Below are 60,955 nucleotides of genomic sequence, written 5' to 3' on the forward strand. Positions count from 1 at the left end.
ACACAGTGAGCAATGGAACAACACGTGGAGGAGGAGCTCTGCTGGAAAATAAATGCACACATTATCACAGACAGAAAATAGAAGAAGTCTGAAATAGAGCTAGTCCAAAACAAATATTTCTGTGAATAGAAACATTTTAAAATAATCTAATAATACTAAGTCCATGGGGTGCATTTTGTATTTGCAATATGTGGCAGTTCTAGCAATTAATGTTGTAAGCAGGAATGTTGTAAAAAAGAGCATACTAATCATATGTTGGCATATACACAAAGAATTCAAATACAAAAGCATTTTCACTGAAATCCTACAGTTATCCTCATCCAATCCAAAACAAGAAGCAAAATCACATGCGTAAAGTGAAGCGGCAGATTATTTGAATTTAAATACAGCATTGCCAACTCCAGCCATTCAGATGTCATCAATGAAAACCCCTGCTTCCCAATTTTCTCATGGAAGGTGATATTGATGAATTGAAAGAGCACACCCATTAAACAGTGAGGCACAGACAAATGTGGTCAAAAATTTGTGTGTCTTTTTCCAGCAATTATATCAGCAGGTTTCTCCTAACAAAACCTTCTGCCACCCCAGTGAGGTAGGTGAAAAAAGGAGGAATGAATTTGTCTAAAAAGACATATTAGAAATATAATTTACAAAATGCAGATGAGTTTAGCAACAGCTGGAGCCCAGTTACTGGAAAGCAAATTAAGATCTTGGATGAGATATTCCTTGAGACCATTTGAATCACTTTCCCAGTATCTGATTCCAGTGGTCTTCAGATTATGTGGAATTGATGTCATTGTCTTTAACATAAGTGAAAAAGCTTTACTCAGATCTGGTTCTTTTTGGAGTTCTCTGTCACTCAGGTCCAGTCCCAGCTGAGGCTCTCTGTAGAGTCATTCTCATCTCCTGGGGATATATAAACTAAAAGGAGCTGAATGCAGCTGAACTCCTCCTGCATACATTGCAGCAAAACCCCTTGAAAATGAGGAAAATGTATCTATTAATATGTTCATTAAGTTTGTTTTGATTTCCTCAGATTATTTGGTTCACATTTAAGAAAAGTGGTGGAGACTTAAAAAATATTGAGTCATATACTGCAGGTTTTATTTGCTTCTACATTTTTATATATAAATAGTAAAAAAAGCAATTTTTAGTATTTATTTCTCAACAGAGATAAGGGGGTTACCATGGCTACCAGTCTCCAGTAACATGGTTTAAAAGGACAAAAAAAGGAAACCAGACTGGAACTTGAAATAATCAGGTTGCTCTGCCCAATGCACACACCATGCATGTTATGATAGGAGCAGGGGACTAAAATCAGACAGGCTGGAAAAATACAACACTGAAAACAAAAACAAGGAAAAGGAGTCAAAAAGATATGTGAGCCATGCACGCAACTTCAGATTCAATATATTTTCAAGTACACAGAACACCTCAGCAGGACGTAAGCAGCTCTGGCTTTGAAGCAAACACAATAAAGTCCCTGAAAAAAAAAATTAAAGAAAACTGTTTCCTAAGGAGGTTAATGCTGCTCCACAGGCAGTGCACACAGGACAGCCCAGTCCCTGGGATGAATGTCCAGGGTGAATTTTAATGCCCAGGTACAAAGATTAAACACTGCCCAGCTCCTGACCTGTTGTGAGTGACACAGAAAATTCCACATCATATTCATGCCCTTCTTCCTCCCCTTCTGCAAGGGAAAACACAGATAAAACCCACTTCCCACTGCTGTAAACATATGGAAGTTCTTGGTGTTGCTCTGCCCAGATGCCCTAGCAAAGAAGACAACAAGCATGACTTGCTTCTTCCAGAGTTTTTTCACCCTTCTTTTTTTATTACAGAGTTTAATGGTCTTCAAGTATAGAAATCTGATGCTTCACACACTGGAGTTTCTGATATACTGAAGGCTTTAGACAGATATTTGAACTGTTTTATTGATATGGTACAAAGAACTCTTTACATACCAGACTGTCACCAAGAACAGGCAAAGATACATTCTTATATTTCAAAAGCTGAGCAAAGGAGGTGTTAAATAAAGGCCTGAAAAGAATGTGTGAGGGTGATTCATTTTATATTGATACACACTGTTCACAAAACTGTAAACTCATCTAAACAGTGTAATATATTTAGAGGAGGAAAAATTACTTGGCTGCAAAGGATGATGCACTTTCCAGTTAATTGTCATATGAACAAACTGAGGGTAGTGATAATTTATTGAGAAAAAGTAATTTATGCATATACAATTGGGACTTTAAATCATAAATACAGATGTGGGACTCAGATTTTTTCAAAATTTTCTTTTTTCCTCTCCCCCCTCAGCTCCACTAATATCATCCTTATATTTCCTTACTACTGATACCAAGTGTTTAGAAAACACTGGCCCATCCAGCAGCAGGCCCCTTTGTGTACACTTTGTGTACACTTTGTCTGAACACTGCTCAGTGGCAGTGGGGAAGGTCTGGTCCTTTCACAAGATCTGCCTCCTAATTTGTCTTGTTCTGAATTTTCTCATTACTTTAAATCCTATGAGCAAAAAACAACAAGATGCCCCTGTGGCAATGCCAGAAGCATCAGCAAATTTTAACAATAGTTTGTGTGCTTTTCAACTTCATGATGGCCTCTGGGTTTTTGACTTGAGCTTGATATTTGTTGGAAATTCTGTAGTGCCAGAAGCATATTCTTTGTGGACGAGTTAGAAGAACGAGTTGTTTTCAAAAGCAAAACAAAAATCTCTCTCTGAAGATGAGGGGACAGGTTTTTTATATATTTAAATTTTAAAAGGTCCTAGTTATACAAGTAAAATATATTTTTCTGTCCCTCACTAATTTACCCCCTCATGCCCCTTAGGCACAGCCCAATGAACTGCAGCAGCGCTGAAGCAATTTTTCCTCCTGCTCCAGAAGCAGTGCCTTGTGCAGTGATGTGACAATTCAAAGTGTGCATGTTATTTTAATGAAATATCATGATAGCTCATTAAAGAGGATGGCAACAGAATTGTGGATTCTTTCCTGTTCCCAAGTTATGTATACAAATGAATGTTCCCTTTCCTTCACAAGGTACAGGCAGGGTTCAGCTGAGACAGATGTCTGCTGCATCAATTGTGCTAACAACCCCCTCTGACAGCAACCCCAGGATAAGGCTCTGATTACGACAGCTAGACCCAGCTTATGGGTCACTGGGGAATTATGATTAGACCATATACATTTTTCTTCGAAGGCAGAAAAACAGGATAGGATCAGTAAGTTCTGGTTCACTATAAACTGTTTTTTTTTTTCCTTAGGATAGAGATGCTCAAGTTCCTAATGAGTAATACTTCGTGAATGGCTTAACATGGATGGAAGAGGGAAAGCAGGTAATGCAGACTGTAGACTGTGTTCTGCAAAGCTTTCAGGAAAACAACATGGGGATTGGCTTTGGCAGAATGAGACACAGACAAAGCACCTGAACAACCCTGAATTCATCCAGAAAGGATGCAGAGATATGCAAACACTCCACAGGAAAGTTTTCAGAATACAAGTCCTGGTAGTTGGCAACTCCGTTCTTCCAGTTTCCTGTGCTGCTCTGCAGAGCTTCTCCAGTAAATTGCAGGAACAAGAACTTGGATTGCCAGGGCTGAAAGACTAAGCTTACAGGGAATCACCCTCCTTCACTGCTGTAGTAAAAGAGAGAGAAGTTAAGAGAGCAAGAAAAACCTGTAATTTAAATATGAGATGTTCAAATGCTAAACCTGGCATGAGGGACATGGTGTAACGTTTTGCCAAGGAGGTGTGGAAAAACTAGGAAAAGCTTCCACAACCAAAAGAAAATGGCCTGACAAAAGAAAATATGAGCAAAAATGCCTGAGGCCAGGCAAAAAAAGACACAACAAGTAGTTGTGTCTTTTAGGAGCCCCTTGGTCATCTATTCTTCCATCCCCAACAGAGCAAAGGAAAAACTTGAAGGGGAAAGATCATAGTTGTTCACCAGATTTACCATAACCAAACTGAAGATAAATCATTAAGGACCACTGTCCTTATCGCACAGATCAAGAAGAACATTTAACAGCCTGCAGCAGGTTCATTCTGGAATACTTTGAAGCTCTCTGCCCTGCCAAGGAGAAGCAGGAATGTCCTGCAGCCGCACGTGCGGCTCCACGGCAGAGGCTGGAGCACGGGGTGAGGTGACCCCTGCCAGCCTGGCACTGGCCCGTGGCTCCCCAGGGAAGCAGAGCAGAGACAAACACAGCTGGCACCACACACCTGCCCTGCTCTGCTGAAGGCATGGCTTTGTCAGAGGCGATGTCCTGCTCTCAGGGTGGATTTGAAGTGTCCCCTCTGTCTCCTGACAGGCTTCTTGGATTTAAGGGCTTTCCTCACCTGTCATGTGAGGAGAAAACCTTCCTGTAGACTCATTCATTCCTTACAAATGAACACCTCCCATGTATGAATCCAGCACTGAGTGTGCTCATTCAACGTGGTGAGTTTGTGCTAACCTAACCACTGATGCTGTAGGACTTAACACAGATTTGTAGGAAGAGAAGCATTTCATCCCCATTCAGTTTATCTTTAAATCAACCTAATGAGTCCATTAAGTTAATAAAGAATAAAGGAGAGTTTGATATACCACATAACTCTGCAGTTTATATTTATCTGCAGAAACAGAATAGAAACCATCACAGAAAATTTTGCGGAGACCATGCAGGAAGGGAAAGAACAAAGGAAGGGATGAGAAGAGTAAATTTTCAGGGTTTTTGATTTTTGTAACCTGCCATTTTCCAGTCAGACCACACTAGGATGGAGAATGCACCAATCACCCACTTCAGGTGCAATCCAGTCATCTGTGGAACAGTCTTTTTCTAGCTTTGTTTGGACATATCCTCACTACCCCTTCTACTTTCCTGTTGAGTCTGTCCCCTCCTCTGAGATACTTGTGACAGTTGGTTTCTACAGCCTACATCAAAAAATAGAAAAAAACGCAAACCTTTCTACCATACTTGATGAACACTAGAAAATGTGTTTGCTTTGTTGAATTCTCAGAAGATGTCAATGTTTTGCTTAGAAATTACATGCTTTAGAACATAGCTAACTTTTCTTCTGGGGAAAAGAATTTGCCAAAATAAAGCCCTTCATGAATTTGTTTGTTTCAATAGAAAAAAGAGGAGGGGTGTTGAATCCCAGATTTCTTTGCTTGCTTGTTTGAGCACACATCAACCTCCACCAGTACATTATTGTGCTGGCTGAATAAAAGTGGCCTTCAGATGAGTCTCAAGAAAAGCTCCTGCTCACCACTCTGCTAAAATACTTCAAATTACTCCTCACTGCACCTGTGGCTCTCCAGTTTCTTCAGCTTCTTGGCACTGCAAAGCTACAAAACTGAGATGTGTCTACCCCATGTTACAGATGTGAGGCACAGAGAGATTCAGGACTCACCTACAGTCACACGAGAGCTGTGCCACAGAACAAGAACACAAACTCAGATTCCCTGTGCCAAGGCTCAAATTTAGAAAGGTGTTGAGCTTCAAATTCACACAGGCACTTAATAAAATACAGAAAGTGTTCTTGGGAGGAGTGCCTTGCAGATAACATGGCACTGGGGTTATTACCTAAGCCTGACAGACACTTTGATATTTACTCAGGTGATCAAACTAAGAGCACTGTCTAATTTCTCATGGTGTCTCAGCATCTCTAATATAGCTCACCTTATGAGCTAAATTTAAGGCTGAAAATAAATGGCTGACAATAAATCTGAGGCTGAAAATAAACTTTATCCTGAATAAAATTTTGGCAGTTACTTCTACAATATGATTTTTCTATATTAAGTATTAATAACAATATGGATACCCAATTCAAAAAAGCAAGAAAAGCCACTAATTTTTTTATATTATTAGGATTTATGGCTTTCCCAGTTTTAATCCTAATTATTGTAGAATCTCATATTCATACTGGGGATTTAATGCAAAATCTTATCAAATTTAAAAGAAGTTAAAAGAAGTATATTCCCTGTTAAAATATATTCAGTACAGTCCCACAAAAAGCCACCAGCATAATGAGAAGAGACACTGCCAACACCAGCAATCTTCTCCTCTTCCAAGTCATTCACTTCCAGTGTTACTGAGGAGGAATTCCTGAGAGCATCCTTCTGGGTTAAGGTACACAGATCATTCATTTATGTATAAACTAATTTAAAAGAAATTGAATCTATCCACATAAATAAAGGTTATAAAATAGCTATTCCCAAATACTTTTTAGTCTGTTAATCCAATAATGCATTTTCCTTTTAGTTTTTTTTTTTTTTGCTTTACTTGATGTTTCTTCCACCCATATTTTAAGGCAATTTCACGACAAGTAAATCCAGGCAATAAATATTTTTGCTGGGTCTAATCTGTGAATTATCAAATCTAATGACACACTGACAGAGAGCGTTCTTCCTGCCATGAAAAATTTATCACATGCAACTCCAGCTCCTCAGAGCAGGAAGAGTCCAGCGCTCCTGATTTATGCTGCTCCAAAGGAAAGAGACACATTTTAAAGCTGCAAAGCTGCGATTCCATTTTGTCTTCTGCTGGGCGTGTTTGATCAAATCAGAGCTTGCAAACCAAGCTCTCTACTGCGGTCTACATCAGAAAGGGGAGAGAGTTGTTTTTGTGGGAATGATCTAGCTCGGGAAAAATGCCGAGGTTAGCACACCCTTGTGTAAAACACATTGCCGGCATTACTTGGCACCGCTGCCTGCAGGTCAAGCTTCTGCTCGTGTCAGCAGTCTTGGCTCTTTTGGAGGAAGCTTGGCAGGATGATGGAAAAAAAAAATCATACATCCCTCCTCAATGAGTCCTCCCCTTCTCCTCACCCTTCGGACACCGGCAGCAGCACCAGTAAGGTTGGATGGTTCTACTCACCTGGGCTAGGACTTCATCTAACACTAATTTCAATCATGGTTTTCCTCACAGTAATAAAATATTTATTCTAAGTTTCCTTGACTGCTCTTAAAAAGTTGTAAGGAATGGGAGAGAAGTAAAGAAATAAAGAAAGTCCTACTCACCCCAGGAAAAGCAAGGGCAGAGGGAGACAGGTTAAAATAACTTGGTTAAGTGGCTGATTAGACTTGAAAATAAATCCTATTAATATGCTGTGACCACACACAAGTCTGCTTTGGTACACTGCTACGTATCACTGCAAATTCAGCACACCTGAACAGTGACACACATCCACAGGTTGCAACATCACCTCTTCTAAACAATGTTCAGTATCCCACCAGCTCTGAGAAACTGCTGGCTGGATGGGACCAGGTACCATATCCCCGCTCAGGGGACACAGGGAAGGGAACAAAAAGAAAATGGAAGCAAGTCTCAGGGAAGGAAACAGCTCCAGCAAACCACAAGGTTGTCCTGAGATTTTGTGCTGCAGTGAAGAAGTGTTTAATATCAGAGAAAAACAGGATTCAGGTTCTCGTGCCCCATAAAGCAGATGCTTGACTGAAAACATTTCCAGCATCAGCAGAGCTGGGACTGCTCATGCAGCTGACTTCTCCTTCTACCCACGGGAGGGCAGGGCTGCTCTCACACGTTACACATGTGACACAAGCACATCTTCACATAATATTAAGACGTCTGTAACTTCAGTACCAAATACTCCTCACACAGTTTCAAACAGTTTTGGTCAGAGGAAACAAAGCTTGTCTCTTTACATACATGTCAGACAGCTGGAGGAACAAATACACAATGTGGTTCTTAGGGGAGAACTGCAAAAGAGCATTCAATTGAGCTCTATAAACTGCAGCTGTAGTCCCATAGCCAGGACTAGGAAATTCCAAAGCCAGATGATTGAGGTGGCAGTGAGATGGCAGGAAGAGCATTTACCCAGGAGAGGAAGAAAAAACTGTTTACACAAGGTATTAGGATTCTTCTTAAGCACGATCATAAGGGTTTTAGTAAAAAGAAAGGACAAGGACAATTAAGATGATACACAGCAAACAGGATTTCAGAAAATGTAATTTATCTTTTCTGTAATAGGAATGAAGTGACTGATACTTGTTTGCATAAGGATGGAACTATCAATCCTTGCATATACAAATCTTCAAAATAATGATCTAACATAGCTGAAGTATTTATTTTAATTCTTTGTTAGGTGTGCATGTTGCTACTTTAAAGGAATCAGAGGCTAAATGGACATTTCAGTATCCACAGTGATTTCAGCTCATATTACTTCTGTCACTGATGGAATGGAGATTCAAACTGCAAACCATATGTACACTGCTTCTCATCCTTACAAATAACATGTCATATCTCTTTCGACTTAAAGATGTTACCATTTTTTACTCCCCACGGAATAAAAATGTTAACCTATTTATTCACATTATCAGATCCAGTAATTCCAACCCAGACAAGAAAATAAAATTAAAGACACCACAGAGGCCAGTGCACAAATACAGAGCATGAATCTTCCTCCAGCCAAAAGAGAAGAATGTCCTTTTTATAGGGCTGTTACATTTGTTTATATTATTTTCATAGAGCAGATCCAAGTTCTGCATTTGGCACACATTACTCAGCAGCCAACAGAAGAATTAAAACAATCAATATAGCTGGCAGTGTGCAGCCCCAAACAGCTGGCCAGAGCAGTTGTGTGTGCAAACATGCACTGCGTGCTCTGCTAATCCATGCACACATGCAAATGCACAGCAGGATAGTTTATATTAAGCCATGTCAGTTTAAAATACCTCAAATACTAGAACTGCACCTAATACCCCAGCATGGAGCATTTCAAGGAGGCAAAATATTTATTTGGCAGCTCCGGTTTTTGTTCTTTGGGACTTCCCACCTGCCAGGCCATAAGGGTCCAATTTATCTGAACAGAGATTTCTCTTCTACTTGAAAGCCAAAGGCAGCTGCCCAGGAATCAGCACCTCACAGGGCTAGGGGTGGAAAATGAGGTGAGGTAACCCTTCCCAAGCCTTGCTTCAGAGAAAGCAGAAGTAAAATACAGGAAAGGATCTCCAGACTTCCTGAAAAGTCCCTCTCCTGTGTCGTGCAAGGACAGGTGGAGCAAGAGCCCTCCTTTGCTCACATGCTCCCCTTGAAGAGCCAATCTCCACTGTGCTCCCAAAGGCTCTTTGCCTTTCTTTAACACACCCATGTAATGGCCATTCACTGCTCCTCTCCCTCTTGTGCCTTGATGACTGAGACCATCTGTGCTGAACACCTGGATCTGTGATCGGGCATGCTCTGGTGAGGACATGGGTGCACAAAGTAGCTGTCTCCAGGCTGAGCACATTCTTGTTCAGTAGCTGCAGGAATGGAGCACTGAGGAGAAGGCAAAAGTGCACAGAATTCAAGTGACTATGGGTGGGTTACCTTTCACCTCTGAAATACAGAAACTCTACAGCAGGAAAACACCTGTAGCTCTAAGTGCCACAGAGAAACCACCTCCATGCTCCATGGAAATGAATGGAAAGTTGCTCACCTCACACTTCTGCCAGTGTTTCAGAAAAGCAGACCAGAGTTGCCAACTGCTAGGCTGGGAATTAAAGAGAAATAGGAAAGGGTGGAGGAAATTAAGAACCAGTTTGCACTGATACTAAGGTGCAGAGCTCTGGGATCAGTGTGATAATCCCAGCCAGGTTTTCCTCAGGTCCCTGATGCTGCTGAGATGGTCACTGCTGACCTCAGACCAACAGGGATGGATGGCACCTTGCTTTCCCATGTACCAACTGTTAGACACAACACCCCGTGTGTCTTGATGTGGTTCAGGATGATTGTTCAGAACACCATAAAAAAGAATTAGTAATGTTTAAGCAAACCCCTCTCCCCTCCAAGCCCTCTGTGTCCCAGCCAATGGACAATTCACCACACAGAGGCAGATGAAGTTGGTGACAGGCAATGCTAAACTACTCCTGAAGAAATCTGAGCTTGAGCCAATATTCACAGAAGACACTGTGAAATGTTCTTCTTCACTAGGTGTTGGACAAGAGTTATCACTCATCACTCATTACTACATTAAATGGAGAGGGATAAAAATTCCAAAACTAGGACCTTTGGGGATACAACACTATGTGGAGACAGAAGGTTTAGCATTAGAGTCCTGATTTAATATTTAACCTTTTACAGACAGGTGTTAACCAGGAGTAAACCCACTCAAGTCAGTGGACTTACCCCAGTGTAAAATCTGCACAACTGAGAGAAGAGACAGGGTCAGCATCAAATGGGGATAGCAGAAGCAAGGATTTTGAGAACCACCTGTGGAAAAGTGTTCACACATACTTTGCACACGTCATTGCTCTGATTAATTTCTTGTGCACGTATAGAAGTACTCAAAATGTGGGCTTGAACTTGCTAACTCCAGCAGTAGGAGAACAGACTCACAGAGCAGACCCTCAGCTGGAGTAAAAAAAGCTGGAGCTTTTTATCAAAACTAAGAGAACTACATTGATTTATAGAACCAAAAGACCTGGTCTGAAGGCATTCAAAAACTGTATATGGAAAATAAACCCATCAAAAAAAAAAAAAACAAAAGGAAAAACACTGTAGGGAATGTGCTTCTCTATCCTACAAGGCAACTTTGGTTTTCTTTCCCTGAAGATGTACTTAATCATCACACACCTCTGGGAGTTGCTCACAAAGCTTTCTTATATTGCTGTCCATTTAGTGTCAGGTTTCACTCCCACCAGCCTTTCAGTTTAGGGGCTCCCTTGCCGATTAAGAGACCTAGAGTAATTCAGTAATAGTCCAGATGCTAGACACTACCTCTCTAGGTAGCTATTTGAAGCCTGGTAATTTTAAACCTTTTATTTAAACCCCCATCATCTACCAAAACACAGGTTTGGAGATCTAACTTACTGTGCTTTCAAAGTACTGAAAGCAGCAGGTGGGCTGTAAGGAAGCAATTTGTTATAAACACGATGCTGCCTAAATAATGGTTCCTGTTTAATCCTATGGTGGTCAATGGCCAGCATGCTGGAGAAGAGCATGGGACAATTTATGAATTCCAAATATGCTTTTTCTAGCAGAATTCTGGCCTCCAGGAAGAGTAATGTGATATATGGAGCAGATGATGCTGATTATGCCTCAACCCTTCTTGTAGAGCCTGAAGGAAAGATCTGAGGCTATTCAGAGCCCAGGGTTGTTTAGCAGCCTAATCTTCAGATTGGAAACACCTTGAATCCCTGGGGTCAATTTAGCTTTTCATCCTTTCAATGTACAATAGGGGCATTGAAATTGGGAGGCATTTCTGAGGATGAAAGCTCTGCAAACAGCACAAAAAGCACATCTTGGGCCAGGGGATACAAATCAAGAACTTTTATGCTGCTTACAGATACCCACAGCCTGGGGGCACATGTGGGTGCTGCCCCAAACCTAGACACAAGCCCTCCTAAAAACTGAGAACTGTTTTCTGTTAATGTATTCAAACCTTCAGCTTCCTTCCTGCAAACAGTCTCTGTGTGTGATGCTGGAGAGTCTCTATATGTCCTGCTTCTCTCCAAATTGAAGATTTTCAGATTACACCAGTGATTCTGAGAGTCCATTGGAATATTCCCATCCTAGCAAATACACTGACTAGCTAATCACTAAAAGGAAGAACTGTGACACATTTGAGAAGTTTCAGGCCAAAATGAACATTTCTAACTGCCTTCTTAAATTATTGTAATAATGTTAAAGACAATATGCAGTAGCCAAAAACTAAAAAATACTTCCATCCCCAACACCTTGGACCAGTATGAAAAGAAAAGAGACCATGTCTTTGAGTCTCTGTGCTGCAACTGAAAATGGAAGAGCAACTAAACAAACAGCAATGGATGTTGATTCCTACAGCAAATCCAAATGAAAAATAGCAGCTGACCCTGGGGGGCTTGTTCTGTTTTGGGGAATTTCAGTAAACATCTGAGCAACAAGTCTGAACTGTACTGATAATGCCCAGGGGCCAGCAGAGGCTCTGTTTATGAATCCTGGATCCAGGACTGACCCAGTACTTCCTAGTGTTCATAGTGAAAAACCCAAACGTGCACAAAAGGAAACAACCCCACAAAGAGAACAAGGGAAAGCTTGAAAGTGATGTCCCTTCTAAATGAACTGGAAAGAAAATGCACTTATTGCTTTGACAGCAAATCACCAGGTAATTGTTTCTTCCCACAGACATTATTGTAACATAGACAAAAATTGGTCACCATTAAACAAAGTTTACTCAGTGGCATTTTTACTGTTCTGCTGATGGGCCAGTTAAGGAAACACTGAATAAATTATGAAACAATAGAAAGAAGATGGCTCTTTATAAGCTGTGTTCAATATAACAATTTTAAAAGGCTATAACACAAGCTTATTGAATTTGGCAGAGCTTATAAATCCTAAGTCCCATTACTGTGCTGCAACTTAAAAGAAGTATTCTTCATTTTGTCATTGGAAATTTCAAGTTTAAAGTGGTCCCAGTGCAAAATGATAACTTACTCACATGCTTGAATGTTTCCATGCGCAGACCACAGGTCAAACATCTGGTTAAATGCAGCACTCAGTACTGCAGCCTGTCCTGTTCATGCACGTGTGAGAATTGGTCTTTACATACCCAGCAGGCCAAATATTTTTCTCATTTGAGATCTCATTGGCAATTGCAGGCTTTGGTGGAGTTTTTTAAGGGTTTGGGTGGGCTTTTTCAGGAATTCTGACCCTCTTGAGCTGATTTCTAGAATGATTTGGGGATGCAAAGGCTCAAAAGAGTGCCAGAGCATTTCAGTTAGGATGCCCATGGGCAGACCCAGCCAGTTTAATGGCAAACAAGGCAGCAGAGGGTGTTTGGGGATCCTTTGCTGCTATTGCAGAAACTGAAGCAGTTGCCTACAGAGCCTTTCTGGCATTGAATGATCTCATTTTGTGGAGTAATGCTCCCAGTAAATAACCTGGCCTTGCCACATGTTCTCCTCCTCCAAAGATCATGAGATCTTTAGAGCCCTGATCTGCAGCAGGCAACAGCTGAGACCCAAAATTCATTTGGCCACAAGGCAGAATTGCAGAAATAAACCTATAGAATTTCAAAGGGAAGGAGCCCCTTTCCCCACATAACAAGCATGCTAATATGAAGCTGCTCCAAACAGACAACTCTTCTAGAATATTTTCTTACAGGTAGGTACAAATCATTTAGAGCAGAACAGGACTGGATCATTTAACATTGATTTTGAAAGTAACACAATTTTAAAAAATATTAGCGGCGTAACCAGCGGAAGCTGCTAGAAATGCAGCTGCTCCAAGCCTGAAATGCCAAACTGTGACTAGAAGTAAATTATTCCAAAATTTGCCAAAAAAGCCTGAAGTTTTCTACTTTGCTTTCATTCTGTGGAGGATATTCAGCTCTGCACAGACTTCAAATGAAAAGGTACAAATATTTTGTAGTAAGAAATTCACATCATCCTAGTGTATTTTTCAATTAATTTCTGCTTTGAATTTGCAGCTGCAAAACTGAAACAAAAATCCACATTGCAATGATTGTGAATAAGATCTTCCTATAGAAAAACATTAACTTTAAAACACTTAACCAGAGAACAAAAGACAAACAGGATGTGATAAAAAAATAATAAATCTGCACATCTTTAACAGTTTCTGAATCAAGTCAATGCAACATTTGTTCCAGTTATAGATATCTATACACATATACCTTTGTATAACTGCACAAAGGATTAACTGTGTTTTCACTGTGGCTGATAAATGTGGACTTTTACAGGGACTAGAATGAGGTATCTATTTTTAAATCTCAATGAAGCTTTCCAGAGTTCTGTACTCAAGATCTACCTTGAACAAAATGCAGCACCATTTAAAAAGAAGCACTAGAATATCTATTAAACAGTCAAATTTGTTTCTCCAGCAACACAAATAGTTAAACAAGGAACCTGAAGTTCAACACTTGTGCTTGTGTGAAAGCACACTAAGTCACTGACATTCCAGGTTTACAGCAGAAGATCAGTGATGTTGTGATGACTTCTGGGCTGGACTGGCTTCTGAACACCAGCCTTCAGTGAAGAGCTGTTTTTCAATACACACAATAATATTTGGACAGCTCCAATAGAGCAGGATTTACGGCTCTGCTCCTACAGCCCCTCCCTCTCTAGGATGAGTGTTTTCAAAATACTAATGATTTTATAAGCCTCCTTTTTTTTGGTGAGGCACAGAGAGTAACAGCTTTGCTCAAAGTCAAGTGAAGTGAGAGAAAGTGATATTCTTCCAGGTCACACGGAAAAACCAAGACAGCCTAAGAGCTGCATTCAGACCATGAATCTCAGCTCTGATCCAGGAGCTGATGAAGCTGATGCAAGGCTCTCTGCTGACTTTAATGGGCAACAGACCAGGGCCTTTTGGCCTTAACCCATGGGTTAATCCTTGGCACAAGCCTGAAGATAAGTAATTGCAGAGTAACCGCACTTCTTATAGAGCAGCACATCATGACAACAGCCAAATTCACTTCACATGGACTGAGAACGTGCAGTGCACTGAAAAACACAATTCTCATTGTTATCACATCGTTTTAACCCTTAGAAGTTTAACATTGCAGTCTGCTGCTTTGAAAAACAACCTCCCTGTGGACATGCCCTGTCACAGCCCCTTTGTTGTCATAGGGTCAGATATTGCCTAGGATCCATAAGCTCTTTTGTTGTTCAGGTTTAATAGACAAGACCAAGTGAAGGACACTCAGGTCCCTGCCACCTTTTCACATAAATGTACTGAAACTTTTTTAAATTCAGGTAGACTGACAAGGACTGCAAGTTTTTATATGAAACCAGGCTAAATTAAAGTACAAACTATAAAGAGGGAGATTTTGACCTTTCATTTTGCTTATTTCAAAAGGTATTTCCTATAAAGACTACTGAATTCCTATACATCTGAGAGTCCAGCTGTATTTTCCTTTAAGGTAATCACATTAGCTCAAAGACACTGACTGGATGCTAACAAAACTTTTTTTTGAAATGTGCTCTACATAACACATTTTGAGACGTTGTTAGACTAAATGCAAACAGAACTTGAGCCCTGACATTCTCCACACATAAAAAAAAAAGAATTCCTAGAAGTTGCACTTTATGGGACATATCACACACTGCTGACGTCCTTGGATGCTCTGCCAGAGCCAAGATTAACAGCCCATTTGAAAGCCTGAAAATGTTTAAGAACTGAAAGGCTCATGCTGATGGCTGAGCTCCCTCATGTTCCACTGAGATCAATGAATTTGAAAGCATTTGGTGTCTTACATGATGGGTGAGCTCTGCTCCAGCTACCAAATCTTGATTAGTCCAAAATAGAAGAACTTTGAACACAGTCTTGGAAGAACACAGAGGAAAATGTGAGCTGTCATGGAAGAGAAGTAAATCTCTTCCCTGTCAGCCACAGTGAATCTTCCTCTCTCTCATCAGCTTTCCCTTCCCCCCATTACTGCAAGGAGGAGGGGAAAAAAAAATTTAAAAATCTATTTTATTGGACAAGCTGGGACCACCTGATAGTGTATTTCTGACCAGCCATGTACTACTTCCTGGGAATTTCAACAAACATCATAAACAAAACCAGGTGGGAAACTGGGTTTCATTTATTTTCATTTTACAAAGAAGTTCAGACTGAAATTAAGTTGTTTACAAAACTACAGGACTTTGAGGGGCCAAAAGAAAAAACTATGTCAATCTGGAATCTGAAGTCCACATCTCACTAAAAGCAAGAGTATATTTATGTAACATGTCCAGAGTTAGCAATCAATAAAGAAACTGTTAAGATGCAGAGGCAAAAATCCTAGTTTGCAGAGGTGAAACAAGCCAAAGCATTTTATAAAACCACGCAGTACCTGAAAAAGTTGAATTACAGCCTCCTATAAAGGTGAGTTTCGCAGCAGTTTACGGTAGGATGTGAGGGTGAACAATACACAGTTTTAACTGTGAAATCATTTAGAAAGAGGTGGAAGTAAGATGGAGTTTAGCCTGAACTGAGGGATAACTTGGAACATAAGTTCAGGTGATTTGAAATAAAGGCTTCATCTCCCTGAGAAGATGGAGAGTACCATTTGCATTATGTGAAGCAGGGCTCAGACTGAAAACAGGAATATCAGCTAACTGGTCATACTAAGTATTCCTCAGAAATCTCTCTCCAAAGCCTCTCTCAAAACATTGAAACTATAGGTGGGAAATACAGGATGAAAAACTAATCTCAGAGGTTAAGACCCATCTGTGGCTGCTCTCCACCACCACCAGCTGGGTCAGAGCACACTAGGGCACAAGCAGGATGCCAGCACATGAGGCTCCACAACCTCCCTCAGTTCTCTGCTTATGAATGGGTGAATCATAACTGCAGAGCCCTTAACCACAGGGCACAGACATCAGTGGGTTTCCATTTCCTTAACATGACAGTAAGTGCATGTCAAAGAGAAAATGGCAACACTCCCTTAATCAAAACAAGGAGCAAGTTTCCACCAGCCGAAAACACAGATTAAGACTTAACTTTGATGAAGCTGCTGTCAGACCAGTAAGATTGAAAAAAGATTCACATCCTTGCAGAAGTAGACTAGAAAATGTCATTTGTGAGGAAAAATAGTTTGCCAGCACAAGTTGATCTGTGTGCAGCTCCTCTTCCATTTTTCATGCAGATTCAGAAAATGCAATTTCATAAGAAAAGGAAAAATTACCACTTTGTAAGAGCTGAAAATTCAAAACAGCCCCTTTGCATCATTTAGCTGAGCAAAGGACCTTAAAAATACATTAAATTTAAATTTTCTTTAATATCCTGACAGATTGCTGGGGTGGTACAGACAGTCTTCCACACAATTCAGAATCAAATCACAGTGCAAGTTGCATAGTCCTGAATACCCTATTTTATTAGCACATGGAAAAGCAGTACCAAATAGCTTTCCCTTGAGCTCTTCAGACAGCAATGTGCAGATCCCACCTATGCAGCTGCACACATTCACCAACATCTCTGTGTTATTTCATTTTCAGGAGAAAATGTGCAGACTGGGCAGAAAATGGACAGATTTCCACAGCCAAAAAGTGACCACTGTACCCAAGAGTGCAGCTGTTGATGGATTAAGGCAATGTTGGGTTTTGTGTTGCCCCTGTATCAGGCACTGCAGGAATGAAAGGGGTAATATTTAAACAGCTCCATCACCACCCTCTCACTGCACCACTCCCTGCACAACTCCACTGTTATTTCTCCTTTCATGGCAATTAATTAATCCCCCAGTTTCAGTCACAGGAAAGGCTCTCCATAAAGACTATATGAGTTTATCAATTCCAAATGTTTGCAGGTCACATAACAGAGATAAAAACAGAAAAGAAAGGAAGATTGGAATAAGAGTCAAGAGGAAAGTGCAGTGAATGGCTCAAGGTGTCCCCAGCAAGTGCCAGCACTACAGGTTTTCCCCCAGAACTGCCAAGTTCTGGCTGCTTACCCCAGGGTCAGCCTGGTGACCATGCAGCCTCCAGAGCAGGAGGAATTTTAAATGTAAAAGCAGCACTGCATTAAGAAGTGACCTTGGCTAGCTGCCACAGCCCCAGCTTTGCCAGAAGCTGCCTTCCTCAATCACATAGAACCTTCCAGCCAGATTACCTAAAGGCAGCTGTGATTGCTCCCGCCCCTAAAGCTGGAAACAGACATAAGACACAGGAAGCTGACAAAATAATAATCTGGAAAGCCTAATCCATTTACACCAATATCACAAAGAATATGTAGCACTGAAAGCACCAGGTAAATTCTTGCAATTTGTAGGCTTTTAAAGATGAGAATGTACAAGATGAAGAGAGGGCCAAGAGCAGTAGATTGAAGGCTATGTTGGAAGAAAGGCAGATGGACTGTTCTGTCCTAATTTGCAAAATAATTTTGGTTGATCTCTGCTTTGCTGTGAACGTTCTGAAATGAGACATAAAATAAACTGCACAAAGATCACCTGGTTTCCCTGTGCCTCGGTTCTCTGCCAACATTTCCCTAAGCAGCAGAGTATGATACACATACTGAAAGTAGTGATGCATTGCTATTCAAAAGTAAGATCCACACAGGGACTTCATAACCCCCAGAGAAATTATACTCAGCAGCTCCTCTCTCTGAGTTTTTTAAATAGATATGCCAAGGGTTGATGCAGATCCCAGGAAGTACTATGATAATTTTCAGCAATGAAGATTAGCCAATTATTTATTGGGAATTGTTCTGGGTACATGCTCAGATTTTAACTTGAACAGATTTTTCAGGACAATGAGATAGTGCACAGTGGTTGTAACAATTTATGCCAGCTGAAGTTCTAATCCTGGACAGTGCCTCTGTTCATTATTTCATTTTGGTTTTGGGAGTCTGTATCTACTGCTACTTTGGAGATCTTACTTTAAAAAAAAAGAAATCAAATAAAATAAAACCCAAACCCAAGTCTACCCCCACCCACATAATCGCCAGACAAAGAAGTTTAAAGAAGAAAACAGGCACCACCCCAGGTGTGTGTTTAAGGCCTCAGCCTGGAAGTCGTCAATAAATCTGTCCTTAAAGTTCTGGCAGCAAGTTATCTCACACCAGAGGTGTTATGAGGGAAGGAGCATAGCTTCAAAAAATAAATCGTTAATGAGTTGGGGTGTATTGTTATGCAACTCAAGAGCACGTGGTGTACCTGGCATCCACCTTAGAATGAGATGGCAGAGATGTCTGCCATTCAACAAAGCATCCCTCTGCCATCTATTCCCATTTCTGGCCTTTTATTTTTTATTAGGCTTTGAGTGGGGCATTTCCATGTAGCTACTGCCCAGATGTCACCCGTGCAAGCTCCCAAGCAGGTACAGCCCTGAGCAACACCTGAGCAGTACATTCCCTGGAGAGGGAGTACAGCTGCACTGCTGCTTTGCTGCAGCTCCTGCCAGCTCCCCCAGCCTGTCGTGCTCCCTTCTGCAGGGCAATAAAAAAAAAAAATCACATCTTCATGGTGAACATCATCCACACAGATAGCAGGAGCCAGGCTGAGGCAACTGTTTCCTATGAATCTCACTGGAGAAGCCAGGGATTCAGGACCAGGAGCTACAGCAAATGCATTGCCATCACTCCAACATTCCTCTTTGATCATGGTGTTTATTTACATCTTCAGAGAACAAAAAGTTAATTCATAAGCAATTTCAAAGCAACATCTCCACAGTGCTGCTTATCTTTCTCTGCAGTTCTGAGAGTGATCTGAAAACCAAGTTGGATAATCCCATTAACAGGAACAATCAGTGACTTAAGATCCAAGGATCTCAAAGTACTTTACAGAAAATAATAAAATGGATAACATCCATAGGAGATAAGTGTCAATATTACAGCATATTTTACAGCAAAGTAGAAATTAACAGAAGATAACAGAATTACCGAGAACATCACCAGAGCAAGGCAGGAATAAAATGAAAATTTGATCCTCATTTTCCAGCATTGTTTGAGCAATACTGCTTCCCCTGCTGTGCAATTACTGCAGAATCCTGCTGGTCTTCCCTGTTGCAGAAACTGAGGAGAGCTGCTCAGAAGCACAGCTCATAAGAGATAAACAGGAAGGCATTTCTGGTGAAAATTCAAAATGCCAACAAACAAAAAAAGCCCATTTGGCAGAAGAGATATTTTCATTTGGAAACACTGTGGATCTTCAGGGAGTTGTAGGCTGGGCCCATGGAAGCTGAGCATCTGCTGCTGAATGGCTGCATTCTTACCCTGCCACAGCTTTTCTTGCTTAAGACTGCAGGACCAGAGTCTTCAGAAATGTGAGACAGCACAAAAATAGGCATTCTGGGGAGTCCAGACACAGAGAATATAACACGTAATATCTCGGAAGCAATTTGACATTTCGCAAAGGAAGCACACTCTGTTTCTGAAAGTACTTCAGATCCCAGAAAAAAGGATTTTATTTTTAAAAAGCTGACAAAAATTTTTGCAGAAAGCAAATTTTTTACCCCCAAAAAAAGAATTATTGCAAGAAAATATAACTTTCTTTCCCAGAGAGTATTGTTTTGACCTTTTAAGCATCATTCTGCACATTTAAGCAAATGCTTGGAACCAAAAATGGAAGCACTACACCTTTAAAAAGCCATCATTTTTATGTAACACATAAGGACAACAGAGTTCACTATTTTTGTCATGAATTCTATTCCCCCAGCTCTTCCACTACCCTGAGTCACTTTGACTGTTGTGTCCACATCCTGCAGTTTCATATCTAAACTAAACCCTGGGCACAATGACAGCACAATGAAGCCTCGATCAAGCACTCTGAGCTCTACTGTAAATACATGAGATGGGAAAGATCTCCTCCTATGTGCCCTCTATAAGCTCTGGATCAAGTCCAGGACAAAGAGAAGTTTATTAATGCACACACATTCCTACTGGCCTTTGAGCTCTTTGGCAAAAATTGTTTTAAACAGTCCCCTGTAGAGACCAAATGAGCAGTATTCAAATATTTACATCGAACAACAGAGTTAATTACACTTCAAGACATCAGTAAGATTCACTCTGCTGCAACCTCAGCAACATACTCCAGTAAAGCAGCAACATAAACCATTTTCTGCAATCGAGGCGGGCAGCTTTCCATCTGGGTTTCAGCTAAGGCAGGAATGTTTCTGTCGACAATAGAACCTCACTAATCAGCACTTCACTAATCCACACATTTTATTAACTTCGCCAAAAGACTCACAGCCTCTCCCTGCCCCTCAGCACAGATTTAATAGCAGAGACCTCAAGCAAGGTCTTTCATTCCCAAACACATTTTTTTAGGCAAATGTTACGTGCATTTGAGTCAGACATTACAAAGCAGTTTGATAAATAATTTGAGCAGAACTAGTTATCACAGACAGAGCCAAATCTTATGCATATCTGGAGGAAAAAACCCAAGGCAACTCGAAGTTGAATCTACAAAAGAACATTTTATCAAAAACACTTAATCCTTAGTATCTCTCAGGATTTGGCCCTCTGCGAACAAAATAACATGCTCAAATGAAATGTACTTCCTTCCAAGTTAACACTGCATTTGCCCACTTACTTACTGGCTCACAAATACAATAACTTCCAAAGAAGTCTCCCTCCAGCCACTTTTGACACTTCATTCTTCCTTTCACAGAGCAGTCTGCATCCTATAGATGTAAGCCAACAGGAACAGCAAAGCCAAAACAAACATTAAACTATACTCTGGAATGAAAAGGTCTGTCCATGCCAGTGTCTTACCTCTGTGTTTAGAGCTCTTCGTACCTCTCTGCCCCAACCATTAGCACTGAAAGTCTGCAGCTATGGAAGTTTAATTTTACAAGCCCACCAGAGATTATCCACATACCTTAAAAATCAAACTAACAGACAGCACAACATTCTTTATCCTTCCACTTCCAAGGGCATTTCTAAACAAGTGTGGAGATAACCAAACAGACTAGCTTGCTGGGTTTTTTCTTCCTCATCAATTATCCTTACTGATAATAAGGATATTTGATAGAGCATATGAGTATTATTGATGCTGTTGATAGAGAATATGAATAATACCATGTATGAATTATGTATAGGCATTTGTAGAGGAAAATAAGGGAAATTCATATACAGAAAACCAGGAAATTGGATGGCATTTTTACTGAACTATTTATACATTTTTGTGTGGAATATCTAACAACACATAGAAAAGAATGCAATTTAAATTCTTCAAATGTTATTTCCTTAGTTGTGATTTCTGTTAAGACAGAAGGGAAGCCTTAGCAAACAATGGAGTACTCAGAGGAGAGGAGGAAGCTGTGGTTTCACATGTTCAATCCAAAAGCTACAGACATCCCTGCTCCATGGAACATCCTCTGTACTGCCCCAGCCCAGAGGAGCACAGACCTGGGCACTCCTACACAAACTCACTTAAAGAGCACATCCTTTATTAGCATCTGGTGCTCAATGAGAAGATGAAGTAGATACAGCCAGTGAATGAACCCTGAGTTTGGCCATCCCCATCTGGCTCTTGGCTTCTCGAAATCTTATTTCCTCAGCCTAGCAAAGTTCAGATGGACACATCAAAAGCATGGTTCCTCCAGAGCCCTCAAGCCTGGCAGCATTCCTAGCTGAAGATGCATTGTGCTGGATTTACAATGAAGAGTGCTACAAACCTCAGGAATATAATAGTTTATGTGTGTTAATGATCTAATGAGTTTATTATATAGCTCTGGACATTTTAAATTAAATCACACTCTTAGAGTAAAGGAATAAAGAAGAAAATCTGATGAACCATAACTCTGAGACCAATAAAAGTAACTCTTGTACCAAGCAGTAACATTGACTGCACATTCCCTCGCTATCATCATCTATACTCCAAGTCAGGATCTCTGTTCCATCCTTGCAATTAGCTCAGTAGGTCAAAACTGGAAAATACCATGTTGTGTTTGAAGAGCCAAATGTCCTTGAGAGTGAAAGCGATGTTAGGATGTTTAGACTTTCTGCCCATACTTGAATGACACTGGAAAGACAGGCTCTGTGCATCACTAGAGGCAAGATCCACACACCCACCTTCATGTCATTCTCAGCTTCCCACTGATGTTTACAGGAGGATATTTTGATTTATTCAAATAGATGCCCTGCAAAACACCCACCTCACCAGAACAGACATGATACTGTGGCAGGCACTGACTCTGCACATCTTTATCAGTTACCCCCAGACCATGTGTTGTCTTAATTTTGGAAAACTACTCTGCTCCTTGCCTCTTCATTTGAACTGTATTTAATAATAACCTACATTTTGACTTTCTGTAGCATATACTGCCCACGAATGAAAAATCAGAGGTACACGACGCTTCCATATGAGAGGGAGACTTTGTCAGGATTCCAATGAAATTAACTGTCCCATACACACAAATCTACTTGGCATAATGAGGAAGTGAACAAACAACAACTCATTCTCCTCTTTAAACTTAATCCCAGGTATTCCTTTTCAGAAGGCAAACCTTCTCCCCTCACAGGTGGACAAGGAACAGAGGTTCTTGATAACAACTCTTCTCAAATTTTTTGAGGCAGCAAAAATTTCCTTCTTAAGGGTTTGCTTAAATATTTCCTGAGTTCAGGTATCTAATCTTATCCTGATATGTGGACTCCCCTCTTTTCTTCTACTATCCTCCTTACTGGATAAAACTCCATTTTTCACTATTGAATCTACGCTGTCACAAGCACACCTCATCAGGTAAACACTCTGCTTTAAGAACCACAGAAACTTTGATCAGAACAATCTGAGATCAATGAAAGAGGGACTCATACCATGATCTGCTGAAGTCACAGGGTTTTTTCATACTGTAGTCTTAGCTGAGCATGAGGAACAGATTTGACAAAACCACCTCTCCTAAGGCAACCTGCTTGGCATCCAAAATAATGGGAAACCTAGCCTGAACTGTCATACTATTGGAAATCCTTCTCTGACATGACTATTTCAGTCAACTTCAGAACACACAGCATGATGCATATGGCAGAGACTTCCTCAATTATAGAGCATCAACAGCCTAGTGAAAATTATATTAAGGAGAAGATTAAAATAAAAGTGCATCTACAGATGACTTGAAATAACCAATGGATTTGAGATATTTGTAAACTCCATCTTCCCTCTGAAAAGTGAATAAAACCATCTCTCCTACTTCATGTATTATACCCCATTTGTTCTCACTACTCCAAATAACTTTGTAAGTTTTTGGGTAAATTGAGGCAGTGGCAGGATGCCAAGGCCATATTCTGTGTGCAGCCACACATGCTGTAAGCACACAAACACCCACCATAAACAGGCACTGGATTTATATAAACATACACACACCTATAAATTCACTTTATACACAGAAGCAGACCACACCTCAATCTTCCAGTCTGCACAGAACTCCAACTCCCACACCACTGGGAATTTCAAGATATGTTCAAACTTGAAGTCTATCTTGGGCGTGCTTTGACCTCTGAATTTTTGGGCCTAAGACAGATCTGAACTTGAACAGAAAGGTTTCACAGATCAATCTCCAAATCACCCCTCACATTTGAAAGATCCAGTATACCAGCAACAACCAGCAAAATAATTACAGAATTCATGTGACCATAAATTAACAACCTTTAGAACAAAATTGTTTGATAGTTGTTATTTTTATAATGGGACTTAATAAACCGAAAATCAGGAGAGCCCAAGCATAGCTAACAAAATCAGTGTGTGGGGACATGATAAAATTCATGAGGTCTTTGTCTCCACCTACTGTATGGAGGAATAATAATTGTAACTCCCGGAAGGATACAGAGGAAATCAGTTGATACCTTTCTTGATATAAAAGCCTAACATCTATTCCACACAGATCACAGGACTTCAGCCTTTACCAGTTACAACAGTTGCTGTTACAAACCTGAGAGACGATCACAATAGCTGAGAACCGAGGTGCCCATAATTACTGCCAAGTGGCAACTATTGTGGTTTTATGGTTCACTCTTTCTTTAAACAAGAAGTTTTGAAATACAAGAAACTGTTTAAAATAACTTATGTAAGCATAAGAGGGGATCTGGGAACTTCCTGAACAGGAATGAAAATTAAAAGCCTTCATAATATTTGCTTCAATCTTTTTTAATGACCAACAATTATCTTTGAAAAAAATAAAACTGCAGAATTGCAGTCCAAACCTGCACAGGCCTGTGAACACTCTCAGGTGTAAAGACAAAATGAATTAAACAAAGCACTCTTAATTAAAACTGTCAATCTGTCAAAATCCGGAAAAGATTACAGCGAAGTCTGATCTATGGTTGCCCTATACTTTGCACTTCCTAATTTGACAAAATAAAATGTAGGTTATGAATTTTTTCTAAAGACAGCTCTTTCCTGCTATGCTGGCAGTCATTCAACCAGTTTATTTCTTTCCTACTGTCACTAAATTTCTGTACAATCAAAAGCTAAAATAAAGCTTTTCATTGCTATGGTCTTGGGGAGACTGGTGCCAGATTCTGCTTGAACAGAAACTGGGGGAGCCCCAGGAGTCCATTAAAAACTTGATTGAAAATGTCAGGCTGATGGCAGAGAAACAGCCAGACTGCACAGCAAGGGGCACAGATGCACCCCATGCAATTTGGTGTTTTTATTTATACGAACCACATGATGTTTCCAACCCTCAGAATGTGTTCAGGGAGCAGATTCAAAAGTACCAGAAAACTGAACTTTCAAATACACTGGTATTGGTGAACAAGCTCTTCCAGAAATATGCCCAATGGACCCAAGTATGTACTTGTAAAGGTGCATATTATGGGAAGCATTTTGTTTTCACAACAATCTATCTGGAGTGCATGTTGCAGATCTGTGAGGGCTTTTTGGCTATTTTCAAAACTATTTGTAGAATTTAAATAAGCAGTTCCCTATTCATTTAATATGAAAAAGAGGACATGGCTACTGTGGTAATCTCAAAATTTAATCCCTTTCTTCTCTGTGTACAAAATTATATGGGTTTTTCTTACTCCAACTCAAGAGCACACAGCTCCAACTCCTACAGAGCAGATGGACCTAAGGACAGCAAAGACCTAAACCAGGTTATCTTACATTCAACTCATAAACCTTGGGAAGATTGGTACAGTAATAGCCAAGTAGTCTGATATAAGGACTAGAAGATTTTATGTAATTTGAAATAACCAAGTAATTTGATAGAAGGACTAGAAGTTTTTAGGTACGTGTCAGAGCTGCACGAGCAGTCTCAGTTGGTGTTACTTCATCTCTTGGTTTTCACCTTCACTACAGGCACTCCTAAAGCCTGCTTAAGTCAACAATTAATCAGGCCATGAGTACTACATTAGACCCACACCCTCCTCCTCCTCTTTTGTGGATGCAGCAGGGTGAAAGGCATCACTGCAGTCTCCTCCAGCTGGACCAGCCACATCTGAGAGGGCAGCAAGGAAGGGAATAGGGAATAGTGTCACTAGGAATGCCATGGCTTGGCCATGTGCACACTCACAGCAAACAACTGAATGCTTTCATGTCTCCTGACAGATTGTTTTCCTCAGGGACAAAGCCTTGCAGCGCTAAAGCAAACAAACTTAATTCAGCACATAGCTCTCCTCCATTACTTATTTACACAGACACAAATGTACACGTTAAAACCATAAGCAGGAGCTCCACATGGGATAAAAAATGTTTGCTAATATGCAGAAAACATACGGCCACAAGAAGAGAATCAGCTTTACATAATAACCATAGCGGGCACAGTGGGAAACACCTCAACACAAGCTCTTCTGTGCTCCATAAACAGGGAACAATCCCTGACAGAAGTAAGCAGTGTCATAAGTATTTGATCTTTGACCTTTGCTGGGCAGATGTGCTGTTGGTGTGGGGCAGATTCCAGAAAAACAGAGCAAAAATCCCTTGATTTTATTTCCTCTACTTCACTCTGTATTGTTTCTTACAACCTTGCTAATATTATTTAATAATATCATTTGCTGAGTTCCATGAGGAAAGCTGCACAGGTAGAGTCTAACAGGATCTCACCACAGGACTTGTGATCATCTCTCCACATTACAAGTAACAGGTTGTATTTTCCAAAAATTCATTAATTGGCCACAATGACATGGGGGCAGCACCTGCAGCTTCAGAGGAAATGAACCTTAACGGGACAACAATGGCAGAGCTTGACCATAAAAGCCATTCCTCCCTAACCATTCTCATTTACTACTCAAAGGAGTACATCACAGCAAAAATATTCAAAAGTGCAAAACCAATTTGAAGAACATCTGGGCATCAGCCACTCATACAAACACACACATGACACCCAAAATAGCATCTGTTAAGAGTTTCACCCGTGCTCAGTGGGTTGCTGTGAGTCCCAGTGTCTTCCTAGCCAAAGGATGGCCATTTCTGCTCTAGTTCAGGACTGAAGAATACAATTTTATGAGATTTAATTCAAAGATGTTGTGAAATAGAAGCATATGGTTTGGAAACAGCTGTATTTCTGGGGGTTTGATTTTCTGTAGCAACAAGTTTCACCAACTAATGTATGCAAATTAAAAGCACTTCAGAAAGTTCTATTTGATTACACTTAAAGAAGTGGGGGAAAAGGGATTCTTTCAAGTGAAATGCACTGCAGTCCTGGAATCAAGGAAGCTTTGGTAACCATAGCAACACTGCAATTTTCAATACACATTTTAATAGATACTTAATTTGTCAAACTGCAGACTGGCATTCAAACCATTTTTTCCCATCAGACCCATGCTTTTCAATACATGAAGTTATTCACATTTACTAGCAGTGGCCTCTCAGGTACTTTACAACATAGTTCTCTTCCAAATATAATTTTCGTATCAGTCTTGACAAAAAAAAATATTGCTACCTGGTTTCTACTTCTGCTGTCATTGTCCTTGACAATTTTTTTATAAACCAAATAAAGTGGTTGCAAATGTTCAATTTTTTAGAAGACAGAGCAGGCAATGTTCTGTGGTGACCAACTCATAAGTTGTTAAGAGTAGCTGAAATACTTTTTCTTCCAAATCCTGTTCAATATCTAAGTTAACTTTAAAAGTATGCAACTCTATGGATAGAAAGTTAATAATAAACTTGGCACAGAGCTATGGTATAATGCTATATCAGAATGAGATCCACCTGCAAAAGGCTCTCTTAAATTCACTGCTGAAGGTCAGACTGCTAAGCAAGAAAATCATGCTATGTAGTATGAGTGAATTTGATGAAGCACTTAGGTAGTACAATAAGTTTCCAGGCCTAAGAATAAACTGCATTCCTCTGTTGTATATTGCTGACTTAAAAAGCTTGAAAGCAAGCAACTATTTCACAAAATCCAGAACTTTTTTTCAGGATAATGATTATAACTCTTAAATGTTATAGACTCCACTGAAAACCATATCTCTGACATGTCTTAAAAATCAGCACAGAAAACATGAAGTCAGAAGGAACTTGGGATATGTGTCATTATCACAGTTCTGGTCTCTCAAGATATGCCAATTTTTGTCCTAGTTTTCTAGTAGAGTTCTAATGCAGGCTACCCTGCTTTAGGAGGGACCATAGAGATGAGAGGACACCATTGCCCATAGTGCAGGTACCACGTTTTGTCAGGTAATATCATTGAGAGATCTCCTGCAAAAGTAGATAATTGTTATAGTATCAATTCTGTGATAGTAAACAGACAACAAAAAGGATGAGAGAAAATATGCAGAAAAAAACCCCAAGATAAGAATATGTAAACAGTAGCATTAAAACACAGTTAATAGAAATGTTAATGAAAACAGAAATTAGTCTAATCCCTACAGCATCTGATGGCAAAGCAGATTGGTATACTCATTATTTTACCAAAGCAACAAGAGTTAAAACTACTGAGCTGTTAAAAATATTAGCCCTGCCATCCTAAGTGTAACAACAGAATCCCTATAAAGTGGATATTAAATCCTCCATCATACTTATTTGTTTAAAGCAGAATCTACCTATCCAGCCACAGGCACCTATTCCTAGATTGCAGTCCCCATGAAAAGATGCAGTGAGATCCCTTGGATGAAAATTTAGACTAGCCAAGAATAAAGAAACTTCTTTGTTACTATGTTATGTTAGAACATGGAGGATATTTGATAAGACATGGAGAAAACAGCTGTTGCCTACAATCATGAAAATAGTGTTGAACCGTCAAGAACTTGTACAGATTAATCATGGGAAGAAGCACTAAAAATAAATATTCTTCTAACATCAGTGTCATGTCTAAGGTAAAAACAGCAAATAAAGAGGAAAAAAGGACACATGGCACTCTGAACTGGGGAAGGGAAAGCTCTCAGCTCCATTAGGCAAGGCTTCAATTAAAGAGGAAGCAATCAAGTGAAACTTGAAGCACACTCCCATTGTACAAATGAGCACAGTTACTGCACCCTCTGTGTTCTCCCGTGTTTGCCTCATTTCAGCCTCCTCCCACATCACTGCTGATGCAGTCCTCGAGTTGTTACACAAGGTGGAACACTGCCATAAGAGAACATTTTTCTTTTCTTTACCAGGCACCAGTTGCTGGGTCTTTGTGCTACAGGCAGAAAGAAAAACTAAATTTAACCCCAGCCAGAAGGAGACAATAGGTACAAAATTGCATTAAAAAATTGAAATAATCTTTCCAAAATGGAAAATTCAAGCAGAAAGTGAAACACAAACCATAGAGATAAGCCCTGAACTGGAGAAATGCTATTGCCAAGCCTGGAGGACTGAATTGTGGTGGAAGCTGGCATTAAAGCTTTAGCAATATCCAATACCTAGGCAAGCTGAATGGGAATAACTAACCCAAACTTGACAGGATATCTTGCAAAAGAGGCCATTTCCCACATACCTGGAGTCTTAATCATGGAACAGTTAAGTCCATTAGCAGGACACTGAACTTTGCCCTTTTGTTTGGAGGCAGTCAGGATCACAAAGGCTGGGTGTTACCAATTCCCCCAGTCCTCTAACACTCACCAGCCAACCAGCTACATGCTGGACAAATGCCCACATCCACCCTCTTGCTGCAGAGGGAGAAAAACTACATTAAAGGTACATGGCAGTAATGTAACACATGAGAAAGGCATGGCTCATTTAAGAAGTCAAGACATCCTTTAATCAGAGCTGGACAGTGTGGAGGGATGGAAGGTGCCTTGTGCAGCCTAAGAAACCCATCCTGAGAAACCCTTCCACTTGCTGCAGCTCTCAGGTACCAGTTTTAAGCAGTCACTCCCGTGCACAACAGAAACCCTGCTGCACTTAATGGGACAGATGATGAAACTCCCCTTTCTTTCATCTGAGAATTTACCTCTGTACATAATTAGAAGCACAATCATTAAAGTTAGCATTCCAAATTGCTGTCAGAAACCAGCCACACAAAGTATTCCTACAGGGCTACAAGGCACTTTACAGACCACATCACAAAGCCTGTCCTTAAACCAAATCCCAGATCTGTCTGAAGAACAGTTCACCCGCTTCTCTCCAAAGGACCAAATTAAACCTAATCCACTTACTAACACAAGTGCAGATAACAGAACTAAATGTAGTTCTTATCTAGCAGACAGGCAGTCTCAGTCTGAGAAATATTTATCTGTTTTGATACTGCCTGACCAATCCCACCAAAAAGACCAGACGTCTGGCAAGCTGCAGAGTTGGAGGCCCAATCGAATAAATCAAGCCTGAATGATGCAGATAAACTAGAACTAAACAAAACAGAAGGTAAAAGGTGTTTCAGACCTGGAAAATAATGACCTGTTTGAAGAACATGGAACTGAAGGTACTGATAAAAATAATACTGAGAACAAAGGGGGGTCTGGTATTCCAGCAAATCCAGTAGGGGCAGTAGACAAGACAATGATGATGGCTGACTCTGCATGTGGCTATTTGCAGACTCCACCTTGGTGCATTCATTTCAGATTTCTTGTCCGGTTTCAGTTTGTGATTTAAGGAGTTAATTACAATTGAAACAGAATTTGCAAACTTCCCTTATGTGCTCTTCTCTAAGGAGAATGCAGCAATGAGATTACTGTACAGAATTATTTTGATTTGTTGCCCATGCTTCTGGTGGAACTATCAGTTTCTCCTCTGACCTTGCTACTCTAATTCTACCATACTGATGTCAGCAACAATGAAGACCTGCTCAGCTAGAAGACTTTCTTTGCTATCTGGATCTCCACTTGCATAGTAGGAGGTTGTACTGTCTACTGTGGGGTATAGATCCTGTTTAATCTCACAGTCACACCTATTTACTTCCCCAGAAATATTTGAGCATGAAGCATGCAACAGGGAGTTACACAATTCCCAACCAACTGTAGCCAGCCAGAACTATATTATAAAGTGGCATATTTACTCTGGTGTCTGGATGAAGATTACAAGTGAAATTATGTTATTTTATCTGAGGTAAAATAATTTTCATATTTTCCAGAATGTGTTAAGCAACCGAAGGAACTTCTGAGTGAGAACAGGAATGTTTTGGACTAGTTCCTGAGGTAGATGTAGAAATACTAAATAACTTGTTTAATGTTGGAATAGAAGTCCACACTTAGAAATCCAGCTACACGGATTAAAATTGCAAAGCAGCACGATGAGAACTTGGCATCCTCTGCTACCCCAGATGCCACAGAAAATGTGTTGCTTAATATAAGTCTTACTAAGGACCAATAGCTCAGAGGACTTAACAGTATTTCCCTTTGAGGGAAATAAAACAATAAACTGAGATCTCTGGCTTACAAATACATACAGTTTATGTATACATCTCACTCTTAAATTCCTGCACCATACAATGAAAGGAGTTTCAGAAAGGTCTTAAAGGCAGAAGTTGCAGGCAGATCAGAGAACATTTTATTAGAAGAATTCAGGCCAAACAATCAAGACTTGCTGAATCATAGAAGATAACTTTCCAAGGCTGATTTCATCTACATGTCCTGAAACTGGCTATCATCATTGTGGAAAAAAATTCCACCTGATACAAGCTGCTAAGAAATAAATGTAGCCACTGAGCCACATTCACAGGTTTTGCTCTGTAAAGGTCAAGAGAGCTAAAAGTAACATGAAGAAAGCCCACTATATTAAGAACACAGCAATAATGAAACACAGCACTAATAAAACACTGACCATGAGCTTTCATTGAGAGATGACACAGGCACTGCACAGGAGCACATACAGGGACAGAGGTTCTGCCTGGGTGCCAAAGTTTGTGCCAGCTGAAGATCTACTCCAAATATTTAAAGGAAGTGGTTTCATCACTAAACCAAATTATTGGGATTGTGTGCTTTGCTGCTTTTTTTTAGTAGGTTCATTTCTCCTGTCAAGCTAGGAAGCTATGCTATGAGCAGCTGCTACTCCAGGACTAACAACACCACTAATTCATCCTCCAATACTCCAGCTTCCAATGTTTCTGTTTGCAGCACAGAACCACAGAGGGTAAAGTATCACAAGTTCCTTCCCCATGCCTGTGAAACTTACCCAGCTTCACAAAATGACCTTTGTTACAATGGGGTTTACACTGGTGTCCTTGGAAGCAACAGATGGTCAGGATGAGCTGCTGCCATCAGCATTTTTCCTTTAGTCTGTGAAATCATTCACATAGTCCCCCCAACAGTGGAGGCATTTTCTCAGTTTAGAAGTGAAAGCAGATCAGCTAGAAGATGGGATAAAACAACCAGTGAAGCAGCAATGTCCTTAAGACACCGAAATGGGCTGGATTTTGTGGTTATATAAAAAAAAGAAACACTATCTCAATCTGATGTATGAATTAAACGCTCTACCTTATGAACAGGAAATATGAACACATTTCCTACAATTATTTCCTCTTGCAAATCCTTCCCTGTAGGTCTCAAAGGAAACAACGGATGCACCTAAAACAAGTTTTCATTTCTTTGCTGGCTGTTCAAGGAAAATGCAAGACTCTGTTTTGTTTTCATTTCTTAGCACCTCACTGAGACAAAATCTCTTGCTCAGCAGATTCGAAATACTTTACTGGCTGGTGTCATTACCTGTACCTACAAAGTGATGTAATGAGAAGAAAAGCAAGGGCAGCTTCAAAGTTGTACCCTGTTCTTACAAGCCACCACATTATGTGACACTCCTAAGCCACCCCCACAACATAAACCCAGCAAACCTATAAACCTGTAGCAGGGTCTCAATTCTTTAAATGGTATCTTACACTGTGGGTATAGAAAGGAGAAATCTTGTTAAAGATGTATAAGCATTTAACTGAGTGATCTTTGATACTTCTAAAGTTTTCCAACTGATGTACTGCCAATGTGTTTTTTGTGTTCATTCAAGATTTATGATCTTGGTCCTGTGACAGACACTCTGTTCCCTCTAATAATTTGAGCAGGCTGAAGGGTTGACTGTTGGCATGAACTGCTGGCTCATGTGTTACCTTACGTTGTTTTTAATTGCAAGTATTCCTGTCTAGAATGACACGCTTGTGTCAACACAAAACAGGCTTGGTGCAAGACTCACAATGGAATTTGAAACATTCTGTAGTGCAGAAACACTGGAATCTGTGAGCTTGGTTTCAAATCCTTCCAGGCAGATGCTTTCTGAGAAGCCTGCATCTGGTTTTCTAATCCCCCTGAAGTTTGAGAGTGTTTAGCTGAAGCTTTACATCAAGCTCCTGCCCTAACAAGCAGGGCCAAGTTGAACAAACCTGTATTTGCCAACATATCCCTGGAGAGAACAGTGCACCTCTGCTGCAGAGTCCTGGTTTTCCAAAGCTGGAGCGTGTGGTGTCATTTTAACCTTAAATGGAAACTGAAAATAAATCTTTAAAGTTTACAGTCATTTAAAATACAAATAGCTTAGCAAGGCAGTCATTCAGTCCAATTTCTCCTCAAATAATAAGACCTTTGAGACAGACAAGACTGTTTGCAATTAAAGACAGAGGGTAAAAAAACACCTTGATTTATCAAGTGCATGGAAGATGGCTTGAAGATTCAGGAATGATGGAATTTTGGAATTGTACTGGAAGAAAAAATCATCCTAATCAGTGTTATAAAGACTTTTTGGATATCCTTATAAAACAGTTCTACAAAAGATGAGTTTGCTTCCACAGAATTCTTTTTGTTTCATCTTTATTGAATACAGTGGGATATCTCCCACAAGCATAGTAAAAAAAAATATATTAAGCCTGAAGTCAAGTGATGTTCTTCACTTGGCCATGGGAGAAATTTTTCAGTCCAGTAAGTATAACTTCAGAGTGAAATAAAAAAATAAAAAAAAAGGAGAAACTAATCAGGGCCATGAATCAGCCTCACTGGGGAACAACAGGGCTATGCAGAACTCTGATCTAAATTGCTATCAGGGTTAGAAATCCAGCCCGGGGAGCTCACAGTGCTGAGCACACGCTGAGCATGGCAGACAATTTTCTGCTGCCCTCTGCAGGGAAGCCTTGGGCCTTGTCATCCGCAGCCAGGCCTGCACAGGGTAAGCAGGCTCACTGAAGAACAGAGGCGTTTTCAGAGAAGTTTTACAATTTACTGGTGTACTGTTACTTCAACAGTAATCTTCACTCTATTTATCTTCATGAATACTGCATTTATAACTGCAAATTAACCTTTTCACTTGAGATGATGAGCCAATTATTGGCATAACTGAGGAAGTTTTGATGGAAATATTAATCCCTAGATCACTCCATCATATGGGAATAAAAGACCAGGCCCTCTTTTTTGCAACCTCAACACTATGCTTCCACTCTGCTTTGACTGCCAGGTACCAAAACATAACCAAGAATTGAAAGGTACCCAAAGAAAAGCTCTTGTCTCACAAGCTCTTGTCCTCCTGTGCTCTCTAGGAAAATATTAAGGAACTATCACTGTGTCATTCACTTCTTCCTTTTAAACTAGTGCATGAATTATTTTTGTCTCATACACTGGCTGATTTAAAAAAAGAATAAGAAAAAAGAAACCAAACTCCACCCCCTCACTGTACTGTGCTCCAGTTCAGTCAGTGTCTAAACACAAATCCATGAAAATATTTTTGAGATAAAAGTGATTAATAAAAAATGAGCATGTTGAAGGCCATTGTTCCTCAGCTGACTAAGCCACTCAATCCACTTACATACTGCATTTGAGAACACTTCCTTTAACTCCAGAGCAAAGGTGAGAAGGACATGATTCTAGTTCCACATCTTCTCTTAGGGACTCTGTGGAGGTATTTTGTGTTCCCATCTCATTTGCCACAACACAGACAGCAGAACAGCATCAGGAACCTTAATTCACTACTGTCTGTAGGACACTGAGATTATATACTGCAAGATACATATAAGCAGAGATATTTTCTTTGTCATTGCACATCTGATGTTGCATCAGAATGTAATAAACACAACTGTGGGACTCTCGGGTAATATGCCCATACACAAGAAGGTCTGATGTGGAGAAATCTTTGTTGGGAGGCAGCCTTAAGCACCCAGCATTCCTACTGGATGGAGCAGGCCCCCCTATATATCAACATATGTATCTGCAAAATGTGTATCATGTACTTGTAATTCCTTTACGCTGAAATGCATAAAAATAAACACAAAACTACTTGTTCTGTATACTCACCACAGCTGATTTTGTTAAACACCAGTACAAGAATCACAAATGGACATTAGAACCACATGGAAATACAACAGACAAGCTTGAAGGAGGGAGAGTTTTTAAAGCTATCCAAACCAATCTGACAGCATCAAATTAAAAGGAAACCAAACTAAAAGTTACAGAAAAATACAGGGATCAGCATGTCAAAGCTGACAGAAGCCTGGCAAACAAGCTGAAGATTAGAAATTAAATACTTCTCAAGCAATTAATTAGGAACACAGATGTATATAATACAAACAAATCCTCCAGAAATGCAGTGACTCCTTACACCCAGCACCTGCACTCCTGTCTTCAGGGCAAGGGTGGAGAGTTTATGAACAGCTCAGAAACAGTCTAAGCAAAACTCTGGAGATGGTGTCGCATTTCTGGCCTCAGGCCCAACTCTGCAAGAAAGCCAAGGGACTTGACACAGCTCAATCACTGAAGAACATAATACAACACGGAAGCCAAACTTATTTCTGACCAGGCTCAACCTCATTCATCAGCATCATCAAACTGGCCCTTCTCAACTGTTCTAACTCTCGGTGGAAAAACAAAGCAAGGTGTGTGGTGACAGCCTGGCTTGTAAAACCAATCCTCCTTCCACATATATGAGCCGAAAAGATTATTTTCCTCAAAACTTCCACAGGAGAAATCTTCAGCATCTAAAGAAGATAAAACAAAAGGTTTAAACCACGGGAGATACTCAGGAAAGTAGTGGAATAGTGTAGCAGGTAATAATGGAGGTCTATGGCATCTTCCAGTTCACTATTTCAATTTGATCTGCCAGCACTCATGAATTATAACTTTAAAAAAGGCAAACAGGAAACTGAATTTGGCAATGTCTTGATTTTAAGGAAGGTACATGCCACACAGACAAAAGTTTTCCAGAAAGCTCAGTGATACACCTGGGACTCAGAATGTCTGGCAGCAGCTCTAAGAAGGCATGCAGTTTTTTCACATTTTCCCTGGGAATAAAAGGCTCATGAAAATATTACTTGTATTTACCTCCCCCCTTTCTGCTGTTTTCATAAAACCATCCCAGTGAGGAGTCCTCCAAACCCTTTAAGAACTGGGTCACTGGACAGAATGGGAGGGTGGGATCCTGTAAAAGCTGGCTCTGAACAGCATTTCCACTAGGCTAGAATTAAGCCTAATGGGCCTGTATTTAACCAATCTGGCATAAAAATAGGGCAAAGTGTTTTAACAGAAGCATAAAGATTCCTGGCCAGCAGACACTGAGCAAAGAAAAAGCCCAGAACATGGAGGAGTAGAGGACCCAACACAATATTCCACGTGTCAACCTTCCAGCAGCACTGCCAAACAAGCCATCACAGCAAGAGCTTAAGACATTTAAAAAGCCATAAAATGACCAATCAAGAATATTTTTGTATTTGTAGCAGTTAAATCAGACACTAGTACTCAGTATCCTTCAGAAGGACCTGAATCCAATAATCACAGCTGCCTTAGTTTGTGAGGATTTAAAGAGCTACAGGTGGGATGAGCAAGTTAAATAAAGGGGGGAAAAAGGAACAGCTCCAGTACAAAATTCAAAACATTCAACAAATTAGAGCATATAAGAGATTAAAACGAAAGCTCAGAATGGAAGAGAGGGAAAACCTCCAAAAAGTGAACAGATTACCCAGTGTGAAAAACCAATACTGCCTTTCTCACTTTCTTCCATTATCAAACAATGGAATTTAAATAAAAAAGTTTATTTTCATTATGGGATTAAAATAAACAGAGGATTTATATTTCTTAAGCAAAGAAAACTGTATTCATTACGAAAAGGTACACATTAATGAGAAGAAAATGGAAATGGTACTATTCTGCATCAACAAAGACACAGCAGGTATCAGTCACTGCTGGCTAAACTCCATCCACCCGTTCTGTGCTAAGAACCAGCCTGGTCAATGAAAGGTTGAGACTCCTTAATATGTGAATCACCATAAAAACAAGTTACAAACTGGAGGAATAATTCAGCTCTAAAAAGGTGTGAGTAAAACTCCTTCTATTCATTACCACTTTTATCCATGGGACTGATCATGTGCACAACCACTTAGGGGGATCAAGCTTTAACAAAACCAAACAAAGTCAAACAAACAAACAAAAAACCAAAGCAAAACAAACAAAAAACCCTCAAAAAATCTACAGTAAAAGCAACAAACCATACTCAGAGACTGAGCACTGTTCTAAAAAACTCCATGTTCTAGAGAGACATTATAATGATGTCTTGAATGCTCTTGAAGAATTTTTACACAAAAAAAGTTAATTCCTGTACACCGTGCACCTTTCTCTTCTGCTTCAGAATAACAAAGATACAATACTGAGAACTTGCTTCACCAGAGAAACTCAACACAAAGATGGAATTCTCCTCCTTACAATGCTATTCCCAAAGAATTCAATTGCTTAAGTGAGAGTTCCAGGTGAAGTCCACAACACCAACTTTAAATCCTGTATTTGACAACAAAATTGTGCATTACACATCCAGGAGGTCAACACAACAAGAAATTGCTTCCCAAAATAGAACATGGAGTTACTTAAATACATTCTCCTGCAAAGCACCTATTCTCAACTATCCAAAACTCAAATGAAGCACAAGTAAATGCGTACTCACCATAAGGACTACAAGCAGATTCCTCTAATTCTTTATCCCAGTCCTCCACCTCATGGGCAGATGCATCTTGCTGCCCTGAAGACTCAGGTATATTGGAAACTTCACTATCCCACACATCCAGGTCAGCATATATATTGCACCAGCCCTCATCAGTAGAGCCACTGGCATCACCTTCATTGGGAGAGGTAGAAACAGATTCACTTTCTTCAGACTTGCCATCAGGAATATGTGGAATATTCTGCAGCAAACATTCTAAAACAAGTAGAAAGCACCAACAGATACACTCAGAAATTAAACAAGAACAGTTAAGTGCTCAGCACACAATAATTCAGAGAGGTACAAAAATCCACTTTTTGACTACTAATCTTATTGTAATACATGCAGTTTCCTATATATGTAATATCACTACAGAGCTGCTTCACACTTCAGATGCTTGGGAAGAGTGGACATAGCCTTGCACCACAGCATCAGTGCAAATCAGGATTTTACACAGACTATTTCTGGAAAATAACTCTGTAAACTAGGGCAAAGGACACAGCAGTCTTGTTTCACCACATTCACCTGTAGGTATTTAAAAAAAACCCCAAACAACATGGTTCTGGTTAAAAAAAAAATAAAAATAGCATTGATTAATTACTCATGGACCTAGGCATGCACAAATATCTACATGGAAGTAAGTAAAGAGGCATTTCCCGTGCATCACCAAAAGGATTTAAGTGTATTTCTTAAGTAGTGCACAAGTTTCAATATTCGCGACCTGCTTCATCCTGTCCTACCTTTCCTGGGTTTCCAGACCGCAGTTTCTGTCCTATTAGGAAGCTGTTTCCCCTCAGAGTTCGCAGCCTCAGAGGCAGCAGCCATTACCTACAAGACAGTTCTAAAAAATACAGTAGCACCTGAAACTGCTACCACATTGCAGCCTTCCCGAGCGTCTCCATTTGTTCCCTTGATCAATCAGAGGTTTAAAAACAAACAGGCATTCACTTCAAAAGGCAAATCTGCAGAGGTTTAGCAAACTGTGCTGCTGCCATCGGTCACCGCTAGCATTAGAACAGCCCATCGCCTCACTCAGCCCAACCCCGGCCCAAAACGTGCCCCTTTGGGAACGGCAGCACGCTGTGAAAGCATCAGCGGTAATAAAGACACAAGAAGTGGAAAAAGTACTAACACTGTGGGGAGCCCACATGCCAAAGGGGAACCTCCAACACCACCGAGGGGCTGGACCAAGATGGACGGAAAGCAGAAAGAAACCTACAGCTGCTCTGAGGAGCGCACAGGGCCAGAGACGGCGAGTCCCCCTCACACTCCCAGCGGAACAAGGGGGGACCGGCGGAGGGAGCGGGAAGCCGGGTCCCCCAGGGCGGCCCCGCCCCGCGCTCCCCGGAACCCCCGAACCTTCGGGGCCGAGCTCACGGCCCGGCCCGGCCCGGCCTGAGGGCACCACCGACAGCCCGGCACCGCCCGGCACCGCCCGGCTCCGCCCGGCACCGCCCGGCCCTCGGCGCCCCAGGGCAGCGCCGGCGGGGCGGGCCCGCGGCAGTGCCCGAGGGACAGGCCGCGGCACAGGCGTGAGGGAGAGGCTGCCAGGGACGGCGGGACCGCTCCCTCTCCAGCCTTGGTGCCCGCAATGCCGCGACCCCCGGCGAGCCCAGCCTGCGGAGCCCACCGTGCACGGTTTCGGAATCACAGACGCAGTTCGGCTGGAAAGACCCCCGAGATCATCGGCTGCAACCATGACCCAACACCACCACGTAATCGAGACTGCACCCTGGACTGCACCCCACCCAAGAACTCTGAGAAAGCACCTTTTCACTCATTAAGTTGTAAATAAAGTATCAATACTTCTCATGGCTGGGTGGAGTTTTCCCCTTTCCAAAAGATTAACAATTTCCTTCCGGCCTCGTGGTAGCAGCATGCTCCGAACATGAAGAGAACAGGAAGCACCTTGGCTGAACAGCTGTGGCAGGTGTCAAGCACATGTTCTTGCAGGGAATGTGCATCCCTGGGGAGAATGGCAAAGTTCTGCGAGGAACCAGAACAGCTGACAAAGAAGGACCCACTCTTTGAAGTGATGGAGTTACCAGCTTTGTTGGACTTTAAAAACTCCGAACTTTGCACTTAAAAACTTTTAGTTGTGCAGCTGGTGAAGCAAGAAGTCGTTCAGGAGAGGGAGTAAAAGCGTAAGGGGCAGGGAAGGTATAAGTGATTATCAGCAAGGAAATCTCAATGTCAGACAATGAGGTGACACAGAACTAGTGGGGATATAGGAGGTGGCCTGGCTAAAAGCTTGGGAAACAGAAAAATAGGATCTACTTAAGATCTGGTCACAGAAGGAAGAATCTTACCAGACTGCTGCTCCAAACTTAATTCCCAGCTAGTTAAGTTACTAGAATTCATTGCTTGAGAGGAGCTGCAATTTCTACCTGAGTGCAAAATCAACAAATATTTCTCTGTACTATCATTACATCATCCTTCAGTCACCAGGAAATTGCACAAAGGAACACTAGCTGCATGTTCTTGTACTTTCTTTACATTTCTCTGATGTAAAGGATAGCATTTGTTGATTTCTCAGGTTTGTGGCTCTGTAAGCAGCTGAAGACTGCACTCTTTCAAAAAACATTACCAGTTTTTTAGGCATGGTGGCCATAAAGTTGAACTGTAGATCAGAGCTTTCCACTCTCACCTCAAGGACATTGCTAAGACATCTCTATTCCCCCTCTGCCCTTCATCAGGATGCAAACACCAGTGCAAGGTAACTGCAGAGGCTGTTTCTCTTTTTGTCATGAGGATTACAGATTATTTCAAGGCTAGGAAGAAATAAATGCTGTATTTTTACTGATTTCCGATTACCTAATGAGAAGTGTCCCACTTTTCATGATTTAACTCCATGAGATGAAATCACCCACAGGTGTAGTTTCCACAGGATTTGGTTTGGGTTTTTTTGCATTTAGGTGCTGTAATATTATCTTTCCAGAATGTAAAAACTGATACACTAGAACTATCTGAATGCTTAAGCAGGCTCAAGGGTTTGCTCTCAGAAGTCTTGAGGAAAACACCCTCAGAGGTTTTTTGCTTCCTTTGACCGTGCACTTGAACCTGCCCTGGCAGAATCAACACTAAAAAATGACTGCAACAGAGAAGATTATTCTTTTTTGTCACACAAAATGTGCAGGTAAACTTTAATAAAATGCAGGAACATATATTTACCTTTGTACAAAGAAGTTTAAAAATGCATAGTCATGTTATAACTATGTATAGTTTTTTCATAAATGTCCAGTTTGCAATAAAGTGTATTTAGAAACAAAATCTTCCACCAGGTCTCCCTGCAGCATCTTCATAGCTCGCCAGTGAATGCTCCCACAGTTTTCTGGTTTGCCTTGGGGATGACTTAGCTCCTCCTTGATATAATCCAGCCAGAGATCTTCAAAAGAAAAAAGGAAGTTCTAGTTAGATTTTGACTAGATATTACTTAACAAACATAGCAAGCCTAACTAGAAAATCTTTTTCTCAGTGTCTTTGATATTAATGCAATAGGGTTTACTTTGTGAAACTACAATCTCTGACACCTTGAGGAGCAAAACTCTGGGCTCTATTCCCAGGGAACAGCGATGTCTTCAGAAATAATGCGACAATAATTGAGCTGTGTACTTTCTTAAAAGGAATATTGTAGAAATCTTGATTATAAATGTATAGCTCCATACTGTTCATAAATGCAAACAAAAAGTGATACACATCTCTTATGCCAGCCAGTATCTGAATCTGATTTGCTTCTAATTGTGCTGAAGCCACCCCAGTGCCAATGTCCCTGGGCTGACAGTGGAGGGTCCTACACTTAATAGCACAGAAGTAAGTTCTACTCTGCATGACAGCAAGCAAAAGGGCAGAACAAACAGATACCTTTTGAAATGGATTAAATAAAAGAGGCAGCAGTGAATGAATGAATGAATGAATGAATGAATGAATGAATGAACAATAAAAAACAGAATCCCCCTTACCAGTATTTGTTGAACCAAACTCCCTCAAGGCACGTTCATAGTATTCTCTCAGATGAAGCATTTTGCAGGATTCCTAAAAAAGGAAGGTATTAAAAGGCCATTTATTTTGTACAGAACTGAATCTGCAGCATGATTAGATTCTGACAAAGGAAGAGAGTCATGGCAATTACACACTCACGCTGCTGAAGATTAGTTACCATGGAACTTGGGTTTGTGTCACATCCTGTGAATCAGCAGCAAAGGACAAACACAAACTGATCACAGACTAACACCACTAGTCTATTTCCTATTTAAATCCCAAGTTAGAACTGTATTTTACAAATACAAAGCATTAATTGGACAGTCAACAACTTACTTGCTCCTTTTCTATTTGGATCATCTTCCTGAAGAAGTCAAGTGAAAATGGACGATTTTCACACAGGCTGAAATAAAGTAAGTGACTTTAGACTTAAGGAGTTTTAACATATACCCTAAAATAATCAGTTTTGAGGGTTTTTTTTTTTACCTGGTAAAGAGTCTTTTAACTGTCTTATAACCACAATTTCTGTAAGTCCAGTCAAGATACATTTCTTTCATAGTCACAGATTCAGCAGGCGTTGTGGCATGTAAGGATCTCTGCAAGTTTAAAAGGAAAATGAAATGAACAAAAAAATAAACCTATCACATAACCTACAATTAAATGGCCTAATTAGTGCTTTTCCCTAGTTAGGCATCTGACACAAAGGAGATCTCCTAAGTCTAAAATACATTCTTTCTCTCTCATTCCATATAGCTGCAACTGGCAGTTCCACAAACCCCATCATGCAGAGGGTTTCACAATACTCTACAAACAGCTGAATTCAAGTGTCCACCTGAAATACGTGTTTTATGTTGTAAATGGGAGGGAAAAACCACAACTCAACATGCCAGGCAAAGAAAAAATGTTTTGCCCTACACTACTGAGGAAATCCATAGTAAGATTAAAGTCTTCGTTCTTGTTTTCTGTAACAAGACTGATGTTTTCACACAGATTGGAAAATTCTCTTTTCCACGCTCAGATAGGTACCTGAAAACAGACTCAAATATTCTAGACAACAAAGCAGGAGTCCATCACTTGTTGTGCTTACAAACATTCATATGCCTTAGAACATGGGAATGACATTTGTGCCTCTAAGTCTATGTCCAACTGGTTTTTTAACACAAGTAGTTTTGACTGAAATTCTTTGGTAGCAACACATCCATGAAGGAACTTCAGTATTAAGCAGCTGGTGCATGTTCCATCCACACACATTGTGCCACTTATTGAACAGACATGAAAGTAGATTTTGATTAGCCAAGTACCTGATAGAGAGCTTCTGTTTCTTCCTTGCTGTTTGTGCCCTCACTCCATTCCACCCAGAGGGTCCACAATGGCAAAGTGCCCTACAAGGTCAGCAAACACATCAAATGGCTGAAATACAGTGACTCTGATTTACAGGAACAGACAACAACACAGCCACCAGCTTCTGTATTACCTGCCATAAAAAATAGCCTTTAGACACAGCTCTTGAAAAGACAACTTTGAATAGCACACTGAAATCACTTCTCGTTTCCTTCCTCACTTACAGGATAAATCATCCTTAGCTGAAATGCCAGGGATAAGAACCAAGTTCTGCATCACTGAGCACTGCAGTACACAGAGGTGACTTCCAAGAGCAAAAAGGAAAGAAACCTTCCTGTTTCCCCACTCATTGTACCCAAGTTTTGAAATGGAACAGAGCAGAAGAGCACACAGCTAATTCAAGGCCTGAAATACCACAGAGGCATTTGGTGCATCAGACAGTGAAGAAAGGGAAACACATTTTTCCATTAAGACACAAATAGCAGCTCACTGCTAGGAGAATATGTAAAATGTCACCTGTAAGCATTCAAACTCTAAATATGTGAATTTTAAGTGAACTGACAATTCCCTAATACTCAGGAATCTCAAGTTCTTATTTCTGACCTTAAAAATAGTTAAGTACTTTAAATGCCTTGCAAACTAACAAAAACAACAACAGCAAAGAAAAGGATATTTTTTCATTAAAAAACCAACCAAACAAACAAACAAAACCCAAAAAACAAAAACAAAACAACCACTCATTAGATGTTTCTGGCCCAAGACTAATGCATGCAAGTCCATCAAACCAGCACAGACCTTAGATTTTACATGTTTAATGGCTTCTTCAAAACACTGGGTCACATCATCCCTCTTCAGCTGGATCAGAACCTGCAGCCTCATCTGCCATATTTCCACGGACTGGCTGAAGTGCCTGGTTGCAGCTTCTGCCACCTCCACAGCCTTCTCAGAGAGGTTGGAGTCCAGTAAGAGCTGAAGCTAAAACCCAGCAGATAAGGTTTTGTTAAAAAGCAGGGCTTTGAACCAATATTGGTCATCTTTATGCCTACTCAAAATGGCCAAGACAGGCACACAAATAATGCAGGAAAGCCTCAGCATTTATTTCTTCTGTGTCAGTTCTTACCCACTGCTTGTAGAGAGCTTCTGAAAGCAAACTGGACTCATGGGCTTTGCTGAATACACTCAGTGTTCTGTCCAGCCTCTAGAACCAACAGAGAAGAAAAAAAAGAAAAGAATCATTATTCCTCTATTTATCAGATTCCAGCATTCCAAGAAGCCCACTGGATTGTGTATCATGTCAGTGAATATCTAGTTATGCATTATGTGTCTAATGCTTTAGGAACCTGCAGACATTCCAAGATAAAAGTGGAAATCTGAGCATTTACTTCTCTTCCTTAAGGAGCAAAGAACAACATTGCATTGCTCTTTTAGTATAATACTAGGGAACCAAGTTGCACAGGATAATTAATTAATTCACTGAGCCATACCTAAGCAGAGATGGATAATTGAATTACCCATGTACCAGCACCAAATTTTGCCCAGACTTATTTGCAAGAGTCATTTTAATTCATCCTCTTCTTTGAACACGCACAGGTTTGAAGGACCTGTCAGTGAATTTTTAGGATCCCCTTCAACCCAAACCATTCCATGATTACATGATTAACAAGTCTGCAATCTTAGCTTTCATCCAAAAGGGTCACTGTACTTTACTGACAAGGCTGGTTTATGCCCAGGTTAATCATATACAGGCAGGCCACCTGTGAGCCTGGCAGTAAAAGTGATTCCCCCCAGATGGAGATGAAGTTATTTTTAATGATGGCCACAGGTAAGTATTTTTGTTAAAATGTCAAAATGTATTTGTTTCTTGTCTGAGGTATAACGGAAGTCAATAAAAACAGGGATGATTTGTTAGTATTATTTCCTAATAAATTGTTACCTTTTGCTTTAATTCTGCACTATTGGTTTTTCTGTTGTACCTCTCTAAGCAAAAAGTGACGTAGCATTTCCACATGTCCTCTGTAGAAGCAAAGGCATAACATCACACTTTAGACAATCACAAGAATAAGCACAAATATTTGTCTTTAAGAAGTACAAAGATACAAATGATACAAAGTGTTAATGCCAACTTTGTTGTAAAACGTTGTATTACAATAGAGACCCTAGATTTATAACATTACACTTCAAAATGGTTCCCCAGTCCAAACTGCAGAAAGTAAATGCTCTTTGTAAAGAGCATGGAACTTTTAGTTCAGCTAAGATTTCTAAAGATCCCTTCCAACCCAAACTATTCTATGGCTTTAAAGGCTGTATGGTAGCAAGTTTGAGACCATTCCACAAATAAGTCTCTTGCCAACCTCTTTTACAAGTAAAAACAATACCAGAAGCTGAAGCTGGATATCCACTCCCCTGGCACCTCAAAACCATTGCTTACTTACAGCTGATCAGCAACAGATTCCTATTTTCAGTTAAGCAGCCCCTCCAAGAGCATAAATACATTGGAAAATAACCCAAATAACACATAAAATAGATCCCAGGAGGTAGCATCTAAGAACTGCTTCCCTTCTCTTAGGTATGCTAGAGCCTTCTTCAAGGCTTTTACAGGCTGCTCAAATACCAGAAACAAATGTTAAAATGCAGGCAGAACATTTCACCTGTTGGGACTGCTCTCACAGCTTCATCAAAGACTGCACAGCACCGTTCCTCTCTCTGGGCCATTTCTGAGACTTTCTTCTGTTTTGTGGTTTGTTCTGTGGGTGCCAGGGACCCCAGCTCCAGCTCCCGGCGGGCCATGTAGTCCCATGTCAGGGGATCATCAGCATATTTGGCCTGCAAACTAAACACAACATGCTTGTTAACAGCCCACAGCCACCATTCTGCACCTGCAGGTATGTTTAAGAGGGTTGTTATATTGCTATAGAAATGTAATTAATTGCTAAGTAACCAAATGCCGGGAAAAACTTATTTTCCTTCCCACAAGAGAAAGACAAAATAGTATCTTTTCAAAATATTGTTTAATATGGATATTCTCCAGAAATAACAAGAAACAGACAGGGAACTGTCAAGAGAGATCATTCTTTTGAGAGGAACAACAGGATAAACAAAAAATGCAAAAATCCCACCAAAGTACACTAGGAAAATCCACAGTTCCTGCAATGAATTTATGGAAACTAAGTGCAGTAATTAGTCAGTGACAATTGTATCTTACCTACATTTTCTTAGTTATCTAACATTTTCTTAGTATCTAACTGAAGTTAAGATCCAAGATACTTAGATACAAGTATCCTCTGGTAAAGATCATGCTTTTGTTTTTCTTAAAGGACTTCACATAAGCTTTAACACTATTTCCCTAGAGGAACAGTCTTTAGTTCTGGAAGCCCAGTCAATCCACTATAAGTTAGAGAACTTATAAGAATATGTTTCTTAAAAACCAAACCAAAATAAAATAAAAATACAACACAAAGCCATAACTCACCTTTCAAGGATTTCTTTTTGCAAATCTTGGGTAAAATCAAAGAGCTTTGCAATAGAGAGCACAGCCAGCTGGAACTCAACACCTACATTTCAAGAGAAGATAAAACTATCAAGTGGAGTATTTGCTGAAGAATTCCTCAACATATTACATCAATTGCACTTTGCATTTCTGTAGCTTGGTTCCACATGCAAATTTCATCAGCACCTCCTCTACTCTCTCACTTGACTCTGCCATGAGAACAGAAAATGATCCACACTTGGGACAGATCTCTCCAAAGCTGCACATAACAGATGTCTATGAATTGTGTCCATCTTGTATCTCCATAATTTACCTTTGAAAATGCCAAGTGACATGACTTCACATAATCAGATCATTGTGAACCCCCACCCATAAGGTGAGCCATTACCTTACTATTTTTAGGTGCTTACAAATCATTTGTATGTCTATTTTTTCCAGTATTTCTCCAGAAAATTAAATTAAGCCAACTCTTTCTGAAATTTCCTCTAATATCCTTTTCCCCCACTAATTTTTAGTGTCCATTGTTGTATTTTGTCCAGTCTTCCAAAATATCCCCATCTATCATGAGTTCTCAAAGATATCTGCTACTAGTCTGCAGTTATTTTACCCAATTCTCTCAGTAAAATGGCCAATTTTTACCAATCCTGCTTAATTTTAAATAATTTAGCCTAATTTATTATTAGTCTGAATCTTTACTTTTTTTGCTACTAGTGGTAGCTGATTAGCTGTGATCTAATGTTCAGCAAAGTAAAAAAGGTGTGTAACTCTAAACTGTCTTTTGGTTTTCTTTTTTAAACAATCAAGTTTTTAGACTGTAACCCAGCACCAGGCCTCTTCAGCCCAAAAGCTGTTGTGCTGGAAGACATGTCAGGCTGCAGGAAAGACATGCAATCAGAACTACCACTACCATTAATTTATACTCTGTTATTAAATAGGTTCAACTGAAGAAATGGTGTATTTGAAAAAAGGATCTCAGTGTGTGCATTGAAGCCAATGTATCAGCATTACCTACTGCAGAAGTGGGTTAAAGGTAACAATTTTCTGAATGAGTAAGTACAAGAAATGTTCATTCACCTTTAATTTTCTGAGAAGCATCCCTGTAGACTATGCGAGCCATTTCCCCATTGAGAATTTCTTCAGAGTAACTGAATTCCCCCTGAAATATCAAGCATATCATTGAAGAAATTACTGTCCTTTCTCAGCTAACAATTTTGCAAACAGGGAAAGAAAAATCAGAAGACATTAATGTTTTTCTTCATGAAAGTAATATTTTTATGTAATTTGCACAAGTCAACTATAAAGAAATATGGTAGGAAGTTTGACTATTACTTTCCAGAAAGTACTGTTAATTTTTAGACTGGGTAATGTAATAAAAGACTCTACAAATGCAAAGAAAAAAAAATGCATGAAGAATTAGAGCTGAGTATCAGCAAATACTTGAAAAGCTCCACATAGGTGCAGGACATGAACAAAAACTTAGTCTCTAAGTCATTGTCAAATAAACCATTAATCCAAAACTGTGAATTTCAACATGTAATACACAAGCAGACATATCTCTTAAGTATGCTTAGCTGACCTACCAGGTCCATCTTTGCTTGTTCAAATTCCTTCTTCTCCTTCCTCTGTTTTTCAGCATGCATAAGCTCCATTCTGAAATACTGCAAGTGACAACAAAATTAAATAAAAATCTAAGTCCACAAACAGGGTAAAACAAGCTCTGAGGAGATACAAATCAGGATTTTGCTACATCCAACACACATCCTAGAGCCTTGGTTTTTGAAGGTTTATGCACCCACTACTATCTGCCCTGTGTATTTGTCCAGAAATTTCCAACAAGTAGCAATGATGATTTTTTTAGTCATTCTTTAAATCTTAACTTGCCCCCAGAGAAAACCAAGTTCATCAATAAAGACTCGGGATGCCAGACTGAACCTGACAACTACGTCCTAGCAGAGCTTAACAGTACCTTAGAAAAGAATTTTGGGGTTACTTTTTGTGATATTTTTGACATTTTCCTGCAGATGGAAAAACAAATTTTTCCAGTTGTCTCAGACAGACCTGGAAAATATGCTGAACTGATTTGCTCTAACTAATCAAGTGGTCATAGAAGAAAAACAGGAACTCACTTCTTGATAAAGTTTGGGGCATTCTGGATGGAAGCGCAAAGCACGAAGGAACAAGTGCCTGGCACTTTCTGATGACAGTCGTGTCTCCATTTCCCACTTTGCTGCCATAATCCACAGTGCTGCAACAGATTATACAAATAAATTTATTTAACCTCTCAACATGAGCTCAGCCCCAGAATAAGACTGATTATCTCCCACGTAAAACTGTAGAGCAGACAGGCAGATCCAGTAAGTTTAATGTGGTTTAGCCACAGATCTAATGATGTCTTCAAAATCCAAAAAGCAGTCATGAGCACTCCACATCTCTCACTTCTACATCGACCAAGTACCCAGTCCACCTGGGAACTGGTCATTCTGACCTACTTCACATCCCTTTATGACTTCTCAGCACAGCCCCTGTCAAACCCTTCCCTGTGAAGCAGCAGCAAAGCAAAGAACAAAGAGTAGGAACTTTAGCCCAACAGCTTGAGCTGAGACCTACAAGAATTTAACCAACACCATACAATCCATGCTGAGGTGTTTATGCAGCACTCACCATTGTGTTATTTACCTGGTTTATTGGAATGAATGGCCAACATGGTAGAAAACACCTTACTGAGTTGATGTTTTGAGTTCTGTAAAAGAAGCAGTTTTGTTTCACCCACTCTGTATTGAATTTAATTCCTAGCACCAAAGTTTCAGTAGGAAAGGTTACAACCTGTAGTGCAATTGTTCTGAAAAAGATGCTTCTCTGCTACTTTATCTATGGTAGAAAGTTTCTTGTATTTACTCTGTAGTTATAAGCATTTAAATGTCACCACATTAGAGCAGCACGGCTAACTCACATTTTCTGAACCACACAGCCAACACAAATGTTACCCAAGTCCCAAATCCATGGTTTCACTGCCCTCTTCTGAGATAGAGACTATATTTTCCTTTGGTCACCTTCACCACCATGCAGTCACCTTCTTCATACAGAAATGACAACACTTGAATGCTGGTAATGTAAAGCCTTGCAGAGGTAAGTTTATCGAGTACCAAACTGACAGAATTAGGCTTTTCAGCACAGCCACTACCATAAATATTTAGAACAAAATCACAATTCACAGATAAGTGAATCACTCACTTCAGAGAAGGCAGAACCAACATTATGGCTCTCACAAACCAACTGGTACTCCAGATTTAATGCAGCCTCACCTTTGCCCTTGCAAACATCAAATTTCATACTAATACATTCTCATATTCTACACTTACATACATCAGTGAAAATCCCAAACAGCTCCAACAATACTATCACAGTTATTTCAGTATTACAGCATGTAGCAGTAAAGTTTGTACCCCTATCTTTAAATCAAGTGCGTGAATAAGCACCAGTCTCAACCTGGGTAAGATCAGGATTTGAAAACTCACCCACTGCTTGCAAAACGCAACATGGGAAAGCCAGAGCTGGACATCATCCTGTTGGAAATCAAAAGAAGAAGGGAATTAATCTCACAATCTACAAATTTGCTTGTACACTGACAAGCAAACAACACACCCTTGGTACAATGACCTGGCATGCAGAAAAAAAGAATTCCGAATCTCAGTACAAATAAACATACTTTCCATTTCCCCGTGGCTCGGTTGAACAGGCTGTGGACTCTATGCAGGATAGAGTGCTCAATTTCATCCTTCTTAAACGAATATCCAATGCGCTAGGAGGAAAAAAATACTCACTTTATTGCAACTGAAAATTTGGCATAAAGTATTTTGCACTCTTAACAATTGACAAACTTACTGCTCTTCTTTTCTTGATCAGTTCCAGCAGATTAACTTCATACTACAGTGGGAAGAGAAAAACATTTAAAAGCAAATGTGGAGGCACATAACAGCAAGGCAAGAAAAAACTACATCAAGTTTGTCACAGATGATCAGGTGGACAATAGACATCACAGTCAGGAAAACATAAGCAGTAATTTTTGGCTGGGTCACTATATTTCTAAGACTCCTGGCCCTGCATAGGGCAGCCCAACAATTTCATCTGTGCCTTAAAGCGCTGTCCAAACACTCCTTGAGCTCGGTCAGGCTCCTGGCCATGACCATTCCCTGTGGAGCCTGTTCAGTGCCCGACCATCCTTTCAGGAACTTTTTCCTAATACTGAACTTATTAAATCCCCTTAACTACAGTTTGCACAGCACATAGGGGAACGGGGAGCTCTACATCCCTGGAGAGACAATAAACTACAGGAAAAGGTCACAACATGAGGGAAGCCTGACCTAAACTCGGGCACCAGCTCCTGGCTACGCTCCATACTCTGGTGCCAACAACAGCTCACAGGTGAACACCAGGGACCAGGTGAGGAGGGGGTCTTCTTTTTCTGACCTGTTCCCAGCGTGGGTCACTACAGCACTACTCGGGTCTAACCGAGCTGGGTCCGCACCGAGAGCTGCCCCGCTCTGCTGCTCGGTGAAGCCTACCTGGATGTAATTAATGAAATCCTCCTTCCGCAGCGCTCTCCGCTGTATTTTGTACTCCAGAGCCGAGGCTTTCCTCATGACAGCCCTGCGGGAACGGGAGATCAGCGCCCGGAGCGCTCCCGGCCGCACCACGTGCGCTCTCCCGCTCGCCCGGCCCCGACCCCATCACCGGCCCCGCTCACCGGATCTCTTTGCGCGTGAAGAGCCCGACCCGTTCCAGCTGCTCGAGCTCCGGGATGCGATCCTCCAGCCGCTGCTCGACGCGCTCTGCCATGGCCGAGGAGCTCCGGGGCGCCCGGCACGGCCCAGCACAGCCCGGCCCGGCACAGCCCGGCCCGGAACCGCCGCCGCTTCCGCCCGCTGCCCGCGCCGCTTCCGCGGCCGCTGCGCCGCTCTGCCGCCCCCTGCCCGGCTGGCGGGGCCAGAGCCGCCGAGTCCCAAAGGCTCCCTTGGGTCGGAAAGGACTTCTGGAGATCGCCCGGTCCAACCACCCTGCCCAGCCAGGGTCACCTGCAGCAGGGGACAGGCGGGTGGGGTTGGACTGTCTCCAGAGAATGTCTCCATTCTCCACAATCTCCCTGGGCAGCTGTTCCAGTGCTCCGCCGCGCTCCACAGACATTCTTCCTCATGTTGAGCTGGAACATCTTGTGTTTTAGTTTATGGTCGTTGCTCCTTGTCCTGTCGCTGGGCATCACCAAAAAGAATGTGGCACCATCCTCTTAGCACCAGCCCTGCAGCTAAACACGATGGCACTGACCAGGGTCAGTGATGAAACTGCTCCAGCACTTTGCTTCTCGGTGGGATTCCTCCAGGACAAATGTCTCTTTGTCTCTCGCATGGCACCTAAATTCTTTCCGCCTTCCAAATCTTAAAGAAAAAAATAGTCTACTGTGAGGGTGGTGAGATGCTGGCACAGGTTGCCCAGAGAACATGTGAATTCCCCATTCCTGGAAGTGTTCAAAGTCAGGGCTTGCAGTAACCTGGTCTAGTGGAAAGAACCCTGCCCATGGCAGAGGGTTAGAACTAGATGATCTTTAAGGCCCCTTCCAACCCAAAACATTCCATGGGTCTATGATTCTAAGGAAATTAACAATAAAACCAGGCAACAGTAAATTTTTGTTTCTGAAATCAGAGATGTTCCAGAAAATAAAAATATAGGTGGGAGATAATTTATTGAGAAAATTGCTTAAATACATATTATCCACAGCAGTATCTGCTGCTTATGCTTTGAGTTGTCACTGCTGTCACTGAGCTGGTCAGCCACAGAACCAACTCTACCTCCAAACCTACCCTGTCACAGCCCTTGCTCCCTGCTAGAGGAAAAGGCAGGTGTTTGTCTCTGAAAAAACATACACAAGGGGAAGAGGCAGCAGACTAATTGCAAGAGGGCTTCTGGCACAGAATTTGCACATAATAGAAAAAAAAATTATTTTTCCCTTACCAGTCAAAAGTTTTAACAGGTGTTGCCAAGTACAGAGTGAGTACCTGAGTACTTTTGTTTAAAACACAGGTAAGACAGAACATTTTATAATAACTATCAAGAACAGACTTGGATTTGTGGTGGCTTTATTCAATGTTGGGGCCTATTAAAAAAACTAAACTAATTCTTAATGGGAGAGGTTTAGCAATTTTTCACTCTGACAGGAAATAGTGACATGATTTTCCAAGAAGTAACCAAACAAGAAAGCTACCAGGAAATGGAGAGGCACCATCCAGTCACAAGACCAAGAACTACAGACTGGTGCTGCATGCAGAAGTTGGTGACCTAGTCAACTCTGGATTGCAGCTGCCTTGTGCCAAGGAACCCCTTACCCACCCCTCAAGGACAAGGGCAGTTCCTGATGGAGACTGTCCTCCCTGGAGACTCCCTTGTCTCACACTGAATGGCCACAGGTTGGAGGGGGATCAGCAGGGCTGTCCCAGGACAGAAATCCCCACTGGTGAGCCAAAGCCTGCAGTCCCTTAGGACCTAAAGTTCAGTGAGTTCACCTCCCACTGAGTTCAGCTTTCAGTAAAGCAGCACAGCAGTCATTCTCTGTGGTGGTGGAAGAGTGTTATTCATGATCACCAGTAACTTGTTAATTATATTTGGTTTGATATTTTGAGATGCACCAGCTCAAGCTGATTCTTGTGCAAGTCCACAGATTTTACTAAAATAGGCCTTAAGGAGGATGGCACTGGGCATCAAAAGTAGTATTAGCACACTGAATTGCTGAGCAAGAATGTGGTTGGAAACTGGATTGTTTCACTTCATTTGAGTATTTTTGCATCTGAGTGCATGATTTTATACTAAAAAGCATTCTCTACTTAGAGCTAATCTGTCATGGTGCATGCAGATCCCAACATGTAAATGAGAACACTACATGCAGTGTAGGAGTTATTAATTGAAAAGGTAAATGTCAGCCATTACCCAAAAATCCCTGGAAAATTCTGTTTCTGTCTTCTTGCTCTCCTCTCTCTTCAACCATTCAGCTCTTCTTTGGCTGAAAATCAGCAGTAACTGCGAAAGAGAGACACCAACATAAACAACAGAGTCTTCTGAAACTTTGTTTAATTGTTCTGTCAGTCTGAAAATACTGTTCTGTGATCAACCTACAGTGTTCTGCCACCTGAAGTCAGCCAGGAACTTTGAAACTCACCAAACCATCCATGGCTGTTTTAATGTAGGTGGTAGAGGAATGTTTGTGCCCTCAGGGGCCACAGCAACCTCCAGCTTGAATGTGCCTCCAGGAGAATTCAGTCCCTTGCACAGATCTACCAACAGGTCTAAGAGTTCCCCCCCCACTGGTAACAATGGGTGTCCAACAAGGCCTCAGAGGGCATTAAATTTCTTGCTAGCACTTGTCAAGGCACCACAATATCATCCCATAGAAGCACGTAGGCACGGCACAAACCACTCTGCAGGACCCATCACTGTGGCACTCAAAGGATCAAAGAATGGTGTGCACCAAAACAATAGATTCCCCAAGTTTCTAGTTTAGGGGCCTAGTACTTCCCACTCAAAACCACAGAGTGAGTAACAATAAGATTTAAAATACTGAACTTCATTGATGACCTCACAGGATTATTTATTTAAAAAATAGATCAAAACCTGACTGAAAACATTTTTTGTTCCCTCAGCTATCCCTCCTTTCCTGTAGATAGAACAAGTACAAAAATAAAAATGCCTTTCCTTTTCTTCCCCCAGCAAAACAATCCTTAGAACAATTAACATAACGGACTGTCAAAAGTGCTCATACCAAAGTGACAAACGCCATGAGTGGCAGGCAAGCTCAGCCCGACCCACCAGAACACTGCATGCTGGATTTGTCATGCAAATCAAAATGGAACCTGACATGCTCTTTGTTCATTTCCCTTTCATAAAATCTACTTTAAATGCCTCCCATGTGCCTTGTTTTGGAAGCTGACATTCCAAATGCATCAGTGCAAATTAAGGAGGGATCCATTACCAATAAAGACGTTGCGATACAGAGAGTTTCAACAAATCTTACTGGGAAAGCTGGAGAAACAGCTGCTGCAGCTGGCAACTATAGGGTCCTGCAGTTTGCTGATTTTATTAAGTCTCTTTGGAAAAACTCCATCAGTAGGTCCTTGCAGAGAAGTTCTGGCAAGCTGTCACAGCTTAATATTTATAGATTATGCCAGCAAGCAACGGATACCTTGTGAATTAGGAATAATCACAGTGGTTTTCCTTTAAGTTTTGTCTGTATTAAATCATTTAATGGTTAATGTGCATGACAAGTATTTAAATTACAAATTGATTTTTATGTATCTTTTTTATTTCTGGTATTTTACTTCCTGAGTGCAGAAACAATTCTAGCTTTTTAGAAGATTTCCCCAATATACAGTATTTTCAATTAACATGTACTTTATGAAAATGCTTTTTAAACAATGACAGTGATGTTATGACCTCATGAAAAGAACTGGGAAGCTTCCACAGACTTCAGCTGAGCCAGTGGTTCATCCCTCCAGGATATATTTTAAACAAAGCCCTCAAAGCATTTACTGAGCATGTGAGACTTCGATTTAAAAATATATGAGCACATCTGTTAATAAAACAGTTTGGAATTTACTGTCAAAAATACACTAGACCAAACTTTGAACTACATTAACTTCCTTAGTTTTGTAATTAAAATAATTTACATGATTATTTGGTTTCACCCTGCCAAAACCAGCATTCAATCTGAATAAGTAGTGGTTTCATCACTGCAATTCCACTCTGAGCATCCAAAAATTTAGATTTAAGACTTTGCAGTTGGTCAGTTGAACTGTTCCATACCAGCATTAATCCTGGTACATGTCCTAGACAGATGTTATTTTTCCCATTCTGATAGAAAAATGCTGATTTTTGTCAATGCATTGCTTTAGTCTTGCAGCTTGCTGGCACTGACCCTGCAACTTTAGATCTGAAACACTCCTGGAATTTCATTCACTCACTCTTCTTTTTATTCTGCTCTAAGTGGTAAAACCCCCAAAACCAACAAATATAAATGTTTTCATTTAATGTCTTAACGAACTATTATCTGATACTTTACATATCATCTCTTTTCAAAAGCAAAACCTTTACTTTCTTCTCTGCATTGGCTCTGAACTTGAATTTTTATGAATCAGATTTTTCCTCCTACTCATTTTGAGGCATTCTGTTTTGCCCCAAGATCTGAACTTCTATACACAGGGAATTTCCAGTGAAGAGGAATGATGCCTCTGGAATTATTTCCTTGCCAATTCACATCTGGCACTCAGTACAAGATCCATCTGCTTATTCAGGGTCTCCAGGGGCTTGCACAGTAGTGTCTCTGAGTGTGCCTTTTAATTTGATTTTGTCATTTGGCTGTTTGGTGAGTAGTTGACAGTCTGTCTAAATGCAGCAGGGTAGTTACAGCTAGTCAGTCACCATGTCCCAGCTGCCAATTCATAACCTAGTGGAATTCCAGTCACATTTCAACAATTTGAAACTATATCAGTCATCTCCCCTCCCAAAATGCCAAGACCACAAAATATATTGCTTAATTATCTTTAATTTTATTTATTTATTGTCTATTGCCAGAGGTCTGGAGAGCAGTCATGCTAAGCTTAATTTACCTCACTAACCTGTCTAAGTTTTGAAGGGTAGGTGAAATTGTGGCATGGCCTTGGGTAACCTATGTCATAAGTAGCAATTTCAGAAAAGAGAACTTCCTCAGAGAAAAGCCTTGTATTTTTTAAACACAAGCATGTTGGTGCCAGCATCAATTGTACTGGTACAACAATAAGCATAAACTATACCACATACAGATTTATTTCTCCTTCCAAAAACTGGAAATAGGATTGGTCACAATTTGCCTCCTACTGTGTTTCTGACATCCTTCTATAGACATGATTTTAGCATGGTAAAAGTACTTTGAGCACAGTCATGACAACAACCAGTAAAACTACTTATGGAATATAGATAATTCAGATTATAGTGTGCAGAATCATATCCTCCCAAGCAGCATTCCAAAAACAAGATAAACACTTGTAAAAGCCTTGTGAAGCAACTTTTGGCATATGAAACCCCAGACAACATGAAACCGCAGATAAATAACTCTTCTATGAAACATTTAGATTAAGTTTTCCCACGTGTGAATTTTGTGTATCTGTGCTAACTGGTAAACACTGGGAACACAGTTTCTGACCTGATCTTATCCTTCAAGTAACTGATGGTGATACAATTCCAAATTCTCACTTTATTAATTGTACTTGGTTTAGCCACAAAAGAAGGAATTGGTCCCTGTTAAAACTTATCCCTTACTAAAAGCTGAAATTAATTAGTTAACTAATTCAGTTGAGGTTTTATTTTACTGTCTAGTGACATGTTCTTTGATCCTCCAATATTTTTCTTTCTGAGTGATTGAAGATTTCATTCTTGCACTGTCAACAGACCTTTTGTTCAGAAACTGCTGTTTACATCTGTAACTGACTTAATTCTCAGATCTTCCCAGCAGTTTCTCTTTGATCTCTGCATTTCTCAGTTTAATCATTAAGTTTTCATCTGAAGTTGCTGTATCTTTCACAGTTTGCAGGACTCAATTAAGAGAACACAAATCCTGAAAGTTCACTTAGAGTAATTTTTTGATAGTTTTGTGTACTACACATGCTGCATCTCTGGAATTACAGCATGAACTGGAATGATTCTTAGTCGATTTCCATGTATTAAATATTTAAATATCAAGATTTGGCATGGACTTGTTTTCTGTGTAGTTAGTATATTTCTGGTTTTACATTTTAATCATCTTATGAGATGTCCTACCTTCCTAGCGTAAATTAATCTATTGGGCCCAGGGTTTTCACAATGCTTTTGAAACAAGTTGTTTTCGTCCACTATCTCGATTCTGATGACAAAATCTTAATCTGACAAATCCACTAATCAGAAATAAATCATTAACTGAAAATCAGAGGGGGAAAATCACGGTGGAAGAGTCATGAAAAATCACTGAGAGAACGCCAAGGAACAAGTCCTAAGCACTACTGACTACTAATTATCACTGATTGTTCACCATGTGAAAGCAGAAGGCAGGTGACTCCCTGGTGCAAAACATCCTGTGCATTCACTTTTCACTCCCTGCAGTAACTCAAGACACACGAACAACCTGCTGGCTGAAAGCTGTGCATTGTGGGTGCATTAAGATTCCCTGAGGGCCAAGTTCCTTGAGTGCTTCGCCCCTGGAATACATTTGAGCAGCTCTGTACAAAAGCTGTCCCCAGCCAAACACGTGAATGAGAATCACAAGTGGCTGCTCTGTCAATCTCTCACACACACGGCATTCATGGCCGCACTTGGCTTGCTGTGTGGGATCCCGACTCTTCCCTTTTGCCGTGCTCCACAGTGCTTCCCTTACAGAAAAGTTTGTTTTCTCTTTGCTGAGTTCCCTGCTTATTAAAGCAGGGCAGCACTGTACACTAATATGCAGAAAGAACAGACTGAAACTGAGAGCTTACACCCCAACAGCAGTGGATTGTGCCATCCCAAATACACCCAGTACTCCACCCGCTTCTGTGCTGTAATTCTGAGAGCTGGAACTGCTCCTGTGCTGTTACTCTGAGAGCTGGAACTGCTGTCCTGCTGTTACCCGGAAAGCTGGAATTGCTCCCTTTCTCCAGGTGCAATATTATGTAGCCTCTGTTTACAAAAGCCTGGGAAAACACTTAGTGGGTGTTGACTTTTGTTTTCCAAGTAGGTAGGGAAGAATAGCTTATCTAACAAGTTCCATGGCCAATTACTGTTGATCTTCATCAAATCAAACTGAAAATAAAGAATGTGAACTGAAAAATGAATTAATAACTATTGCAGTTGATGTTAACTCAGCACCCAGTGAAGTTTATTTGTGTAAATGAAAGGAAGGGGTGCCACTGAAATGGGTCTGGTTTTGAAGTACAGTGATACAGATGGGACCTTCTCATCTACACATGAGGTCTTTTTGTCTCAGTTCTGGAGCATTTGTGTGTCCTCACTTCTGTCGTGGAAAATCTGGGTTTGAGAATAGGGTGTGAATGAAAACAAGAAGTAGCAAAGTTTGGATTTAACCACAGAAGTGGAGTACGTAAAGTCTTTTCCATACTGGATGCCCTTGAATCCCACTGACTACTCATTAGCTCAAGGCCAAAATAAAGTAACAGAGGTACCCAGAAGAGTCACTGAGGATTCATTCTTCTCAAAAACACCCTGAACACCCCCCTCCAGTGCCTTACCAGTGGGGAATAACAATGCTCCCTAGTAAATACTGACCCTGGCTTTCATGATAACCCAAATATGAAACCAATCCTTAATGAAGACTGATCAAAAGTTTATATATTTAGCTCATAAGCACTCTTTTGTTCCAAAGTTACGTGTGATATTAATTTCCCAGAAGATAAACTGATATGAAGTAGTATTTACTTAGCTACTAACAATCCATATAGACAGATCTATGCTTAAAGATGTGAGGAAAGCAGTATAAATATACTGACAGAACCTTCATTTAGACTGAATTCCAAATACACATGTATTTATTTTTCCTTTTAAAAATCTTTCATTAATATTCTTGTGCTGAGACACAGTAATTTGGAGGACTGGAAGCTGATAAGTACTGTGGCCATAGGGGTACTGCAGGCAACCAACAAAATCGTGTAACTATGAAACAAAACAAAAATCCATAAAGTGCTATAAAATATGCATGCTTTACATATATATCTGAACGGGCAAAAATCACTGCAGTTCATCCATTAAAGATGACAGAAACACTGGGCATGCACAGACTGCAAAAAGACATAGGAAAAAGAGATTTACAAGTAGCATATGCTTTCAATCTGCAGGAAACTAATTTGATCTTTTGGATATCAAATGCAAATCCCACTAACAGGATGTGAAAACAAGAATGGATTGACCATCTCAAAACCGAAAATCTGACATAGCATGAAAGCACCTCTGCCACCTACTTCTGCTTTCATTTCAGGGTTTTGTTCCAACAGCACTCCTGGCTTGCAATTGATTGTTTCTTCCATTTATCATCTTAAACTTATTAACCTGCCTTCCCCCCCCCTCCATTCTGTTAGGGTACTTTTTATCTTTATAGCACAAAGATACAGTATCATAATCTTCTACTGTTTTAATTTTATGTGTTTATGTCAATGTCAGGCAGGCACACTGTACTTTGCTGCATCTTTTTTAGACTACTTTATCAGAAAACACATTTTCAGTGTCTTTTGCTAAATATGGCCAACTTTCTGTTATCTGATATAGATGAACAGAAGAAAAATGTTTTAATTTTTTGGGGTTTTAATAAATGCATCTTCAAAATCTGTAGGGGTCCATATTACCAGCCAGGTCACAACAATCTTTCACAATAGGTCATTTCTTTTGAAGAAACTGTAATGATTTCCATTTTTCTAAAAAGAAATTATTTCTTTTTCTTGCTTCTAATTGTGCAAAATGAATAAAAGTCACTTGCTTAGACTTATTTGAACGTTTGGGGTGTATATACATATATTTTCTATAAACATAATAAGGTTAATAAGGGGCAAAGGGGATATCACTTTAGAATATTCTTTTATTGATAATGTAAGGCACATTTACAGCATGACTGACTTTGATATATGGTTTTCCTCTTAATATTTATCACTATGTTCAGTTTTAATAACGCTAGAAATTAGAAGATAAAGGGAGATGGTGGGGTGCAGGCACCACAGCTGTGTCTGGTATCAGAATTAAAGGCTGTATTTCGCACACAGACCATTCTTACCCTACCTCGTACAATTACCCCGGAGAAGTTTTGCCAAGGAAAGCAAACAGAATGGAACGGCTGCCGAAGCCTTTTGTGTACGAGCTGCCGCACTGCTGATAAGAAGGTGATTAAATGGAGCCGCTGTTGAATTTCCCCACGGCGGCTGGACTCGGTGTTTTCTCACACACGAGGAGCTGCCCCGGCCCCGCCGGGGCTGTCACGGCTCCGGCCGCAGCGGCACAGCCTGCACTTCCCTGGCCGCAGAGGAACATCTGAGCCCAGAGACACTTTGCCTCAGAATTTAGGTCTCACCGCACCTATGGGAACGTCTTGTGCCATCCTCTGCGGAAACCTCACGGTTAGCTAAAGTTAAAGCTACGCGATAGCAGCAAGACCTCACGGCCGACCCAATACAACCACTTCCACCACAAAACCGATACCGGTTTATACCTGAGCTTCTATTTTGACAAACTTAGCTCTTGAGCTCTGCGGTCAGCGAAGCGGCCCCTCAGGCAAGAGGGGCATCAGCCACCTGTGCGGCCGCGGGAGCAGCGGGAGATGGCACGGAGAGCCCGGGGGTACCCGCAGAGCCCGGGGGCCGCAGCCAGGCGGGGTCCGACGAGCGGCCCCTCAGGCCGGCCACCCCCCCCCATACCCATCATGCGTCGCGGCGGAGCGCGAGCGGCGCTTTCCCGCGAATTCAGTTCAAAGGCGGGGGGTGGGGGGGGCGCGCGCCGAGCGCGCGGACCAACCAAACGCTTCCAGAACCATCCGCGCGTCACGCGGGGGCGGGGCCGG

General features: G+C 40.7%; 2 protein-coding genes across 3 annotated transcripts; both read right to left on the reverse strand.

Moving 5' to 3' along the window:
* Positions 1–35,413: 35,413 nt before the first annotated feature.
* COPRS (coordinator of PRMT5 and differentiation stimulator) lies at positions 35,414–40,173 on the reverse strand. Its single transcript, XM_062506566.1, is given in 5 exon segments — positions 35,414–35,583; positions 37,536–37,787; positions 38,312–38,412; positions 38,839–39,188; positions 40,159–40,173. Coding segments are annotated over 5 exon segments (888 nt in total).
* A 558-nt stretch (positions 40,174–40,731) lies between these two features.
* UTP6 (UTP6 small subunit processome component) lies at positions 40,732–51,255 on the reverse strand. Of its 2 annotated transcripts, none has more exons than XM_062506179.1 (19): positions 51,122–51,255; positions 50,940–51,024; positions 50,260–50,301; positions 50,084–50,176; positions 49,893–49,940; positions 49,054–49,117; positions 48,504–48,622; positions 47,958–48,035; positions 47,452–47,533; positions 46,360–46,441; positions 45,539–45,720; positions 44,824–44,903; positions 44,011–44,088; positions 43,686–43,865; positions 42,851–42,931; positions 42,036–42,145; positions 41,886–41,952; positions 41,531–41,603; positions 40,732–40,956 (listed from the first exon to the last, which is right to left on the reverse strand). In XM_062506179.1, the coding sequence occupies exons 1-19, from the start codon at positions 51,211–51,213 to the stop codon at positions 40,799–40,801; spliced, it is 1,794 nt and encodes a 597-aa protein (XP_062362163.1). In that variant the 5' UTR covers positions 51,214–51,255; the 3' UTR covers positions 40,732–40,798. The 2 variants fall into 2 exon arrangements, with proteins under 2 accessions (XP_062362163.1, XP_062362164.1); XM_062506180.1 differs by having other exon boundaries at positions 43,680–43,865.
* Positions 51,256–60,955: the final 9,700 nt, after the last annotated feature.

Source organism: Cinclus cinclus, chromosome 20, assembly GCF_963662255.1.
Source record: "Cinclus cinclus chromosome 20, bCinCin1.1, whole genome shotgun sequence".
Classification (NCBI taxonomy): Eukaryota; Metazoa; Chordata; class Aves; order Passeriformes; family Cinclidae; genus Cinclus; species Cinclus cinclus.

What these genes read in the sequence shown, in the direction of transcription:
- UTP6 (XM_062506180.1), bottom strand. Translation starts at nt 51,213, where the DNA reads ATGGCAGAGCGCGTCGAGCAGCGGCTGGAGGATCGCATCCCGGAGCTC. An exon ending in ATTTCATTAATTACATCCAG is followed by an intron (nt 50,302 to 50,939) that starts GTAGGCTTCACC and finishes TTCCCACTGTAG; the next exon opens with TATGAAGTTAATCTGCTGGA. An exon ending in ATGTAAAATCTAAGGTCTGT is followed by an intron (nt 42,932 to 43,679) that starts GCTGGTTTGATG and finishes CTGACCTTGTAG; the next exon opens with GGCACTTTGCCATTGTGGAC.